At 40.5% G+C, this 70493-nt stretch overlaps 6 protein-coding genes across 6 annotated transcripts; 3 read left to right on the forward strand and 3 right to left on the reverse strand.

Annotated features, from left to right (window-relative positions):
• Window positions 1-803: 803 nt before the first annotated feature.
• LOC112784593 (transcription factor GTE7) lies at window positions 804-3504 on the forward strand. The gene is made up of 4 exons (XM_025827855.3): window positions 804-2436; window positions 2556-2775; window positions 2871-3045; window positions 3147-3504. Exons 1-3 carry the CDS (start codon window positions 1120-1122, stop codon window positions 2927-2929), a joined length of 1596 nt encoding a protein of 531 aa, XP_025683640.1. The 5' UTR covers window positions 804-1119; the 3' UTR covers window positions 2930-3045; window positions 3147-3504.
• A 4490-nt stretch (window positions 3505-7994) lies between these two features.
• On the forward strand, window positions 7995-11291 carry LOC112785352 (uncharacterized). The gene is made up of 4 exons (XM_025828821.1): window positions 7995-9272; window positions 9705-10002; window positions 10651-10869; window positions 11263-11291. The coding sequence occupies exons 1-4, from the start codon at window positions 7995-7997 to the stop codon at window positions 11289-11291; spliced, it is 1824 nt and encodes a 607-aa protein (XP_025684606.1).
• A 689-nt stretch (window positions 11292-11980) lies between these two features.
• On the reverse strand, window positions 11981-15431 carry LOC112786707 (heat shock 70 kDa protein, mitochondrial). Its single transcript, XM_025830079.3, has 6 exons — window positions 15171-15431; window positions 14566-14630; window positions 14387-14465; window positions 13732-14298; window positions 13024-13644; window positions 11981-12818 (listed from the first exon to the last, which is right to left on the reverse strand). The coding sequence occupies exons 1-6, from the start codon at window positions 15243-15245 to the stop codon at window positions 12195-12197; spliced, it is 2031 nt and encodes a 676-aa protein (XP_025685864.1). The 5' UTR covers window positions 15246-15431; the 3' UTR covers window positions 11981-12194.
• Window positions 15432-29679: 14248 nt separating this feature from the next.
• LOC140182920 (uncharacterized) lies at window positions 29680-31399 on the reverse strand. Its single transcript, XM_072230892.1, has 3 exons — window positions 30805-31399; window positions 30037-30503; window positions 29680-29949 (listed from the first exon to the last, which is right to left on the reverse strand). The coding sequence occupies exons 1-3, from the start codon at window positions 31397-31399 to the stop codon at window positions 29680-29682; spliced, it is 1332 nt and encodes a 443-aa protein (XP_072086993.1).
• A 29367-nt stretch (window positions 31400-60766) lies between these two features.
• Window positions 60767-63634, forward strand: LOC112784038 (transcription factor GTE7). The gene is made up of 4 exons (XM_025827127.3): window positions 60767-62697; window positions 62791-63010; window positions 63096-63269; window positions 63365-63634. The coding sequence occupies exons 1-3, from the start codon at window positions 61384-61386 to the stop codon at window positions 63152-63154; spliced, it is 1593 nt and encodes a 530-aa protein (XP_025682912.1). The 5' UTR covers window positions 60767-61383; the 3' UTR covers window positions 63155-63269; window positions 63365-63634.
• A 300-nt stretch (window positions 63635-63934) lies between these two features.
• LOC112784037 (uncharacterized) lies at window positions 63935-70227 on the reverse strand. Its single transcript, XM_025827126.3, has 8 exons — window positions 69529-70227; window positions 69068-69193; window positions 68785-68982; window positions 68158-68385; window positions 66941-68065; window positions 65956-66243; window positions 65278-65722; window positions 63935-65135 (listed from the first exon to the last, which is right to left on the reverse strand). The coding sequence occupies exons 1-8, from the start codon at window positions 70108-70110 to the stop codon at window positions 64288-64290; spliced, it is 3840 nt and encodes a 1279-aa protein (XP_025682911.1). The 5' UTR covers window positions 70111-70227; the 3' UTR covers window positions 63935-64287.
• Between the last annotated feature and the right edge of the window lie 266 nt (window positions 70228-70493).

The following is a 70493-nucleotide window of genomic DNA, read 5'->3' on the forward strand; positions in this document are numbered from 1 at the left end:
TGGTTCTATTTAAATAGATTATTTATAATTAATTTTTAATATATACATATTATGGATGTATTAATTTATAGTTAACTACATAATCAATTTATTTAACTAATATTAACCAATGTTATTTTTATTCTAAAATTTAATTTTAAATTCTACAAAAAATAAAATTTAAAAATAATTTTACAATGAAAAATACTAATTAACTAATTAAAAATAATTTTATATACTTATTCATTAATCAAGTCAACCATAAATTTTCACTATTCTTCTTTGGGACTATGGGATAAGATTCTCCCTAACTATTTTGTTTTTTTTTTAAGCGAGCTAATCTCTTATATTTTTTATTTAAAAAATATATATTTGATTTTAAGAGGTTTAGATAATTTTTTATTTATATAAAATATTTATTTTTTGGAGTAGAAGAACGGGTCCTCGTCCAACCTTCTGAGCCATTGACCAAAATGTCCCTCACACACAAACGCATTTTGCTCGCAGCCACGCGCTGCGCGTATATTCCCAACCCCACGCCGGAGCCAGCAAGTTTGGCCACCCGACACGTCATCAAGTGAGCCCAGACGCTGTCGAAACCCTAAATGCACGACACATTCACTCCAAATTCGCTTCAAACTCAAACCCAAATCAAGGCACCTCCTCCCCCAAAATCGAACGGCTCTCATAAGGCCATGTGGTAAGCTTAGGAAATCAGTGCCGTCCGTGCCAGATCTTGCGGTCATTTTACCGGGCACCGGATGAACCAACGCCATCCGTGGGATTTTGCATTAAGAACAGATCAACGGTTAATGCGGCTACCCGAAATAGACACGGGCAGATCTCATCGCCTTTAAGAACCGGCCATAGCACCCATTTGTTCCTCGCACAGATTAGGGTAAGCCAAATTCCAAACCCTACCCACTACGCTTTTTAAGTTTTTATTTTTGGTTGTCAGCTCCTTTGATTCAAAAGCTTCATTTCCATCGGCGGCGCGTGACGATTTTCACCGCACGTGAGAATATCGCCGGCAAATAATCTAATCTTGAGAGCTGACTTATGTTCTGTTCGACCCGCATTGGGGATTTCATGCCAGAGGTGCGCCGGAATCTGACCGGACGGCAGTGATCTTGCACCTTGATGGCTTCCGCCGTCCTAGCCAACCGAAACGAACCTAATTGGCCGCAGCATAGAGGCGGTGTAGCTAGATTCATGGGGAAAGTACCATTTTCTAACCCTAACCCTAATTCAAAATTTGGCAATAAAAAGAATCAATCGTCGTTAGATGATGCTTCCTCCATAAACCGGAGGTCCAACGACGGCAACCATTACCAATATGTCACGTTCAACGTGGCGTCGTACTCAAAGAAGGAACTGAACGAGCTCAAGAATCGCTTGATCTTGGAGCTCGAGCAGATTCGAAAGCTCAAGAGTCGAATCGAGAATGGAGAATTTCAACCCAAGCAGAGCTTCAATGGCCCTCCCAAAAAATCGTCGACCAAGAAGATCTCTGGCAACAAACGGCCATTTCCGGTGAATTCCATCACCAAAGATTTGAAACGATCGAATTCAGAGATTGGAAACTTGATGAAGTCCTGCTCGCAGGTTCTACAGAAGATCATGAAGCACAAGGTTGGGTGGATCTTCAACGCCCCCGTTGATGTCGTTGGAATGGGTCTTCACGATTATTATGATATAGTGAAGAAACCCATGGATCTGGGCACCGTGAAGTCCAATCTCGCGAAGAATGTGTACTCTACGCCGTCGGATTTTGCCGCCGATGTGCGATTGACGTTTAAAAATGCGCTGACGTATAATCCCCCTGGTCACGATGTGCACAGCATGGCTGACCTGCTTTTATCCAAGTTTGAAGAGCTGTATCGTCCTGTGCATGAGAAATTCGAGGACTCGATAAGGCAGCAGGATCAGGATGTTGATGAGGAATTGCAGGCCAGTTCATGGAATCATGTGGAACCGGAGAGGGTTGAGAGGGTTAAGAACAAGAAGGAGAATGTGATCCCTCCGGCAAGGTTTCAACCCGAGCCAGTGCAGGTCCCTGCGAGCTCTTCGAACCCTCCAATGGTGCAGTCACCTGTGCGCACCCCTTCCCCTATGAGAGCCCAGCCGGTGAAGCCTTTGAAGCAGCCAAAGCCTAAGGCGAAGGACCCCAATAAGAGGGAGATGAGCCTTGAGGAGAAACACAAGTTGGGTATTGGGCTGCAGAGTTTGCCTCCTGAGAAAATGGAGCAGGTGGTACAGATCATAAGGAAGAGGAACGGGAATCTGAAGCAGGACGGGGATGAGATTGAGCTTGATATTGAGGCTGTTGACACTGAGACCCTTTGGGAACTTGATCGTTTGGTGACAAATTGGAAGATGATGATGAGCAAAATTAAGCGGCAGGCACTACTTGGCAACTTGAACAACAACAATGCTGCATCCAATAAATCCAATGGGGTAAAACTCCTTTCATTTTTTGTGTATTTATCTGTTGAATGTGTTAGACTTATTTTATATAGCATCGTAATAATTTTCTTGCCATATATACTAATTTGTTACTGTGATCAAATGGACAGGAATTGGCTATTAGTGAGAAGGTTGATGTGGCTCCGGCTGAGGTGAAGAAACCAAAGAAAATGGATGCTGGGGATGAGGATATTGACATTGGGGATGAGATGCCGATGAGTACCTTCCCCCCTGTGGAGATTGAGAAAGATAAAGAAGTCGCCGGCGGCCATGCTAGTAGTAGTTCTAGTAGCTCCAGCAGTTCAAGTAGTGATTCATCGTCGTCTAGTGGTACTAAATTTGCTCCTAGTTGTTATTTGGTTTGTTCTCGAGACAATATGCTAGCAGGGGAACCTAAAATTTTACTCTTATTTTACTCTTTGCAGATTCAGATTCAGCGAGTTCCTCAAGGAGTGATTCTGAAGCAGACAACGGTCACTTATAGCAAGCAGATGACTTTTGTTACTAATGGTTCAACATGGTCAATGTGCGGTGCTCTGCCGAAGAAAATGATTTGCTTCACGGCTTCTCTTGAGTGTGCAGCTTCAACTCATGGATGAGGTGTGTGCTTTTGATTCTCTTTATATCTCCTTTTCGCTGCAATGCATCAATTTTCTGCAGATGGAATGATGGCTAAATTTGTGATTGCATTGTTATTTCAGGTAGTGTTGCTGTGAACATGGTTTGCTGTTTCATATTGGATGGTTTTTGGTGGCAGAGCAACTGCTAGAATGGTTTGTGGTGTGCAATATTTTGTAAAAAGAATTCGTGAATACTGAAGAGCTAATCAAAACAATGGTAGGCCAGAAATTAGAGTGCAATGTGGTGAAAATCTTAGTTTAGTTCTGTTAGGTTGGTTAGTGATTAGGATAGGTTGGGGAGAATCAATGTTTTTGAGTTCACCTTGTACACATTACTGCTACAGTAAATAGAATTATCCTCGTTGGAGATGGCCCTTTAGCAAAAGGAATATGTATCTAACTTGTTGGGTTCGACAATTAATCAGATTAGAGATTTAAATTTTGTATGTACCACACTATAATGACTCATTATATAATCACCGATTCTTTCAAGGTAAGTGTAAAAAGATGGACCAGAATGAAGGAAGGACGGATCATTTGGTTTTGAAGATGGATTTCCGAACGCTCTGATAGCTGCTTTGGCAGTGGCCACTGTTGAATGTTGAATGAGACGACCAATATTATAAAGTTTCACTGTCGTGTACTTTCAGATCTTGTTATTATTGGAGTGACATTTGTTTTGGTGCTATGACCATATGGCTAGAAAAATATTAAGCCTCGCCATAGTGGAAATCACTGAAAAATATTGTTTAAACTTAATTTTGCACGAGTTAAATTGACCAAAGCATATCCTCAAGCTCAAGAATGTCATAGGTAGGGTGAAAAATATGAATAAAATAGCATCACTGAATCGACGTTTCACACTTGACAGGAGACTAGTGGTGTCTTGCTAGTTGCTAGTACAGTACAGAACAGCCTTTCATTGCAGTTAAAGCATGATGATTTAAAATATCCATAGGTAAATGCAGGATAGACTCTACCAAAAAGGTTCATCTTTTGCTACTCTAAAAGTCAACTGTAACATAAAAGATTTGGAAAACGAAGCTGAATAATATCACACTATATAATAGTGTCCTAGCGATTCCTCTTGGAAAGGGTAGAACAAGTCCTTCTTAAAGGAAATTTGGACCACCGATCTCATCAGAGTTGAAATTCAAAGCAAGTATTTCCAACTTGTCTTGTCTGCAACCTTGCGAGAAATACCTCTTCAATTGGATACGCTGTTGTGGAATTAACAATAGCCAGGGCCTAAATGAGTACACTATAAGGACCTGAAGCTTAAATGTACTGCTTTACCTTACCATAAAGCATCTAAGACATGCGCCAATATGTATTCAATAAAATGTTATTAAAACACATGGATCATAATTCATACAACTCTACTAAGAAGTTTATTCGATGGTATCTATGAGGAATAGTTAGGTACCCGACAATATTATCAGAAGGAGGAATTTAATGTTATTCTAAATGGCAAAAGCTGTCACATGCTAATTAATATTAATACATGTCAGCTTAATGCATACATAAGTCTAGTACCAAGTAATGGACTGTCTAAAAACTTGTATATGCGAATTCCACATCAGAAGTTACCACCTATATAAGACAACACATCATCCATTTGTTTTTGTAGCCCAAGAAAATGAATCTCATATTTACATGTGACTTACAAGAAGCATGATAGTATATATTCCCAACTCTGCTAAGTTACTCTCAAAAGTTTTGGAAGTTGTAGATAGTGTTGGCCAAAGGATGCATATAAATGGGAGAATGATTGTCAGAGAATAACTAATGAACTTAAATCCTACTCGACCATAAAAATAGTGGAGTGGTAACTGCTCCAACTCAAGTTCTCACACATCTCTATAAAATAGCTACTTAGCCTCAATTCCTCAAAGGATAGTCATCACATATTCACAGAACTACGTTCTGTTTTGAACTGACATAAAACCTTACAGAGAAAGTTTTTGCGATCAAATTTCAAATGCAGTCTTTCTACATAGCCATAATAACAGTAACTGTTCTAATATCAAATTCCCAATCCATTCTGCAGCTGTTAGATTCATCAAACCCTAGTCAACTTGTTTAACAGAAACAGAACATCATCTACTCCAAAAGTAGCGAAATTCCTTATCGCACAAGTAGCAATCTGCATAAATTCTTGTAGCCATTGAATTGTATTGTGTGATGCATGGAGCGTTCGTATCCATTCTTCATTCCTTTGTATTATTGTTAATTGATGAAGTATCTTCCAATAGATCAACAACGAAAAATTCTGTTCAGAACTGAACAGAACTAATTATATAGACATTCCAACAATCATGAACTTTACGGGTCCAAAAATGTATTTGACCTTATTTTAGGTACAAGTTTTTAGGGCTTATTATAGTTTAAATTCAGCATTAATGAGTTGAGTTATTTCATACAACATATTATATTTGTAGGAATATGAAGTAGTCTCTTAAATCTACATAATACGCATGATATGGATATCACAATATTATTAGTCTCGTTTGTAAACATGAAACTGGTATCTGTAAAAATTAAAAATATAAAACATATTAACGAATATATGGAATAAAAGTACCTAATCCAGTAATATTGACAAAGAAATTTATCCCAAGGTCAATGTGCAATTCTTCACAGAAATTATCCGTAACAATTGTTTTACTTATATAACAAGAAGAAACAAAATCAAATATTAGAAAATAGCCGCTATAAATATCGAATATTAAGCATACATTGACCGCGTAAACGAAAAGACTTGGTTAAAATAAACAGTTGGAAATATTGTAAGCCCTGATAATAGAATAGAAATCACCAACCGGCACCTCTTCTTTTAACATGAAAGAAGTTTGGAAATTAATATTTAATGGAGACATAGATATAGATATTATGTTTAAAAATACTGAATTAATATTTTTTTATATTTTCTAACTTTAAAAACATAAAAATATTAACCAAAAATATAATTTATTTTTTTAATTTTTATAATTATATTTTCCATTTTAAAACTTTTGTACAGAAAACGATAGTAATTAGATTTTTATATTTTTTTTATATTTAATTTATCATTAAACTCTCTATCTTTTGAATTTTATCCTGTATTCATAATCAATTGCAGAGAGAACAAACGAGAGAATCCGTGAAATGGAGAGTGGGGAGAGCGGGGAAGAGTCTTCGAGGGTGGCATATAGCGAGGCAGCCGGCCATGTCGGCGGAAGCAATAAGGGGGAGAGCGGAGGGGAGCATGCATCAGGTGAAAAGGAGGGGATTAAAGGAGATGGTAAAAAGACTCAAAGTCAGCGGATATCGTTCAGAGATAAAGTTGTTGGAGCCTCAGCAAGGAGAGCTTTGGAGGTTGCTGATTCTCTTGATGGGGATAAGATGGCTACCGTAGTTGGTAAGTAAGGTGATTCGGAAATACCAACGGTGACGTTCACTGAGGAAGCAAAAGAGATATTGGCAGAGCCCTACAAAGATGCCATCGTGATCAAAGTTCTTGGAAAAAATTTTAGCTATACAGCGATCACGCACAGGCTTAAAGACGTCTGGAGAACCAAAGGAGGGTATGAGGTACTAGATGTCGGTTTTGGCTATTTCTTAGTCAAATTTGATCTCTTGGAGGATAGAGAGAAAGTTCTTCTTGGAGGACCGTGGATGATTATTGGAAGCTATGTTGCGGTTAAACCTTGGAGTTCTTCGTTCAGACCTTGTGAAAACACTTTTGGGTCTACCATGGTTTGGATAAGAATCACTGGTTTAAACATTAACTATTATCAAGAGAGAGCCATGAAAATGATTGCGTCAGCTGTTGGCAAACCGATCCGCATCGACTTAGCCACTAAGTCTGTAGAGAGGGGAAAGTATGCAAGAGCATGTATGCAAATTAACTTGGGACTTCCAGTTATAAAAAAAATTCAAGTTGATGGTCATATGTATGACATAGAATATGAGCATTTGAATTTAATTTGTGAAAAATGTAGCTGCTTTGGGCATGTCACAAGAAAATGTGTGAAAGAGAACAACAATGGCATTGGAAAGGAAAGCACGGTGAAGGAGAAAAATTTGCCGGTCACTTTTTCCTGTAGATAACAACGAGAAAACGGTGGAAGGTAGTCAAATCCCAGTAAAAAATCAAAATTTATCTTTTGAATTTGGAATTAATGCCAAATCAATTCCAATTATGGAGAAGCATGATGCAGCAGATCTTGTGCATGATAATTTGCAAGACTCACGTATGGAAAGGGATACTCGTGCAAAAGAGGGTGAATGGGTTACAGTTAGTAGAAAAGGCAAGAAAAAAGTGGGTAAAGGCCATAATGTGGTGCCAAAAAAAGCCAATATAGCAATATGCTCCAATTTGATGAGTAAAAAATTTTCTTTTGGGTCTAATAATATGCATGCTGGATCCTCATCAAATGCAAAGGTGAAGTCTTTATCAAATGCAAAGGTGGGGCCTAAGGAAAAGAAAGATCCTCCATCCACGCTTGGCTCTTTGGGAACAACTCAGGTGGCTTTCAAGGATCAGAGTACTCCCTTTTTTAAAGCAGGGCACAAAAGGCAGTGTCCTATTTCACTTCAAAACTCACCTACTGAAGCATTGTCAATGGATTCTCGAGTACAAAAAGAGCTTGATAAAGTTAGTGCAACAACAAACTTGGAGACCCAACCTCAACAGAAGAATGATGGTTCTGCGGTGCAAGTCCACAAAGAGACACTTGGAGACAGGGGTCCATCAACGTGAGGTAGAATGATTAAACATTTCAATTATTTAATTTATTTTTTTATGGATTGTGACATTTAAATATTATTAGTTGGAATGTTAGGGGGGCGTCAAATAAGATGTCTCGAGTGCACTGTAAGGAGTTGGTACGAAAATTTCAACTAACTTTTTTTATTTTGGTGGAAACTCATATTGGGTTTGAAACTATGAAAGAATTTTGGGAGAGATTAGGCTATTATCCTGTAGGGATTGTAGATGCTGTTGGACACAAGGGAGGAATTTGGTTCCTCTCTGCTAATTTAAAATTTTCTTGTAAGATTCTTTGGGCTATGAATCAATGTGTAACTTTGGAAATTGATGGTGGTGGGCGAAGATGGATCTGCAGTGCGGTTTATGGCAGCCCTCAAGCCACTAATAGAGTAGAATTATGGAGTCATCTGCTTGATATTGGTTTGTGCATTCAGGACCCGTGGGTGGTGGTTGGGGATTTTAATGATATTTTGAGTGATCATGAGGTGAAGGGGGGTAATTTCTATTCAAATCGCAATAGTATCTTTGCAAGTACTCTAGATTCTTGTGGTCTTTTTGATCTAACAACCTCTGGAAGACGGTTTACTTGGTTCCGTAAAATTCAAGGAAACAAAGAAATTGCAAAGAGATTCGATAGAGCTTGCTGTACTACAGAATGGCGCCTTCTTTTTCCAGAAGCTTTTGTTGAAGTTCTCAATCGTTCCCACTCTGATCATTGTCCCCTACTTATCCGATGTCAAGGAGTTCCTATCAAGAAAGGAAACCGGCCTTTTAGATTCCAAGCGGCATGGGCAACGCATCCTGATTACAAGGCCATTGTTCAGAAATCTTGGGATAGTACAGACTTTGGCATCCATAGGAAGTTGCTGGGGGTCCAAGAAGCTTCGTTAGAATTCAACTCTACGGTTTTCGGCAATATTTTTATTAAAAAGAGGGAATTGGAGGGTTATTTGAATCGTATTCAACGGAAAATGGAAGCTGACGATGATCCGATTCTGAAGCACAAAGAGGAAGAATTGAGAGCTGTGTATAATATAGTTTTGGCCCAGGAAGAATTGCTTTGGTACCAGAAGTCAAGAGATCAATGGGTTCGGTATGGTGATAAAAATACTAGCTTTTTCCATATGCAAACCATCCTTAGAAGAAAATCTAACAAGGTTCATGGGTTGCTAGTCAGTGATGGGTCTTGGTCTGATGATCCGGAAGTTTTGCAAAGGGAGGTTGTTCATTTCTTCAAAAATATTTTTTGTTCTACTGAGCCTGTTGAGGTTAATTGCATGGGAGAAATTTCTATGCCATCTCTTAGCCAGGATGCTTGTGATAATTTGTCTAAACCAGTAACAATGTTGGAGGTTAAAGAAGCTCTGGATAATATGAGCTCATTCAAAGCTCCTGGGCCGGATAGTTTTCAAGTTTTTTTCTTCAAGGAATATTGGGATGTGGTGGGTCATGAGGTATGGCGTACTGTTCGGAAAGCATTCTTAGGGGAGACGTTAAGCCATTCTTTGTTGGAAACTTTGATTGTTCTTATCCCTAAGTGCGACCCTCCAACTAGATTGAAGGATTTTTGGCCAATAAACCTTTGTAATGTAATTTATAAGGTAGTGACTAAAGTGCTGGTTAATAGATTACGACCATTTTTGGATGAGATTGTTAGCCCAACTCAGGGAGGGTTTATTCTTGGTAGAGGAGCACCTGATAATATTATTGTCACCCAAGAAGTTCTTCACTTTCTTAAGCGGACAAAGTCTAGAAAAGGAGCTATGGCTTTTAAGATTGATTTAGAAAAGGCTTATGATAGAGTTTATTGGAATTTTCTTGAGCACACTCTTGAATCTTTTGGCTTTCCTTCTCTAATTATTCGGCTTGTAATGAATTGTGTTCAGGCCTCAAATCTTTCCATCCTTTGGAATGGGAATAGATTGGACAGCTTCCAACCTCGCAGAGGGCTCAGGCAAGGAGATCCAATTTCTCCGTATTTATTTGTTTTGTGCATGGAGAGATTGGCGTGCTTCATTTCCAAACAAGTTGACGAGGGTATTTGGGATGGTGTGGCTGTTTCTAGAGGGGGACCTAGAGTTTCTCACTTGATGTTTGCAGATGACCTCCTCCTTTTTTGTAAAGCGAAGAAAAGTCAAGTTCAGAATGTTGTGCACACCTTGGAGTTGTTCTGTAAAGCTTCAGGTATGAAGGTTAACATTGAAAAATCTAAAGCTATTTGTTCTAGAAATATCTCTAATAGAAGGAAGGAAATGTTGTCTGGTGTTTCTCATATTCCTTTTACTAGTGACCTAGGCAAATACTTGGGGGTGAACCTTAATCATCCTCGAGCTGCTAGATCTATTTTTTCGGACTCTTTAGAGAAGATCAAGAATAGGCTGGCTAGTTGGAAAGGTCGGCTCCTTAACAGAGCAGACAGGCTTTGCTTAATTAAATCTGTTGCTTATTCTCTTCCTATTTATCAGATGCAACTGACTCTTTTTCCCACTTCGGTTTGTCAAAAGATTGATTCTGTGCTTAGACAATTCTTGTGGAAGGGAAAGGTGGGGGAGCGTTGCTTAAATTTGGTCAAGTGGAGCAAAGTTGTCACTCCAAGAAAATATGGAGGCTTGGGAATTAGAGATACTCAATGCGTAAATTTTGCTTTACTCGGAAAGCTTGTTTGGCAATTATTGCATAATAAAGATAAGTTTTGGGTAAGAATTATGTTGGCAAAATATTTATCTGAGAGTTCTTGCTTTTCACCCAAATTTTCTAATAATGTTTCAAGCACTTGGCGAGCGATTTATAAGACAATAAAAAAGCTTCGTGATGGTTTTGATTGGTGTACAGGTAGGATGTCTCAATCCTTTTGGTATCATGCTTGGCTACCATGTGGAACGCTAGCTCCTTTGGTTCCTTTTGTGCACATTTCTGATTCTCACTTGAAGTTAGAAGATGTCTGGCACCTTGGGCATTGGCGGTGGGATATTCTTTGCACAATGATTCCGAAAGAAGTTAAACTTGATTTGATGCTCTTTGATCCTATCAAGCAGGCAGGAGATAAAACAGGTTGGTTTTGGACAAACTCAAATACTCTCACCTACTCGACTAAAAGCGGGTATGAATGGCTATTGAAGAAAAAATTTGGCTGGAATGATAATGAAAATTGGCTTTGACTTTGGCGCTTGAGAATATCGGAGAAGATAAAGTGTCTGCTCTGGCTTTGCCTTAACAACGGAGTTCCCACAGCTAGTTACCGGTTTCAAAGAGGTATTTCTACTTCTGATTTTTGTCAGAGATGTTATATTGCTCTAGAGGATATTAACCACTGCTTTAGGACTTGCCAAAAAACTCGTCAGATTTGGATTAGCTTAAATTTGGGAATGACCGCTGAGGACTCTAATTTGGATTTTGTGTCTTGGATTCATTCTAACCTCAACAAAAATGAGTTTCTCTTTGCAGCGGCTTTTGGTGGATTTGGAGGGATATGAACAATGACATCTTCCACCAAGATGATCCATGGAGTAAGGAGAAAATTGTTCACTTAGTTAAACATGCTGTTCGAGATTTCTCTAATATTGTTATCAACCAAAAGCATATTATTCCTTCTTCTTTGAAATATAACTGGGAATCACCTCCAATGAATGTTTGTAAAGTAAACTCCGATGCAAGCATTTTTGAAAATAAGCAATTAGCTGGCTTTGAATGTATTATTAGAGACAGCATGGGAATTTGGATAAAAGGTTGTTCTGCCAGTATACCTCTTTCTAGTGTTCTCTGTTGTGAACTTCATGCTATTTGGAGAGGGCTTGTTATGGCTTGGGATTGCGAGTGCAAAGAGGTCATATGTGAAACTGATAATCTTGATGCGTTTCTTCTTATTTCGCGAGGCACAACCAGCATGATTAGAAATGACTCTGATCTGCTTAACAAAATCAAAGAGATGCTCCAACGCAATTGGACAGCTACTTTAGTGCTTATCCAGCGAACAGTAAACAGAGCGGCTGATTTAATGGCTAAAACTGCTGTTTTAAACAAGCAGGTGTATCTAGAGTAATTACTTCCTCCTAATAATTTAGACATTATTATTAGAAAGGAGTACTATTCTTTTTCTTAGGTCTTTTTTCTTTGTGTTATGTTCAGTCACAAAAAAAAAATTGCAGAGAGAACAAAAAACACAGGGCAAAATTGCCAATATCGTTATTCAAACAGCGTGAATCAGCACTACAAATTGAAAACACTCCGGGTAAAAAGTTACCTCCAATAATTAGTTACAAAATTACGTAACCTTTTATACTCTCTCCTACTAAATCAAAAAGATGATTCATTTGTTCACCTGTAAATCGAGGGATAAAAAATCAGATAGAATAACTGTCTACAAACCACTACTTGGTTCACTTTTTCACCTCCTCGTATTCTGCCTCGGGAGCCTGCTCACCACCCTGAGAACCTCCGGCAGATGAGCTGCCACTTGACCCACCTGACATGTGCTCACCAATCTTGGAGACCGCCTTGTTTGCGGCATCAAGCTTTGCCTTAATCTCATCAACATTGTCTCCTGACATTGCCTTTCTTAGATCTGAAACTGCGTCCTCAATTTCCTTGGCCACTTCACTAGGAATCTTTTCCCTGTATTCCCCTAAACTCTTCTCAATGCTGTAGATGGTAGTATCAGCGCTGTTTCTGATGTCAATGAGAGCCTTTCTTTCTTGGTCTCTCTGAGCATGCAATTCCGCTTCTTTAACCATCTTCTCAATCTCATCATCTGAGAGTCCACCGGATGATCGGATTGTGATTTGTTGTTCCTTACCAGTTGACTTGTCTTTGGCAGAGACGGTAACAATTCCATTGGCATCAATGTCAAATGTAACCTCGATCTGAGGCAAACCCCTGGGAGCAGGAGGAATGCCGACAAGCTCAAATTCTCCAAGCATTTTGTTGTCTGCGGCCATTTCCCTCTCACCTTGCAGCACCTTGATACCCACCTGTGTTTGGTTGTCAGCTGCTGTTGAAAACACCTGAAACAACGATAGCTTACGTCATATCATGACACGAACATATCGAAAAATAGCAGAAACCGAAACTCAATGGATACTAGACTTTGGGGTATTTGAATTACTCATATAACCATGTCTTTGCAATAAAAAGATCATTGAACTTCCTTAGGGATTGACAACTTAAAAACAACTTCCTAAAGAAAGCATCAGTAGATTAAGGGATTACCTGACTCTTTTTTGTTGGGATAGTAGTGTTGCGGTTAATCAACCTGGTAAATATGCCACCCAAAGTCTCAATACCCAAAGAAAGTGGTGTAACATCAAGTAACAGCAGCTCTTTAACATCTCCACGTAGGATACCACCCTGGATTGCCGCTCCCATGGCAACTGCCTCATCAGGATTTACTCCTTTGCTTGGAGACTTTCCGAAGATAGCTGAAACCACTTCTTGGACTTTAGGCACACGGGTCATCCCTCCAACAAGAAGAACCTCGTCGACATCCTTGATAGATATATTGGCATCCTTCAGGCAACTCTTGCATGGTGCCTTAGTCCTTTCAATCAAGTGATTCACCAAAGCCTCAAACTTGGATCTGGTCAATGTGATGTTCAGATGCTTAGCACCAGATGCATCTGCGGTGATGAAAGGAAGATTTATTTCTGTTTGAGATGTTGAAGACAGTTCTATCTTAGCTTTCTCAGCAGCTTCACGAAGTCTCTGCAAGGCAAGCCTGTCCTTTGAAAGGTCAATATTGTCGGTCCTCTTAAACTCGCTTACCAGGAAGTCCAGCAAGGCATTGTCAAAATCCTCTCCACCCAAGAATGTGTCACCATTTGTTGCTTTCACCTTGAGACAGAGATGTTATCAGTATAAGATTACTTTAACTTCCTCCAAGGCAAAGAAAAAGAAGAGGAAAATAAATGAAGTAATTACCTCAAAAACACCATTAGAAATTTCTAAGATAGAGACATCAAATGTTCCACCTCCAAGGTCAAAAACTGCAATGAGACCCTCTTTGTTGTTCATTCCATATGAAAGTGCTGCAGCAGTGGGCTCATTAATAATTCTCTGCACATCAAGACCTGCAATTCTACCAGCATCTTTTGTTGCCTGCCTCTGAGCGTCATTGAAGTAAGCTGGTACAGTAACTACAGCCTTGGAAACTGTCTTCCCAAGATAAGCTTCTGCTGTTTCCTTCATCTTGGTGAGAACAAAGGCACCAATTTGGCTGGGGGAATACTGCTGCCCATTGGCCTCAACCCATGCATCTCCATTTGGGGCCTTAACAATCTTGAAGGGAACCATTTTCATCTCCTTCTGGGTTTGAGGATCGTCAAAGCGCCTACCGATCAACCGCTTGGTACCAAAAAGTGTGTTTGTCGGGTTGGTTACTGCCTGTCGCTTTGCAGGTGTACCTACAAGCAACTCCCCTTTCTGGTTGAAAGCAATCACGGATGGTGTTGTTCGAGCACCTTCGGAATTTTCAATAACTTTTGGGTTCTATAGAAGATATAATATAAATCAGCACAAACCATAATATTGGAAAATGGAAACACAAAACAACAATTTAAGAGCAAGAATGACTTGCCTTTCCTTCCATAACAGAAACACACGAATTGGTTGTACCCAAATCGATACCAATAACGTCATTTCCAGCAGGCCTAGAACTGTGGCAAAGATGGAAAAAGTTTAATGAGCTAACATGAACATACATCAAAGGTATCTCCAACGCGAGTAACCAATGAAACCAGAAACCCAAAACGGCACCTGAAAGGTCGACACAAGCTTGACCACTTATGAGCTACATATGCTGGCTTAGCGCCGCCCGCCAACTGCACAAACATGTAAAAAGAAAGAATATATATCAAAAATAGAAAAATATTCTTTCAGCATACAGTTCAGTACACTTCATTCAAAATTCAAGTAGGCAAACATTCTATCGACAACAGCAGCAACTCAAAAAATATTCTGCAGCCAGGCTAGATCAGCTAGACACATCATCCATTATAAAAGTTGTAAGCACGAAATGAAATATGAAAAGTTTAGATCGGCTGTAATAAAAACATAATGGTTAGATCGTGGATATGAAAACCTTGAATTCGAGTATCTAGTATCTCCAATATGCAACTGTCAAGTTATATTAAACTCTCATTTTCATATGACTGGATTTAAACGATATTCCAACAGAACAAGTAAGCTAAAATCTCAACAAAATCTATGAACAGATAACTAAGAACAAACAGCAGTATTCTCAATGAATAAAAATCTTCAATGAGCTGAAAAGAACAACATCAACCATTACAAAAGAACAAAAGGAGGCGTCATGCGGATTAAATCTGAAAAAAAAAAGAGAAACGATGATAGTGATATACCGAGCGAAAGGCGGACAAAGAGGTAGATGCGGCGTCGCGGCGGCGGAGGGAACGGAGGACGGCGGCGGCAGCCATTGCAGAAAATTGATGGATCGGAATGAAAAGGGAAAGAGGCAAATGTTAGAAAGTGGGTTTGAGAGGTTTATATGAGTGTCTGGCTGTTGAGGAGGGTTTAGGGTTTTGGTTGGTTCTCACTTCTCATGAAAAATTAAAACGGTGCTTTACTGCTCTTATTTTTAATGACGGTGACACGAATGTTCTAGAAGACGTATTAGGTGGGTCTTAATATTTGGGGGCTTCTCATGCTCCCACCCTTGTTAACCATCGGTTAATCAAACGGTTGAGATTTAAAACCATAATAATCTTACAGCAAAATGTCCTTTGCTTAGTTTAAAGAGAAAATGAGAATAAATCTCTGTTTCTGTCTTTCAATAACTGAAAATATAAAAATATTTTTAATTTTTTTAAATGTGAGATATTTAAATTCTTTTAAAGAATTTATTTATTTTTATATATTTTAGACAACAAAAAATAAATAAATAAATTATAAACGCCATCAAATGTGGAGCTAGTGTAATGAGTGATTAATTGATTGGTTTCTGTTCATACCCTGGCCCAATAATAAAGGTCCAAAACCCAAGCAAATAGGCCCAACCCAAAGGGTTGGCCCTCACCCAGTACCAGCCTTCATCCCCAAGAAGTCGGTACTAAACACGACCTGCTCCAAAGAAGTCGGATACAAGGGTTATCTGGCAGATAACACTCATTCGAATGAGTAACTGCTCCTAGAAACTCTCTAACCACTTCATAGAGCCATATCTTAACCTCCCTAAGATATGGGAACGGTTATCCACCTAAAAAGGTGGCACTACTTCAGCGGTGGTTATTGGTTCACCACTATAAATACACTGACACCATTCAGGTATCTCTAAGTTCCAATATACTCTCTAACCTGCTCACACTCTTGCTAACTTAGGCATTGGAGTGTCTTTGCAGGTACCACCCCCCATTCTTTCTCACGCACAAGTCGGACGGAGGAACACCGAGTACCAGGTCCACTCGATAGTCACCTCCTTCACACGTTTGGGCCAACCAACGCCATCCGGCCCATTAATCTCCGGTTACCCACCGTAACATTGGCGCCGTTGCCGGGGACCCGAGAGATCAACCAGTGATGGCAGATAGATCCCCTGAAGAGGGTCATGTGGAGACAGATTCTGAACAAGAGAATTTGAACACTGGAAACAATGAGGCAGACCAGACCCTTCACCAGGAAGCCAATGATCAACATAGGGAAGGAACCTCCGGAATCAAAAATCCGAAGGTGAATTCCTCGGAGGGGCGCGAATCAGAAAAAGAAGGACCCTCCCACACAAGTGAGCTTATGGGATTAATCCACAGTCGCCTCGAGCAGCTGGAACAGGAACGGGAACGACAAAAGGAAGCCGAAAAGAACCTAAAAGAGGAGATGGAGCGACGAAAAGAGTTAGAGAGAAAACTCTTAAAGTTAGAATCCTCCCTCAAAGGTCGGAATTCCCACGACGATAGAGAAGATTCCCCCTTAGGAGAGAAAGATCCTTTTAGCGAGGACATAATGAGGGCAAAAGTTTCGAGAAACTTTAGAAGCCCCGATATGGACCTCTACGACGGAACCACCGATCCAAAGCATCATCTGAGCAACTTTAAAAGTCGGATGTATCTGGCTGACGCTTCTGACGCTACGCGATGCAAAGCTTTTTCGACAACCTTGTCAAAAGCAGCGATGAAGTGGTTCGACAGCCTCCCTCCGAGGTCAATTACCAGTTTTTAAGACCTCTCAAGAAAGTTCTTGATGAGGTTCTCCATCCAGAAAGACAAAGTAAAACATGCACCAAGTCTCCTGGGAATAAAACAGGAGGTCGGGGAGTTCTTACGGGCCTATATGGAAAGGTTCAACAAAGCATGTTTGGAGATTCAAGACCTGCCCACCGAAGCAGTCATCATGGGGCTAGTCAATGGTCTTAGAGAAGGCCCCTTCTCCCAGTCCATATCAAAAAGACACCCCGCCTCTTTAAGTGATGTGCAGGAAAGAGCTGAAAAGTACATCAATATGGAAGAAAACGCTAGGCTTAGAGACCCGAGCTTGCGACCCGGTCCCCCTCCCTCAACGAAAGAAAGGGAGAGGGAAGCTAAGAAGAAGGAAGAGCTCGGCCTCGATAGGCCAAGAAAATATCACTCTTATACTCCACTGAAAGTTCCTGTAGTGGACGTATACAGAGAAATTTGCAATACCGAAAGGCTGCCTCCTCCCAGGCCCATTAAAAATAAAAGAGGAGGGAGCCGCGGTGATTACTGTGAGTACCATAAAATATATGGGCACTCCACAAACGACTGTTACGACCTTAAAAATGTGATAGAAAAACTGGCCAGAGAAGGTCGGCTTGACAGATATCTCATAGAAAGGTCGGACAGTCAGGGAAAAAGAAAGCGAGATGATATGGATAAAAGAGACCCACCACCACAAACTCCGGAGAGACATATCCATATGATCTCAGGAGGGTTTGCGGGAGGGGGACTCACAAAATCCTCTCGTAAAAGACATCTCAAGAGAGTTTACCAGGTCGAAGAAGGGTCCTCCGACCTTCCAACCATTTCATTCACAAAAGAAGATGGGCGAGGAATAATCCCTGGGCACGACGACCCAGTGGTAATCACCATGATCCTGGCAAATGCCCATCTACACAGAACACTAGTAGACCAAGGAAGCTCGGCGGACATCCTCTTCAAGCCCGCTTTCGACAAACTAGGGTTAGATGAGAAAGAGTTAAGAGCCTACCCCGACACCTTGTACGGATTAGGCGACACGCCAATAAAGCCACTAGGATTTTTGCCCCTCCACACCACCTTTGGAAAGGGGGAGAAGACAAAGACTCTGAGTATAGACTTTATAGTCATCGGCGTGGGGTCAGCCTATAATGCTTTAATCGGCAGAGCTACCCTTAATCGACTCGGAGCGGTGGTATCGACACCCCACCTCTGCATGAAATTCTCGACCTCAGCGGGGATAGCAACAATGATGAGAGATCAGAAGCTAGCAAGGAAATGCTACAATGAAAGCCTAAACCTGAGAGGAAAAGGCAAAGAAGTTCACACAATAGAGCTCGGTGGAGCAAGGATCAAAGAAGAGCTGCGACCCCAGCCCAGGGGAAAAACCGAGGAGATTCAGGTCGGCGAAGAGGAAGGAAAAAATACTCACATAGGAGCCAACCTAGGGGAAACCCTAAGACAAGGGTTGACCAAGCTCCTAAGAGATAATTCCGATCTCTTCGCCTGGAAGGCCTCCGACATGCCTGGGATAGATCCCGAGCTCATGTCCCACAAGCTTTCGGTCTACTCGGGATCACGACCTGTACAACAACGAAGACGCAAGCTCGGCCCAGAACGAGCTCTAATAGTAGAGGAGCAAGTACGAGCGCTCCTAGAAGCCGGTTTCATCAGAGAAGTCAAGTATCCAACATGGCTAGCCAATGTAGTGCTAGTCAAAAAACAAAATGGTAAATGGAGAATGTGTGTCGACTATACCGACTTAAATAAGGCGTGTCCCAAGGACCCTTATCCACTACCAAGCATTGACGCCCTAGTAGACTCTAGCTCGGGGTATCAATACTTGTCGTTCATGGACGCCTACTCAGGATATAACCAAATCCCGATGTACGAACCAGACCAGGAAAAAACATCATTCATCACGCCCAGAGCTAACTTTTGCTACGTGGTCATGCCATTTTGATTGAAAAATGCAGGGGCCACATATCAGAGGCTGATGAATAAGGTGTTTGCCCCTCACTTAGGGAGCTTAATGGAAGTGTACGTCGACGATATGCTGGTAAAGACCAAGAAAGAAGTCGACCTCTTGTCTGACCTTTCACGAGTCTTTGACACCATAAGGCTGCACGGGATGAGACTAAATCCTGCAAAGTGCGCCTTCGCGGTGGAGGCAGGAAAATTTCTAGGATTCATGCTAACACAAAGAGGGATCGAAGCCAATCCCGACAAGTGTAGAGCTATCCTAGAAATGAAAAGCCCGACTTGTTTGAGAGAGGTCCAACAGCTGAATGGCCGACTAGCAGCTCTCTCCAGATTTTTGGCAGGATCAACACTAAGATCCCTCCCACTGTTCTCCCTATTGAGAAAGGGACACCAGTTTGAATGGACTCCCGAATGCGAGGAGGCATTCCAGGAGTTCAAAAAGTTTTTGAGCCAACCTCCTATTTTGACCCGACCTGTAGCCGGAAAGGACCTCGTCCTATACTTATCCGTGGCAGACAAGGCTGTCTCAGCAGCCTTGATAAGAGAAGACAAGGACGGTCAACACCCAATCTACTTCATCAGTAAAGTTCTACAGGGCCCTGAGCTAAGGTATCACAAATTAGAAAAGTTTGCCTACTTCTTAGTAATAGCCTCTCGAAGGCTACGGCCTTACTTCCAAGCTCACACAATAAGAGTCCGCACAAACCAACCCATGAAGCAGATCCTCCAAAAAACGGATGTTGCAGGAAGAATGGTTCAATGGGCAATATAGCTCTCCGAGTTCGACTTGAAGTACGAAACTCGGACGGCGATTAAAGCCCAGTGCCTCGCCGACTTCATTGCAGAATATGCGGGGGATCAAGAGGATAAACCAACTACATGGGAACTCTACGTAGATGGATCCTCCAATAAAACAGGAAGCGGCGCAGGCATAATATTGGTAGACAAAAGGGGAACCCAGATAGAGGTCTCCCTCAAATTTGAGTTCCCAGCTTCAAATAATCAGGCAGAATATGAAGCCTTGATTGCAGGATTGAAGCTGGCAGAAGAAGTCGGTGCTACAAAGGTAATGGTATACAGTGACTCTCAAGTGGTGACCTCCCAAATAAGTGGAGAATATCAGGCAAAAGACCCAAATATGAAGAGATACTTGGAAAAAACTCTAGAGCACCTTGGGCGTTTTGCAGAAACCGAGGTCACGCACATAACTCGGGACCTAAATAGCAGAGCAGACGCCCTATCCAAGTTAGCAAGTACCAAGCCAGGGGGAAATAACAGAAGCCTGATTCAAGAAACTCTCCAGGAACCTTCAGTGGTAAAAACAGAAGACAAGCAAGAAGTCTTTGAAGTGGTCGGATTAAACCTCGGATGGATGAACCCCTTGGTCGAATACCTGAAATTCGACATCCTCCCCAAGGAGGAAAAGGAGGCCAAGAAAATCCGAAGGGAAGCGCAACATTATACCTTGGTGAAAAATATTCTCTATAGAAGGGGGATATCAACACCATTGTTAAAATGTGTGCCGACCTCAAGAGCCACTGAGGTATTAGAAGAGGTACACAGTGGAATCTGCGGGAACCATCTCGAAGCGAGGTCATTAGCCAGAAAGGTGGTCCGAGCTGGATTCTACTGACCAACCTTGCAGAAAGATGCCACAGACTTTGTGAAAAAATGCCAACCATGTCAAATGCATGCAAATTTCCACGTGGCCCCCCCAGAGGAGCTCATCAGTGTCACCTCCCCATGGCCCTTTGCAAAATGGGGAATGGATTTGCTAGGTCCTTTTCCCTAGGCGCCAGGACAAGTCAAATACCTAATAGTGGGAATAGATTATTTCACAAAGTGGATAGAAGCAGAACCACTGGCCACCATCACTGCACAAAGAAGTCGGAGGTTCCTCTACAAAAATATAATCACAAGGTATGGGATACCTTATTCCATTACCACAGATAACGGAACCCAGTTCACCGACTCCACCTTTAGGAGCCTAGTAGCCAGTATGAACATCAAACACCAGTTCACCTCAGTGGAACACCCACAAGCCAATGGGCAAGCCGAAGCAGCCAACAAAGTCATACTGGCAGGGCTGAAGAAAAGATTACAAGATGCGAAAGGAGCTTGGGCTGAAGAGCTCCAACAAGTACTATGGGCTTATAGAACAACCCCCCAATCCGCCACTGGAGAAACACCCTTCCGACTAGTTTATGGCGTAGAAGCCATGATCCCAATAGAGGTCAATGAGCAAAGCCCAATAGTGATTTTCCATGACAAGATCAGGAATATACAGAGGCACAAAGAGGAGCTCGACTTGCTCCCCGAAATCCGAGAAGAAGCCCAGATAAGAGAAGCAGCGTTGAAGCAAAGGATGACCGCAAGATACAACAAAAGGGTCATCCGAAGGAGTTTCACCCCAGATGACCTGGTCCTAATCAGAAATGATATTGGAGTCAACAAATCAGGGGAAGGAAAGCTCGCTGCTAATTGGAAAGGACCATACAAGATCAACGAGGTCTTAGGAAAGGGCTATTATAGGGTGACTGACTTCGACGGCAACGAGTTACCAAGATCTTGACATGCTTGTAATATGAAAAGGTACTACAGCTAAAAGCGAACTCTACTCCCTGATGTACTCTTTTCCCAATTTCATGATTTTTTCCCAAAATCAAAGGGTTTTTTTCTGAAAAGGGTTTTTAACGAGGCATCATAGTAGGGGCTAAGGGAAATAAATAATCAAAAGTCCTTAGTAGCAATAAGGTACCTCCTCAATTAATAAAGATCTCTTTAATTTTAAATATCTCTTTTAAATTCCCTTTTCATTCTCTTTCTACGAAACGCGCCGATTTAAGCTCGACAAAACGTGAAAATTCCATGAACCGACCTAGATGGTCGTCAGGATAAAACGACGAGGTACAAGTCGGCGTAAAGAGGCTATAGAAGTCGATCATAATAAACTCAGGAGCATTCCGACTCATAAGTCGGAATGCGAAACCGAGTAAAGTTAAAATGAATCGAAAAAGTAGCCTAAGTCACGAAAAACTCAATAAAACAAAATTAAGTACTAGGAATAAACAAAAAGAGATAGGAAAAAACTAAGAAAAATTGTAAGGCTGCCTTGAGGATCAAGGAGATTCAGAAAAGCAGGCAAGCCCCAAAGAAAAGGTTTTTTCCAGAAAAGATCAAAGAGTCAAAAGAACCACGAATAGAAAAGCATGCGTGCATAAGGTAACTCAAAACCCTTATCCAAAAAGGGCATTTATTTATAACGATAAATTAAACCCTTATTAAAAAAGGGTATCATAAATTGTTTTGTTTACGGCCCTAAAAAGCCAAAAATTGTTCAAGCATCAACAAATAAATATAAAGAGTTTAAAAAGGGGGTCTACAGGCCGGACCCCCAATAGCCAATTCACTTCTTCGCAAGAGGAGTAGGAGGATCACCACCACCAGGACCAGGAGTTGGAGGGAAAGTCGGAGGAGCAGCAGAAGAACTCGGAGCGTCCTTAGAACGAGGAGGGGACTCTATGATCCTCTGCCCCCGAGTCTTCAAGTCAGACTCGGACTCCACCACGGGGACAGGAGGATCCACGATGGCACCATCAATGACGACCTTATCAGGGTCCAAAGGAGAAAGGTCCAAGTCAGGAGCAATGACTCCGACCTGCTCCTTGAAAACCCTCCAAGCCTCATCAGCACCATCCGCAATAGAGTCCTCCAACTCGGTATAGGCCTTCCGAGCATTCAGCAAGTCATTCTTTACAGACACAAGATCAGCAAACAAATTGTTGTAGCTGGCTTGCGCTGCTTTCCTCAAATCCACCTCCATGTTGCATTGGGCTTGCAACTTCTGCTCCTTCTCCCGGAGGCTATCCCTCTCCTCCTTCAGCTTGGCGACTTTCCCCTCCAACTCCCTCTCATGCTCCTGATATATGCGAAGCCTGCCCTCCAGCTCCTCGACCCTCGAGGTCGTCCCTAAAGAGCTGATAGGAGTCTTCTCAAATATATCCAAGAGTTTGCCACAAACCCCCGCTGTCTTGAGACTCTCCTCAACCACAGTGGTGAGGTAGTGCCGAACAGAAACATCATCCATACTCATACGAGCATGAGGATAGATGTTCTTTCGGACGAACGCAAGAGCGTCCGCCTCACCAGAAGCGCCAGACTCTATGGTCTTGCGCTTCTTCGGCTCTGGTTCAGGAGTAGGTCGGACAGAAGGGGGTGGCAGAGAGGAAGCAGAGGAAGAAATTACAATAGGCTGGGAAGGAGTCCCAACGTTCCGAGGAGGAGGAGAAGGAGAGACAACTGCCCTAGCACCACCAGATCTGGCGCGAGACTTTGCCTTGGCTTCCTGAACCCTCTGAAAAGACTCTTGAGCGTTTTTCTTTGCCATCTCTACAAAAACAAATTGGTCGCTAAAAGTCAGGCAAGTCGGTAAAAGAAATCGCAAGTCGGAAATAAATGAGAAACGCAAAAAAGGCTACCTAGTTGCGACTGGACAAAAGCCGGCGACCCCTGAAGAAATTTTTTAGTATCCAAGTATGGGGCCCTCCCCCACACTTCTCGGAGGAACCCCACAATGGCCGCCTCCACCTCATCCAAGTTGTCAAGACCATATTTCTCACAAGGGGAGGCCTCCACCCAGTATAAAGGAAATCGAGGGGAAGAATTGTCATCCAGGAAAAAGGGGTGGTGACCCTCTACTGCTTGAACTTTGAAAAAATAGTTTTTGAAATCGTAAAAGGATTCGTCAAAAAGGGTAAAAAGCCTCCGACCTTGTATGGCCCGGAAGGACACCCACTGTTGCTTATTATTTAACCCACTGAAGGGCTTGGTCATGTGGAAGAGATAGAAGAAAATCCTCAGAGAAGTCGGGAACTCTAAAGCCTGGCTGATAAATTGGTAAATTTTCAAAAAACCCCAAGAGTTGGGGTGAAGCTGGGTGGGAGCAACCCGGCAATGACGTAACACAGACATTTCAAACTCTGAAAATGGAAGAAAAACGCCCAAACGGGTGACCATACTCTCATACATAAAAAAGAAATGAGGGGCCGCCTCGTCGGCCCTCCCGAAGCAAACCCGGTCTTCTGGACCCGGGACTACCAACTCGTACTTCGGCTCATCCTCTTCAGAAGTACAAATTCTATAATGAGTACGAAGGTGGGTGATAAACTCGGTATCGACTGAAGGCTCCTCCCCTAGAACCGTGACATCAACCCACTGAGAAAGAACATCTACGGAAGCCATTTTCTTTTCTTAAAAAGGGTGACAAGAAACCTACAAAAAGAAAAGGAAAATCAACACGCGGTCTCTAAAGGGAGGGAGTACGGAACTAAAGCCTACAAACCAGCCTACCTACAAAATAAAGGCCCGAAAATAGAAAGCATGTTACAGAAAGGGAAAAAAGCTAACCTTTAAGTCTGAAATCAAGACTGGAAGAAGTAAAAGCCCCCGAAACGCAAGAATGCAGCACGAACAAATGCAAGGGAAATTCGAAAGATTGCAGAAACGAAACAACGAAAGAGAGGGAAAGTATTTATAAAGACGTTAGGGGCATGATGGTAAAACTGGCGCTATCATTAATGAAGATGCACCGTTACCAAGGCCATTAAAATCCCCACGCACACCCCTAACGGACACAACGCTTGATTAGACGTAACTGACAGAACCGAAAGGTCAAGGAAAATCACGTCGGTTCTTAAACCATCACATCGGTCCTCTTGCAAATCGGCTACGACCCTGAGTTGAATACTCGAACCCAAAAACCAAAAGGAAATTGGGCTCGAGTAGGGGCACTGTTCATACCCTAGCCCAATAATAAAGGTCCAAAACCCAAGCAAATAGGCCCAACCCAAAGGGTTGGCCCTCACCCAGTACCAGCCTTCATCCCCAAGAAGTCGGTACTAAACACGACCTGCTCCAAAGAAGTCGGATACAAGGGTTATCTGGCAGATAACACTCATTCGAATGAGTAACTGCCCCTAGAAACTCTCTAACCACTTCATAGAGCCATATCTTAACCTCCCTAAGATATGGGAACGGTTATCCACCTAAAAAGGTGGCACTACTTTAGCGGTGGTTATTGGTTCACCACTATAAATACACTGACACCATTCAGGTATCTCTAAGTTCCAATATACTCTCTAACCTGCTCACACTCTTGCTAACTTAGGCATTGGAGTGTCTTTGCAGGTACCACCCCCCATTCTTTCTCACGCACAAGACGGACGGAGGAACACCGAGTACCAGGTCCACTCGATAGTCACCTCCTTCACACGTTTGGGCCAACCAACGCCATCCGGCCCATTAATCTCCGGTTACCCACCGTAACAGTTTCTAATATTCTTTGTTTACCGGCCCCACATACAAAAATATTTGAAAAAAAATAAAAAAAATTTAGTCCAAAACAATTTAAAAATATTTTATTTCGTATTTTTTAATTACTGGTGGAATAATAAAATAATATTAAATACAATGAATATATACTATAAATATTACATATATAAAATTAAGAATACTAAATTAAATAAAATATGTCCTAATATTATCTGCCAATATACATGTATGTTCTTTACAGCTTTTTAATTTCAATATGGAAGTAGAGTTTGGGTTGGATGTGGTTATAAAAAAGGGGGTACTTGACCTGTGTGTGGTGTCCGAGCACCACAAATCGAACCATGCGTGTTCCAGCTAGTTTCTCGGATGGCCCGAGTTGTAGGTGAGAAAACGGACTGTGCGTGTTGTAACTCCCGGCCACGTGTCATGCGCAGATATCTCCCGGCAACGTTGTCCTTATACCCAATATTACCCCCATGTTGTGCCCACACCCACCATCCGTTTTCACTTTCATCTTTTCACCAAAGAACACCTACTACTTCTTCTTCTTTTTTTCATTGGTTCTTGGTTTGCATGGTGAAAGAAAGCTGAAAATGCTAAAAAAAAATTTAGAGATGTTGATCGTCCTGAACTTCATATTATACATTATCTCAGTCATCCAAAATATGTAATTTTTTTTGAAATTTTTTAAATATTTTATAATTATAATTATTATTGTTAGGAAGTTAATTATTATTGTTGTGGGTGAAAATTGAATTTAGGAACTATTATCATTTTTGCCAGATTATGTAAGTTTTTTTTAAATTTTTTTAATATTTTATAATTAAAATTATTATTGTTAGGAAGTTAATTATTATTGTTGTTAGAACTTGAATAGGAATGTTTATAATTTTTAGGTGATTACGTTACTTTTTTTTGGAATTTTTTTAATATTTTATAATTATAATTGTTATTGTTAGGAAGTTAATTATTATTATTATTAGAATTGAATTTAGGAATGTAAATGATTATTATTATTATTATTTTTATCTGATTATGTTATATTTTTTTTTTTGGAAAATTTATTAGTTTTTTATAATTATAATTATTATTGTTAGGAGGTTAATTATTATTATTGTCGTTAGAAATTGAATTTAGGAATATAAAGAGAATGGTTATTAGTTTTTTTTTTTAAATTTAGGAATATATGTAAAAATAATAGTTAGAATATTTGTTTAGATGTAGTTAGAATATTTTTTGTAATAATTTTTAAAGTTATAATTTTAAAGTTATAATTAGTTAATTATAATTTTATAATTAATTTTAGAGATTATGATTTTAGATATTATAACATTTTTTTGTTACCGTGAATAAATAAATAAACAACTAATCTAGAATTGTTAATTAAATAAGAGTATTATTAGTTTAATAAGAATTGGAATTATGTATTAGTTTTTATTGTTAATAGTTAGTTATGAATAATTTTTAGGATTATTAAGTAAATTTAGAAGTTAGAATGATGTGTTTTAGTTGGATTTAGTAAGATAATTTATGATAGTTGTGTGGTTTCAATTAATATATTGTTGAGTTAGTTGTGCAGATTTTTTACTAATGAGACTTAATAAATTGGTGGGTTAGTACATGGTAAGTACTAAATGTTGTAATTAGGAAAAAGTTTAGTACGAGTTTGATATTTTAGTTGCTCTAGTAGTAAATTAGTAAACGTTAACGAGTTGACTAATAATAATTTGTTATGTTTTTGTAGAGTTTAAGGATGTTGACATGTGATCACCTAGTCCCTCCGGATCGGAACAATGAAAGGGTGGAGGAGCATTTACAATTAATTGGTTTTTATCATGCATCTCAGATTGGGGTAGTCTAATGTCAGAAAGCACTGGTGAATGCTCTAATCGAAAGGTGACACCCAGACACACATATCTTTGACCTTCCGATTGGTAAATATGCTGTGACGCTTGAAGATGTGGCAATAATTCTTGGTCTTCCGACGGACGGTCTTCCAGTCACAGGAATGACAATGAGTAGTTTTGAAGCCTTGGAGGCGGAGTGTTTACACCAATTTGGAGTTGCACCCAGTAAGTCGGCATGTAGAGGAAGCTGCATAAAACTGACCTGCTGCGGGATCTAAAAGAAAACTTACAGTTGACTGATGAAAATAGTATACAGAGGTATGTAAAGTGCCACATTATGTTGTTGATCGGAACGATCTTGTTTGGGGACAAGTCTGGCGCAGGTGTGCGTTGGAAGTTTCTACCTCTGCTTCGTGATTTTGGGAGTATTGGACAGTATAGTTGGGGATCGGCATGCTTAGCACACCTATACAGGGCGTTATGTAGGGCATCTCGTTATGATTGTAAGGAGATCGATGGTCCGCTAACACTTCTATTGGGTTGGGCTTGGATCCGCCTGCCATATCTAGCGCCGCTTTCTAGGGAACCCCGCAGTTTTCCGCTTGCAAACAGGTAATATTATGTTACAGTCATCCCTATCTTATTATTTAGAATCCAATTGTGTTAATGAAATAAGTCATATTAGGTGGCATAACTGGGAGCGTGGAGAATGTCGCTATAGATATCTTACGCTTGCTCACTTTAGGAAGGCCTTGGATGATCTTCAGGAAGGTGGAATAAGTCATATTAGGTGGCATAACTGGGAGCGTGGAGATTGTCGCTATAGATATCTTACGCTTGTTCACTTTAGAAAGGCCTTGGATGATCTTCAGGAAGGTCATGTGTGTTTTCATTGAAGAAGTATTTGTTTCGGATTTAGTGTTAGTGTTAATCTTATTTTTATTGTTATTGTTCTTGTCATTGTGATTATGAAGTGGATTGTAATCATGAGTTTACTTTATCTTTTTCAGTTTGTGTGGGTTGCTTATGCTGTCAATCGCGTGGATCCGGACATAATTCCTCCAAACATCTACATGCATTCGGTTTGTTGGAGCGCTACAGTGCCGTTGGTTTGTTTTGAATGCATTGAGTGGCATGCAACCGATAGGTATAGGCGACATTTCGATTTTGTTCAGGGAGTTTCTCATCAGGAACGGAATCTAGACAAGGCACACAGAGAAGTCTTGACTGGTCCTAAGAATCTTAACTGGGCCACGGCCACGACTCATTCATTTTGGGTGATGCAGTGGACAAACAGGTATAATCATGTTCTTACTGAGCTTCCCATGCCTTCACAGTATCCCTTGGATACTTACAAGTACTTGTACCGGACAAAATTTGGGTGCCGTTTGTACTTGTCCAATCTTGTGGTTCAAGAGAATGATGAGGCTAATCAGGATATGGATGTTGACAATCAAGAGCAGGAGCCACAGTCACCTCTACCACCCCCTCCACCTCCAAATCTACTTCCACAAGAACAACATATATCCTCAAGCCAATATGTACCTCAAACACAGTTTACCCCCATTATACCCAATACATCAACAGTATTGGGGTATGCCACAGTTTGACATAGGAGAAGGAGGTTCTTTTAGCCAGTTGCTTGGTTTCATGGCTGCAGATGCAGGACAATCACAATATGCCCAGCAGCCTGATTACTTTATATCGGGTAGGTATTCCTTGGATGCGAGACATTCGTGCTGCACTTCGTCGGATGCTTCTGGAGGGTTTCTATCTGTTGACTCTAGTAGGAGTGACGGTGGTCGTGAGATTCTTAATAGTCAAAACCCTAATCGTGTTTCAATGGGTCTCATTGAAGAAAATGCTAACACACTTGAATAAGAGACTGATGGGTATCTAGTAGATGGACCGAACTCAAAAGACGAGGACAAAGAGGATGAAATAGAAGAGTCCGACGAGGATGAAGAATCCCGTAATTATGGTATTATATTTTATACATTGCTTTACTTCTTTAATGAGTTGATTATATTGTAATTCAGTTGACTATATGGTATACTTGGTTGGTTTGTAGAACTTATTATTATACTACTATGGTATCTTTGTTGGTTTGACTACTTTATGTACTTGTTTAATTAAATTGTATACAGGTGAGGCACATACTCCAGATGAGGCAAGCAAAGGTTACAATCTCAGGGTTGATCCGCCACGTCGTAGCGCTAGTCGGTACACTCCTTCTGTTTTCAAAAAGGCCGCCAAGAAGTGCAAGAAATTTGTGAAGGATGTAAAGTGGGCAATGAGAAAGTAGTTGTTGTGTAGTTAACATTTTCTATTTATCAGTTTACTTCTTTATGTATTAATTAACTATTCTATGTATAATTACTATCTATGTCATGGACTAGTTGCTATAGTTATAATGTTTCAGATATAATAACATAATGTTTCAAATATCATAATATGGAGGAATGTTTGGTTAATACATAAAGTCGCATTTGTCATAGGGTAGATTGTCATAGGTTACAATGTTTCATCTCTCACAATGTATGAATCTATTGAGTATCTCCGTCGGCATTTGCACCCGCTGTCTGACGGCATCTACTACGACTGTGTCCCTTAGCCCTACATTGCCTACATCGTCTGGGATGATGTAACATTCGTGTATCCATCTCATTCAAGAAGCGCGTCATCCTGGGGCGACCTTTGGTAACGCGTCTCAGGAACGGATTTGGTACGAATCGAGGCCCATTGTAAGCGGGCCATGTAGTTGGATTTTCCAGTGGCCTAAACCTAGCTCGGTACACCCGCCGAACTTGGTCCATCTTATACACATCATGCACATAGGCTCGTCAATCCAGTCGTTAATTTGCACAACATGCAAATACATGTCGACAAAGAATCCGGTCTACCTGAAACTCACCACAGTCACATGGTTGTCGACGGAGGTCAACGGCATATTCCAGTTCACTTGGCATCTCACGCACCTCAAAGACCTCATTCTGCCGATCGAAGCAACTGACCTGGATGTTTCCTGATGCTAGCTGGTTTGCATGCAACTTTGAGGTCACGAGCTCAGAAAAAACATGCCCAGCATTAATCCGTGCTTCTGCCTCGGCTCTTTTTCGGGTGAACAACTCGTTAAGCTTGTAGAATGTTGCCTTGACAAGGGCAGTGATGGGGAGATTGCGTGCACCCTTCGAAACTGAGTTGATGTACTCCACTAGGTTCGTCGTCATGTGGCCCCATTGGTAGCCATCATCAAATGCCAACGCATACTGTTCGCGGGGAATTCGGTCTAACCAGTTAGTGTAAGCTTCGCCCCGTTCTCGTAAACGTTGGTAACGCACTTCGTACTCACGCACCATCCGCGAATGACCTGCACGATAACAAAAAACAATCGTAAAAAAAATGGATGACAAGCAATTGTTGAAGGTAACTCTGTTAGCAACAAACCTAGAATTACTCAACGTTACCTATATTGATGACCAATTTTTATAGGTACAGTGCCTTAAATTTTCTCAAAAAATTTGACTCTATATGCCTGATGCAAAACATGTGAAAAACTATGGGAGGTGACCAAGCTCCGTTACTGCGTGCCACAGTTGCATTGATGGATTCGTGTCAGTCGGATATCAGCCCCACACTATCCCAAGTGACAACATGTTGTCGCAGGTTACTGAGGAAAAAGTGCCACGCATCAGAAGTCTTTTCCTCCACAATAGCAAATGCAATTGGGACGATATTGTTGTTGCCATCCTGTGAAACTGCCACTAACAAACAACCCTTATACTTTCCGTACAAGTGAGTCCTATCCACCTGGACAATTGGCTTACAATGTCTGAATGCTCTAATGCAGGGGTAATAACTCCAAAATACTCGATGCAATACCCGAATATCAGTCACCAAGTCATCGCCTTGATATGCAGGCATAGTCTGAAAATAGACGACAGCTGATGGCTCCTTATGACACATGGACTCAAACCATATAGGCAATGCTTCGTACGATGCTTCCCAACCTCTGTAAATTTTTTCTACTGCCTTTTGCTTAGCCAACCATGCTTTCCGATAACTGACGGTGTAGTTGAACTTCGATTGCACTTCTACAATAACTGATTTTACCTTTAACGAGGGGTCAGCCTCGACTAACGACTTGATGGCTTCTGCAATTGTGATAGAATCCAGCTTAGAATGATCCTGAGAAATGGTGGCTCTGGTACAGGTGTGACTACCATTATACCTCCTTATAACCCAATAGTGCTTCCTGCTGATCATGCTAACCCTGACAAGCCAATCACACCCTGACCCATACTGTGTACACTTGGCATAAAATGTCAACGGCTCCGATTCATACACCCGGTAGTCTACACTTCTTTGGATGGTATAATCTTTCATTGCCTTAATAACAGATTTCCTGGAACTGAATTCCATCCCAATGGCAAATTCACCATCTGCGACAATAGGAATTTCTGCGGTGAAGGCAGCCGAACAGAAAATACTCAATACACGAATATTTAATAATCGAAACTAGAAGTAAATCAATACTCACAACATCAATTATGATTTAAATAAACTGTACATCTGGTCATTATCTCATTCTAAACAAAATAACAACATAAACACATAATTAAATACTAATTAATAAATACTAATTTTTTTAAACTAACTCAATAACTAACTAACAACATTATTACCTTAAACTTAACTAAATAAACCGATAAACAAATGCTAGTTGAGTATATTTTCACACTTCACTTAACTATTTGGTCCATCGATCAATCTAAATTATTACAAGCTTCTAATCCTATTTATGAATATAGGCAACCACGTACCTGCACTCATATATTCCGAAAACTCCGGAACATGCATGACATCCAAATCCAAAACTCGCATGAAAGATGGCTCCTCAAATGGTACTTCGTTTGCGAGTGCATTTGCCACTTCCGTCACATTTGGAGCCATGATGCCGTCACCTTGATCTTCATCACCATCTGGACCAACAACTTCGTAATTGCTTTCGAACTCTTCTTCACTATCACTGTTGTAATCTTCGCGTACAATATTCCGGTCGGCCTTAGATTGTTCGAACTCAACGTGCAACTCGATGAACGAGATTTGAGCACGACTTTCAATATACATTGAAAACATCTCTTGCAAACTAGATTCGTCTGTTACATATTTGGATTGGACGAATCCACCAAACACCGGTATGGGATATCTGTATAAAATACAAGATATTTTTCTTGACATCTCAGAATCTATCTTCTCATAGATCACACCTTTGAGCTCTTCAAATGAGATTGTGAAGGGAATAATAATATCTAATGAGTTTTCACAAATGAATTTTACTCCTTCAGATGTTTGTAACAAAATATGACCAAAATAATACACTTTTAAAAGAACTATATCATCCATTTCTCTTACTCTACTAAATAACAACAGAAACTGCACTACCAGATTTTTGGGCTACATACCAAGAAGGAGAAAAACACAAATGGAGGAAACCGGAGGAAGAAGTGGAGCAAGATGAAGAAGAAGACGAGATCTGAGACTCTTCTACGAGTTACACACTTTTATATATACAATATCCCTAAATCGGACCCACCGATTAGGGAGAGCTGATTCAAATTAAATTTAAAAAATACAACTCGGACTGTGCAACTTCATTTTTGGATTTATACAAAAATTCATATATATACAAAACGCATGGTCCGATTTGCATGCTGTGAAATTCAAATTTCAGCAATTGCCAAATCGGACCCTCCGACTTGTTGGCCAATTTTTTTCAACAAATAACTCAGACCGTGCGAGTTCTAACCCCTGCCAATCACATAAAGCTGTCCCACCATTCGGTCTAGCACGCCTTATTTTCATATCCAGGCACATCACACTCATGGGTTCCATAACAAAAAAATTGAACCTGTTATTTACTATGTTTGAATATAATATATATTGAGTAATAAATAATAGTATAATTCGTATGGCTTGGTAGCTTTCTGCAACTCTCACTGCTCCAAATAGCGTTGATAGTTGGAAATGGGCAAATGGAAATGATGATTGGAGTCGATGGATCCTTTATTCAGATATAAATGGCCTTACTATTATTGGTGGAGGAACCATTGACGGCCAAGGTGCACCATGGTGGGAATGCTTTAAACTGGTCAATGTAACCAAAGGCCAACCGTAAGTACTAAGTACAAATTGAAATTCTTAGAAATTCCTAAGTATTCATAATGCTACCAGAGGAGATTCGATTTTCTGTAAACATTATTGTACGCTACATTTGCAAAGACACAAGTTGCTTGCTTTATCTTTTTCAATTACTACTTTCGTTTCATAATAAAAAATTATCATATTAGTGTATATTAAATTTAAGAATTTCGCTAGGAGTCAATAGAGTATCTGTACAATATGTACAATGGGCTGTTTATTTGGCCTAATATGAGTTAAAAATGAATATTCAAGGTAAAATACTATTAATTTATCAAACACAATGCACTCATACTATCCAGAATAACCATCCGGATATCAGAGATAATAAACATCTGATATCCTACTGAATCGAATACAATATAGCCCATTGTACACATTGTACAGATACTCCATTGACTCCCTCTACTTTCTTTAAATTTAACTATTAAAATTAGCTATCGATATAAAATATATATTAAAATATAAAATATATATTAAAAATAATCTAACTTATACATATATTTATATATAAATATATAATGATTAATTTTTTGTGTGTAAATAATTTTTTTTATATAAAGAAACATATAAACTAAATGTTGTACTTGTAAATAGATAATAAAAGAGACAAGTATGAACAATATAACCCTATTAGAGAATTTATCTATGAGAAATATTAGAAGAACATAAAAAATTATTGTTTTTGGCCATTACTTAGTTTTTAACTCAATTTTTTAGTCTAGTAATTCAATAACATACTTTATTTCATACTTCAATACTTTTAAACACTAATAACTAATTGATGGCAAAAAATAATAAATTATAATAATTCTTTAATATTCTTCTTTATCAATTTGTAAACTCAATATTTTACTCAATTTTTATTCTACTGTTAACAACAAATAAATTAATAATCTTTTAGTCTTGTTTCACTATCTGAATTCAAGAAGTGGAAATGACTTTTCTTGTAAGTGTCTCAGTATTTCAATTGTAATTTTAAAAATAAAATTTAAAAATAAAAAAGTATACAAGATTCGAAAACAAAATAAAATGTAGAAATTAAAGAGAAAGAAAAATAAAAATGAAGATAAAAAAATAACAAACTTTAATTAAAAATAAAAATAGAATACAAGTTTGAGTTTAAACTTCAAATAAATTACTTAAAATTTTCAATTTATTTTGTGATGTTAGGAAAGCTAAGAATATTTTTGAGTTTCCAAATATATTTTTCAAAAAGAACTGAATTCATTACAATAGTTACTTGAAATTCTATTTATAGACTAACCTAATGTCTAATTGATAAATATTCTTAAACGTCACTTTAATTTTTAAATCATTATCAATTATCTGGCATCGCTTTATTTTTCTTGATACTTTATATTGCATCTTCTATTAGTTACATCTTTAATCAAATATGTCTTATAACATCGTGTCAATTATAATCTTCTTAAAATCATTACAATTAAAAATTAAAATATCTTGACATAAATCGACAAATATATTTCAAATATTACCCAAAAATTAACTTAAACGATAAATCATTTTTTTCTTAAATAATTAATTTCCTAATAGCATACATATTATTGCACAGGCAGTGGGTTTCACTGGTTGTAAATATCTAAATATTAATGGATTGAATCATGTCAACAGTCCACAAAGGTCATATCAACATGGTGAAAGGTAATGGCACTCGTGTTTGCGGTCTTCAGATTGCTGCACCTCAAGACAGTCCAAACACAGGTGGAATTAATATAGCCCATACTTTCAACATGGTCATTGAGAATTCTTCCTCGATTGAAACAGGTAAGTTTGTCCTGAAACTACTTATCCCTGAAAGGTACCAGGCCTGAGTAGAAAAGAAGGAAAGAAAGAAGAGAAGAGTTGAGAGAATCTTGTGATTGAATTGATCTGAAGCTTAATTGACAAGTTAGTTACAGTGTTTGCTATATATACAGACACAGAGGTGAAAGGCTAGCTAACTAACTGAAAGCCAGCCTGGCACTCTTAATAGAAAGCTCTAACTGAAACTAATCACCATTTAACTTCTGACTGCTTCTAACTCTTTTGAGTAGCTAGAGTTAATCATTACTCTGTTATGCTCTCTACTTTCAAGTTCTTCTGATTCTTCCACCAGTTTTGAGTTTTTGCTACAATTTAAGTTCTTCTTTGCATACCTCCCATTTTCTGACTCTCATGACTTCTGTCTTCCTTCTTCACTACTCGGCCCATTCTCTTTTACATTCAACAATGATCAAAATTGCAAAAACGTAACACTGGGAAGAGCTTTTGTGAACACATATGCTATCTGTATTGAACTATGAATGTGACTGACAGCTACTATTTTTTTTGTCACATAGTCTCGGAAAAAGTGGAGGTCAGTCTCGAAGTGCTTTGATTTTGAGTGTAAGATGGGGTTTGCAGCTAGCAAGACTGTACTAAGATTGTCACAGTACATCAGGGGAGGAGTTGGGATGTCAATTTTTAATTCAATCATCAATTTTTTGAGCCATATTAGTTAGCTACTAAGTTTGCTAAGGCTCTATATTCAGCCTCAGTACTGAACCTTGCCATAACTATCTGCTTCTTTGCACTCCAATAGATGAGATTTTTGCCTAAGACACAAAAGCCCCATGTAGATTTTCTATCATCTGGGTCACCACCCCAGTCTAAATCACTGTATGCAGTGAATTGTGTGGAGCTGCTCTTGTGCAGGTGTAGCCCATAATTGCAAGTCCCACTAATGTTCAAGCAGAGGATTATAAAGAAACTGTGAAACTTGGTTTACAACATAGGCCAATTCAGGTCTTGTAATAGTCAGATATTGTAGACTTCCAACTACTGACTGGCATAATTTGGGACCCTTAAAGCTTGCTCCTCCAAATTTAGAGATCCTGACTGATGAAGGAAGAGGGGTTTGACAAGGTTTGCATCCAACCATTCCAACCTTGATGAGTAAATCCTTTAGGCTACGTTTGTTTTTGAGAACATGACAGGATAAGACACTGAGAACAGGATAGAACAAGACACTGATGGACAGATACACAAAATTTTATGTTCTTGTATTCTGTTTGATGATAAACTAGAACAAATTATGAAAATCTAATTTATTCTCATTTTTTATTCAAAAAATGTGAGATGAAAAATATAATAATAAAAAAATATAATTATGAAAAATTAACAAAAATAATAAAAAAAAGAATAAAAAATAAGTTGTGTCCCTTGTTAGTGTCCCAGTGTCCTTCCTGTCAGGATGGACACAAAATACACTAATTCAGTGTCTCTGGACACACTGTCTCTGTCCATGTCTCCTCTGTCAAACATGATTTTGTGTCTCTGTAAACAAACGCTGCCTTACATACCATCATTGCAATTTTTTTAGACTTGTATCCCTAAGAAATAGTGCATGTCACCTAAATATTTGACTGCAAATTATCTATTTAATTGTTGAATCACCTGATTGATCTCTATATTTGAGCTTCCAGTGATGATGATGTCATCGACATATACCAAAACAAAGAGGCTAGCTCCTTTGGTAAACCTTGAGAAGACTGAAACATCTGACTTGGTAGCAGTGAATTCCAAGTGGTTAAGTGCTGTGTAAAGCCTCTGGTACCAAGCCTTGGGTGCTTGTTTTAAACCGTATAGTGCTTTTGTGATTTTGCAAACTAGACTGCTATCTCCAACTACATACCCATGAGGTTGTCTCATGTAAACATCTTCACTTAAGTCACCATGAAGAAATGCGTTGTTGACATCTAGCTGTTTGATGCTCAACTCATTTGCCGATGCCACTGTCAGGATCACTCTTATCGAAGTTGGCTTTACTACTGGGCTATATGTTTCAGTAAAGTCAAATTCAGGTCTTTGTGAGAATCTCCGTGCAACTAATCTGTCCTTATACTTCTGTAATGAGCCATCAGCATTGCACTTGACTCTAAATACCCATTTACTTCTAATGGCATCTCTCCCTTGTGGCAGTGGTACCACTTCCATGTTAGATTCTTCATTAGTGTTTCATATTCATTGTCCGGCTTTCTTCCATTCAGGGTGAGCTAATGCTTCTCTGACATTTCTTGGTTCAACTGTTGCTTGTAGTGCTCTTGGCTTGAAGATGCCATGTTTTCTTCTTGTGATCATAGGGTGCATATTGATGGTTTTTGGTTGAGCAGTATCTGATAGTGGTGGTAGGACAATTTCTAAATCAGAGATAGAGATTGGAAATGGAATGCTAGATGGTGCTATAGGCTGTGACACAGGTTGATGAATTTGAGTTCTAGGTTGTGATGTGTGATTCATAGGTGAAGTTAGCTGATTAGGTAAGTTTGAAGGAATTGGGTGCTGTATGAGTGAGGTTGGCTACAGGGTTGAAATGTTAGGTGTTGTAATTGGATTTGTAGTTGGTCTAGTGTCTGATGTGGTTGAGTGAGATAGAGTTTGCTGCTGCAACTGTGTTGAGAGGTGGTGTCCTTGGGACATGAAGCTTGGCAGAAGAGGTATTCTTAGTGGAACATGATTGTTGGTTTCTGAGCTATCCTTCTCTGACTTGCTGATCAAGAATTTTCCTTCTTTGAATGGAAACCTGCTTTCATCAAAGACTACATTTCTGGTCACCACTATCTTGCCACTTTGTGTGAGGCATTTGTAACCCTTGTATGCTGAACTGTATCCTATGAACACAGATGGAGCAGAGCCAAAGTCCAATTTATGTTTGTTTTAGGGCCTTAAATGAGGGAAACAAAGACAACCAAAGACTCTTATAGTGTCATAATTTGGCTTCTTTCCAAAGAACTTCTCCATAGGTGAGCAATTGTCAAGGGTTGGTGTAGGGAGTTGATTAATCAAGTTTGTTGCTGATGAGAAGGCTTCTCCCCAGTACTTTGTAGACATGCCAACTCCAGTAAGCATTGCAAGTCCTTTCTCTACTACATGTATGTTCTTTCTCTCAACATTGTCGTTTTTTTGATGCACATGAGGGCATGAAAATCTGTGTATAACTCCATGTGCATGCAGATCTTTAGATAAACTAGTATATTCAGCAGCATTATTAGTTTGTAGTATTTTTAGTTTAGTGTCTAATTGCAACTCAACCATACGTTGGAAAGAAGTAAATACTGATTTGAGTTGAGACCTTGCTTTAATGAGATATAGCCACATATATTTGGAAAATGCATCAATGAATAAAATGACGTAGAAGTTTCCATTAGTGTCAGGAGTGGAGGTAGGACCCCAAATATCAGAATACACTAATTGAAGTGGTGCTATGTATACAGATTTAGAAACAGGAAAGGACAATTGGTGAGACTTTCCTGCACAACAAGCTTCACAAACTGACTTATTTGAATCAAAATGGACATTACAAGACTTTAGGACAGTAGACACTACACTATTGAAGGCATGCCCCAAACCTATTGTGCCAAAGCAAGAAGTTGTCCTTATTGCACAGTGTTGAGACACAAGCAGACTTGGTTGATGGTTTGAAATTGAGGAATTTGTACATTCCGTTTTCAACTTCTCCCTGGATAATGACTTCACTGGTTTTCTGGGATTTTACATAGCATTGTCAGAATGAAACTCAAAGTAGAATGCATTGTCACAGCAAAATTGATATACATTCAACAGGTTTTTAGTAATATCAGGCACATGTAGTACTCTTTATAGAATAAATTCCCTATTGCTCAAATCAGATTTAAAGAAAGATTTTCCAACAAGATTGATTTGCAAACCTGAACCATCTCCTACGATCACTTGGTCTGATCCTTCATAGGCTTATCCTTCCATCAGGTTTTGTTGATCTGAGGTCATATGGTGGGTTGCTCTTGAGTCCAAGTACCAGTTTGGATCATGAATAGTTGATGTAGTTGCAAGTAGTGTATGATGTGATTGAGAAGAGGATTGGCTTGCTTGTGAATTTTGTGAGCTGTGCATATCAAACCTCGAATCAGCTCCATAGCTATTGTCTCTTTCATATCTGTACCAGCAGTTCTTGGCAATGTGGCCAATTTTATCACAGACTTGGCACACAGGTCTCTCACCATTCATCATTCTCCCATTGTTTATCTCATCATTCTGTATAAAATCTTGAATTTTTATTGTAGCCTTTCTGAGTGAGTCTTAAATTGTCATTGTATTGTGAGGTTGATCTTGAGCTGTTCCGAAAGTTGCCATTATGGAAATTATTATTTTGGAAGTTGTTGTTTTGAAAATTATTGCTATGGAAATTGCTGTTTTGAAATTGTCATCCTGAATCAAGTCTGTTATTGTTATTGTATGAAAATCTTCCACCTCTGCCTGATCTTCCACTTCTGAATCCTCCTCTGAATCCGCCTCTTGTGTGAGCAAGATTAGCCTGGACAAATGATTTTGGTCTCCTGAATCTTTCAAGCATGCTTTCGTGAGTTAGAAGGAGTGCTTCAAGTTCACCAACTGTGATGCTTACTGGTCTTGCAACTATTGATGTGATTACACATCCATACTCTTTTGTTAGGCCATTTAGAATTACGTTCACATAATCGCTTTCTCTCATTGGTTCTCCATAGACACCAATGCATCTATGGTGCTTTTCAACGTAAGTACATATTTATTGACAGAACTTCCAATCTTGATGGTGCTTAGTTTGTGCTTTAATTGTATAATTTTTGCTCTGATATGAGACGTGAAATGATCATCTAGACGTTTTCATATCTCATACACTTATACACATCCTACCATTTTGGTGGTGAAAGGCTTTGTCATTGAGGCCAGAAGCCATTACTTCAATAGAGCGTCCTGTCTCTTCCACACTGGAAATTCTGGATTCACTTCACCATTTGCTCTGAATCTTACTGGTATTCCTTCTCCAGTTATGTGATACAACATGTTATGTCCTTCAATTGTAGATTCAGCCTGATCTTTCCATTGTAGGAAATTGTCCTCATCGAGATCGGAGAGGACGTGAAGCTTGGTTGTAGCACAACTTGTTCTTCAACCATGGTTACAGATTCAAGCTCTGATACCATGAAAGTTATTAGGCCTGAGCAAAGAAGAAAGAAAGAAAGAAGAGAGGAGTTGAGAGAATCTTGTGATTGAATTGATCTGAAGCTTAATTAACAAGTTAGTTATAATATTTGCTATATATACAGACACAGAGGTAAAAGGCTAGCGAGCTAACTGAAAGCCAGCCTGGCACTCTTAACAGAAAGTTCTAACTGACTCTAACTGAAACTAATCACCACTTAACTTCTAACTGCTTCTAAGTGTATTCTAACTCTTTTGAGTAGTTAGAGTTAATTACTACTCTGTGAATCTCAAAAAACATAAAAGAAGGATGGTTATTATGTATTTAATTTTTTTATTTATTGTAGGAGATGATTGCATTGCAATTAATGGTGCTACATTCCTCACCAACATAACAAATGTCTTTTGTGGACCTGGGCATGGCATTAGGTTAGTTTGTAAATTCCATGAATGTGTATATAATTCAACCATTTATGATGCTTGGTTAATATTCTAAATGAAAATCTAGCATTGGGAGTCTTAGAAAAGGTGGATCTTTTGAAGTAGTGGAAGAGATATATGTAAAAAATTGAATTTTTAGTGGAACTATCAATGGAGCTAGAATCAAGACATGGCAGGTAAATATTGTTTCTAATTTTTTAGGATAAATATTTATCATTATAATTTTTTTATTAACATTGTTTGATATGAATAGCGAACTTCATTTTTTACGATAGAACTTCTCTAGACTCATTTTCAATAATTTTTATGTTATTTTTATAGTTGTAGTTGCCGAATTTATTTTTATTTTTATTTTTTTAATAAAACTCAGTTTTATTAAGAATATTTTTGTCACTAACATTAAACAATTAACATAACATTTTTCATGACTAAAGATTTATAGTTGAATTTTAGTTATCTTAAAAATAAAATTTTAACATAAAACAAACTTAGTTATAAATTTATAATGCTAATTCACACTTTGGGTGTCAAAAACATATAATCATTCATATATGTCTCTGTCTTTACTTATTAATATAAAATTTTAAATGTTTGAAATAAGGAATTTCATGTTGTTCCTTAAAATAAGGAACATCATGCGCACTGAAAATTCTCTGCACGAATCCGAAAAACGCTCACAAGAGGAGGAAGACCTAAAAGATAGGAGTACTAAGAAAGTGAAGATGGATGCAGCAAAAGAGGAGGGTGCTCCCATGGAAGGAGTAGTCGAAGTGATCTTAGAGGAAGACTCAACTATGGAGGGTGTGCAAACAGAGTCGGCAGAGAATGTTGAGGCCTCTAATAAATCCAATGAACAAAATAAGGGTACTAAAGCTTCCTATAAGGATATGGTGATGGCTAACGGCTTGGGTTACTCTTTGAATCCTGAAGAAATTGTTCAGATGGTTTTTTAAGATTATGAATCTGAATTCGAGAAGGATAGACTTGTAGAAGAACCCCTAGCTCCCTTCAATCCCAAACCTGTTATCGAAGTGTCCCTAGAGGAATACGATGAATGGTACAGGCCATGGAAACTCTTTCTTATTGTGAAACCGTTGGGCAAAAAAATCAGTCTTCCTTTTATGGAGAGATGGGTAACCAGAAGATGGGCGAAGCAAAGCACCATCAACGTAACGGATCTGGAGAAAAACTTTTTCTTGATTCGTTTCCATGCTCAGGAGGACTATGCCTACGCCTTCTTCGAAGGGCCTTGGATGATTGCTGATCACTACCTTTTGGTCCAAATATGGAGACCTCTTTTCTTTTCTCACGAGATGGGAATCCAAAAAGTAGCTGTCTGGGTCCGCATCCCTAACCTACCAGCAGAACTCTACAACATATATTTTTTAGGGAAAGTGGATAACTCCTTGGGCACTATGTTGAAAATCGACGGCCATACGTCCATACACTCCAGAGGAAAGTTCGCTCAGATTTGTGTTGAGGTGGACCTTAGGCAGCAACTTGTTCCTTTTTTCTCTGCTCTAGGTAAGGATTTCCGCCTGGAGTATGAAGGTCTTCACTTAATCTGCTTTAACTGTGGAAGATATGGCCACAGAAAGGACGATTGCCCAGAGTTGAGTATATCGAGCACAAACGCAGTCTCCATACCAGAAAGCTCACCCTCAGATCTGCCGGAATATTCCACTGACAAACGGCTAGAACAACCACATGCCAAGGAGGATCAGAATCAGAGTCAAAAAGGGAAAGAGCGGATAGAGAGCGAGAATCTCGCTGCAAATCAGGAAAATAATGGTCAAGATATTATCAAGGATACACCACAAATCATGGCAATTAAGGATCAGCAACAATCATCCCCTTTTGGTTCCTGGATGGTAGTTAAAAAAAATGCTAGAAGAGGCAAGCAATTAAATCAGGAACCAAAAAAGGAAGGATATGCAACAAATCAGTCATCTCGCTTTAATATTTTATCTGATTTAAAGGAAGAGAATTCCAACCAGGTGAATCAGAGCAGAATCAACAGTAACCCCTCCATGAAAGGAAAGGAAATATCAAAGAATCAATGGCAGAAATCTGGAACAAATCAGAACCGTAGCTCTAACGTCCAAAAATTGAAAAATCAGTAACCTATCACAAGTCAGAATGGCAAGAAATTAATAAATCAGTCTAAGAAGATTACACCCGCTACTCAAAAAGGAAAAAATCAAGTTAACCAGGCTGAGGTCAGCCCAAACATAGCCACAACCCCACAGGAGATAGCTCAACAATCAAAAACAGGTAAACAAGGTGATCATCAAGACTATTGGAGGAGTTTTAGCTACATGCTAAGGGAACAAGCAAAAGTCCACAGAGAAGGAGGGTATGTACCCATTGCCGGAGAAGTTCCAAGTACTATCTTCGAAGAAGGAATGACACCTCAGACATGTCCATCCTCTTCGAGAGCTGATCCTCAACCTATCACAAACCACACTTTCGATCCAGGAGACATTCCCTATCATAACAATTCAAGATCTGAACACATGGTGGAAGATCAACCAAGCATCTATATGGTGACAGGGGCTGCTGACCCTATGAGGACTACGGAAGTACCCTCGAATTGCTAAGGCTTTATGCCTCCGTATCCTTTTTTATTCTATCTTATCATAATGATTAGTAGGAATATTTTACTATGAAATTGTAGAGGAGCTTCTGCTAAAGGTTTCTCTACCATTATTAGAGATATGAGCTTTAGATATCATACTTGCTTATTTGCCTTTTTGAGACCCACGTTTCAGGTTCTAAAGCAGAAAATGTTATTAAAAGAATGGGTTTTGACGCTTGGACCATTAGTGAGGCGGAAGGATTCTCTGGAGGTATTTGGTGCCTCTGGAATAAAGATGTCTGGGATGTCCAAGTGCTACGCATTCACAAGCAACTAATCCACTGCAAGGTTTCTTGGAATAAAGAAGAGCCCTGGTTCCTCACGGCTATATACGGCAACCCTAATCCAACTATCAAAAGGGATCTGTGGTATATGTTAGAGGAAATTGCTAACCTTACAATTGGGCCTTGGTGTATCGGCGGCGATTTTAATGCTATTTAATCTACCCAAGACTCTGGGGGAAGCTCCAACCTTTCATCAGATACAAACAAATTTATTGATTGCATGTGTAACTGTGGCATGATGGAGGTTGAGTTTTCTGGTCCTCCCTTTACATGGCAGCGGGGTCACATCAAGAGAAGGCTAGATAGAGTTCTAAGCAACTTCGAGTGGACTCAACTTTTTCAGGTAGCAGGAGCTAAACATCTACCAAAGTTAAAATCGGACCATCTACCTATTTTGATAGATTTCCAGCACACTATCCAGAATAACTCTAACAAACCTTTCTGTCTTCTTGCCCCTTGGTTACTTCATGATGATTACTCTAATCTTGTTAATGATGCATGGAATCCGAATGACTCGTTGATTGATAATATTAACTCCTTTACTAATAGAGCTAAAGCTTGGAATAGAGAGACTTTTGGAAATATTTTCAGGAAAAAAAGTGGCATTATTGCCTGTTTAGAAGGCATCAATAAAAGTCTCTCATTTCAAAGCAACCCCTTTCTTGAAAAACTTTAGAAAGAACTCTGGAGGGAATATGAGAATATTGTTGTTCAAGAGGAGAGTTACTGGTTTCAAATGTCTAAATGCAACATTATCAAATTTGGGGACAAAAATTCTACTTACTTCCATCTTAAAGCTAATGGCAGGAGAAGGAAGAATAGAATTAAATCTCTAAAAATTGATAATGAAAACTGGTCTGATAATCCGGATGTTCTTAAATCTCTGGGAGTGGACTTTTTTAAAAATCTTTTTTCAGCTGACACTAATTCTAACCTTTTATCGTCGTTTCCTATTTCAGGTAACTTTCCAGCCCTATCTGAGGAAGAGAGGCATCTTATTGCTAAAGAACCTATTGATGAAGAAATTAAAGCTGCTGTTTTTGATATGGATGGCTGGAAAGCTCCAGGAGCAGATGGTCTACCCCCAAAGTTTTTTCAGCACTCTTGGGATAAGGTTGGAGCTACTGTTTGTAGCTGGGTTAAAGAGGTCTTCACTTACCCATCCAGCATAAGCAGTGTCAACCAAACTCTTATTTCTCTAATTCCCAAAATTGATACCCCTGAGACTTTTGCTTATTTTCGGCCCATAAGTTTGTGCAACGTCTGCTATAAAATAGTAACCAAAATGCTGGCTACCAGATTAAAGCCGTTTATGACAAAACTCATCTCGAATACTCAATCCAGTTTTATTTCTGGAAGAGCTTGTGCTGACAATATCATCATCACTCAGGAAGTGGTTCACTCTATGAGAATCAAAAAAGGCAAAAAAGAATTTATGGCGATAAAAGTGGATCTCGAAAAGGCCTATGACAAGCTGAATTGGAATTTCATCTTGGAAACTCTAGCAGATGCAAATATCCCTATTAACATTATCAATCTTATTGGTGTCTGTATCACTACATCCTCTTTCAATGTCCTTTGGAATGGTTCTTCTTCGAAAACTTTCAGCCCCTCAAGAGGGATTCGTCAGGGAGATCCTCTGTCCCTTATTTATTTGTTTTTTGCATTGAAAGATTATCTCAACTTATCACCAAACTAGTGAATGAGAAAAAATGGGATCCTATTAGACTTTCTAGAAATGGTCCTAATTTGCCTCATTTGTGTTTTGCAGATGACTTGATCCTTTTTGCCAAAGCGGACAATAGCCAAATTAGTGTTATCAAGGAGGCTCTGGAAATTTTTTGCAACAGCTCAAGCCAAAGCATCAACTATGATAAATCTTGTGTTTTCTTCTCCAACAACATTCATCACTCTGTGAAAGCTGATTTGAACAACAACCTAGGTATCTCCCTAACATCCAATTTAGGTAAATACCTAGGTGTTCCTCTCATTCATGAGTGCTGCAGTCAGCACCATTTTCAATTCATTTTTGGAAAAAATGCAAAAAAGACTAAACAGCTGGAATAGCAAGTCCCTATCCCTAGCAGGCAGGTGAACGTTGGCACACTCAGCTCTTGCATCCATCCCTAGCTATGCAATGCAAACCATTAAGATCCCAGTGGCTGTTTATGAAAAAATTGATAAAATTTGTTGCAATTTCATTTGGGGGTCGGATGTTAATAGGAGAAAGGTTCATCCCATCAGCTGGGACAATATATGCAAACCTAAGAGTAAAAGGGGACTGGGCTTTAGGATAGCAAAAGAAAACAACAAGCTTTTCCTTATGAAGCTAGCATGGATGCTTATTAACAACAAAGAATCTCTTTGGGTGAAAGTTCTTCGTAGTAAGTATGGTTGTGGGGAAGCTCTGTTGCCTAAAGTAAAACAGAAGAATAGTAGCTCTAATACGTGGCAAGGTATCGTTAAAATATGGAATGACTTCACACCTCACCTTATTTGGAGGATAGGAGACGGTAAAGAAGTAGCTTTCTGGACAGATCAATGGATAGCAGGAATTCCTAAACTCAGTGATTTAGCTCTAGAAGATATTCATTCCGTCATTAAAGACAAGGTGGCTGATTATGCGAACTCAGACGGTACCTGGAAGCTTAATATTCTGAACCAAATTCTACCTAGTGAAGCTATTGATATGATAAGATCAATTAAGGCACCCCAATGGGATTTGGGAGAAGATATGATTTGCTGGTTGCCCTCTTCTACAGGTATTTTTTCTATTAAATCCACCTATCTAACAACACACCAATCCAACCCTAGCAGTGATTTTTCTTTTGATAAAATATGGAAACTCAAATTTCTCCAACGTCTGAGAGCCTTCACTTGGCTTCTATCTCAAAATGCTCTCTTAACTAATGAAAATAGAGCTAGAAGAAGTCTTACTGAAGTAGCAGACTGCCCAAGATGTCCAAATAACTCCGAGACCTTGCTCCATGTGATGTGGGATTGCCCTTTCATCAGCAGAACATGGAAGAGCTTGGTAAACAGGAACTCTCAGCAAAATTTCTTTCAGACAGATATTCAAGCCTGGTTGAAAGAGAATTTATGGAGTCCTCATATTAGAAATGGGACCAGCTGGCCCATTATTTTCATCACCACCTGCAACCTGGCATGGAAAAGCAAAAATGAGCTCATATTTCAAAATGTTCCCTCTAACCCAAATACTTTACTTAATCAAGTTATTTACCTGGCCAAGAACTACGAGGATTGTCTCGCTATTTCTGAAGCAGGAGTTTTAATGCTGAGTACCAGTAGAGAAGATATGATTGGGTGGGAACCCCCAACTGAGGGTTGGTTTAAACTGAACGTCGATGGCTCTGTTATGCCCCCAGCAAGCATGGCGAGTTGTGGTGGTCTGATTAGAGACTGTCAGGGCAAAATGATTGCAGGGTTCATGATGAATTTGGGGAATTGCTCTATCACTTGGCTGAATTATGGGGCTTATACGCAGGGATTAAGCTGGCTCGTGAGCTAGGCATTGGGAAGCTCCTGGTTGAGACGGACTTCCTCTGTGCTTCCAATTTTGTTAAGAACATGGCTCCCTCTAGAACTGCAGGAACCCCCATATTGCGTGCCATCAAGCTGCTTCTTGCTCATCCATGGAATGTTCGTGTCTCCCATGTCTACAGAGAAAAAATTTTTTGTGCGGATCTGTTGGCTAAGAAGACTCACCTCTGTCATATTGAATTTGTGTTTCTCTTTTTTTCCGGCATTTCTCTCTGCGGCGCTTATGGCAGATACATCTGAGGTTAAATTTGCTAGAATGATTTCTATGTAATTTCTCTGTTTCTTGGGCTTTATGCCCCTTTGCTCATAAAAAAAAAAGATATTATACTTGACAAAGCTGAAAATTAAATCCTGGGATTATTAACCAACAATATTATGCCAATAATGCATATGGAGAAAGTGCAGTGGGAGTGATATAACTTATCACAATGTGAAAGGAACCTCAATGAGTGAGAATGCAATTGTATTGAATTGTGATAGCAAAATAGCTTGCACCAGCCTCGTAATGGAAAACATTAACATAATCTCAGCTACTGGAAATAACATCAATGCAACATGCCAAAATGCACAGGGAACATAATCTCCCGTGTCTTGCTAATATAGTGTGATTATCTTTATGGTAATATCGAGTGTGTTGTAAAATAAATAAATAAAGGTGAAGGCTTATGTAGATGCGGTTGTTTTTATGTGAAATTGATAATTAAAAATGAGGAGTGTTAGGGGTTAGTAATTTTTGTGTTTTGTAACCATCAATTGGCCATCAATAATCTTTTTAATGGTGTGAGATTACATTCAATGGTGAGAGATCACTCATTTTTTTTTTTATGGTTAAGTGCTGGCCGCAAAACACAAAAATTGTTGGTCCCCTATACTTTTCCATTAAAAATAGTTAGATAATTTAATAAATTCAATTAAATTATAATTTAACAATATTTAACTGTCGATTTCACATGAAGATAATTGCACACGAATTTTTATCCTAAATAAATAAAAGAAGTAGATATAAAAATTAAAAAAAACTATATAAATACTATTTAGTCGGTATGTTTTATTGTATTTGTGATATTATAATATAGTATAAATAATAATATACTCATTACGTAATACATATAATATCATTCAAAGCAACATCAATCAATATATGTTTTCACTTGTTTGTTATTTTTGGTATGATATGAATGCGATAAATTTGACTTATTTATAGCCAAAGTTGGTCATTGTACAAGATGTCTCTGGTACGGGTTGAGAGATGGATCGGGAACCTGCAGGTCGAGGCGGATGCCGGATCACCTAACTGGGGCGATGGGGGGAGGTACTTGGCTAAGATAAGGGAGACGTTTGAATTCGAAAGTCGGTTAGGAATCTGAGAGAGACCGTTTTCGGGCCTTCTAGAAGTGGGGAACGGATCGGACCCGGGGAACCGGTGTTGGGTTCGGTCTTGGATCCGAGATGGTGGGCCGGATCCGTAACAGTTGCCCCCGCAGCGGGGGAGCGAACAAGGTCGGTCTGTCGCTGAGAGGCGCGATGCTTGTCCGTGGGCTTCAGTTTGTCTCAGGAGTTCGTTTGTTTTTTGGAGGGAGGTCGGTGCCTCGGCTCCGGTTTCGCTTGGGGGCTCGTCTGACCGTTTTTTGGTTTGACGTGACTCCTCCGATTCTGCCGTGTCTGTTGCGTTCTTCGAGGCTTTATTAGCTTCTTTTTTCGAGGGAGGGTCATTAAATGTGAAGGGACGTTTTCCCTTTTCTGCCCCTACTAACTTTAACTGCGCCTAGGGGCAATTGTGTCTTTTCATCCCTCTCTTTGAAACCGTTTTGGATTTTTATTTCAGTTCCCTCGCTCGTTTCCCTTTCTTTTTCCTTTTTCCATTCTTTTCTGAAGAATTTCTATCTGAACAGAAAGTCTCCTCCTTTCTCTGTGGTTTTTCGTTTTTTGGTTTTTGCTTGCTGCTTCTGCTTTTCGAGCTTCCTCAAGCGTTCTTTCTGCATTTCCAGGTTAGCGCGTTTCGCTTATTCTTCCCTGTTATTTTGTGAATGCTGCTCTGTCTTTTGCCATGCATTGTTCTGCCTGTTTTTAGTTTTGCGTTGAACTAGTTTCTTTGGGGGGGTAGTTGTTGAGTTTTTGGAGGGGTTGAGCACCGCCGTGTTCATTCGGTGATGGCGGTGTACCACCGCGTTGGTTTGGTAGTGGTGTGTAGGTTTCTGTCTTGCTTCTGTCTAGGGTTAGCAGGCTGATGGTGGTGCTCCTCCCTGTTTTAGGTATGCAACGGCGGAGAAATGAGGGTGTGAGGGCTCCAGTAGCCCCTTCCAGGGGCGTTCCCAATCGTTATGGTTGGGTGACTAGTGATGTATGGGGCGTTCCGTCGCGGATGACGGAGGGCGACCTTCAACGGCTCCGTGATCGGGGGGCCATCTGTGGTGGTGGTGATGAGGAGGGGCGGTATGAGCTCGTCCTCCCGGATGCCGACGAGCGCGTTTGTTACTTGAATATGCATTCCCCCACCGTTCCGGATTGGATGTGGGTTTATGAGTCGATGTTCACTCGGCTTGGCGTGCGACTCCCCTTCTCGCCGTTTGTTCAGGATCTGTTGAGTCGGTGTTCCGTGGCGCCGTCTCAACTTCACCCGAACAGCTGGGCTGCTGTGCGGTCGTTTAAGTTGGTGTGCCGGTATCTCGACCTTCCGGCTTCCGTTCCCGTTTTTCTTTTTCTTTTTTTATGCACTCTCCCGACTAAGGAGGGGAAGCATAAGAAGGGGTATATGTCTTTTCGTGCTCAGCCTCATCGCCATATTTTTGGCTTATTTGAGGATTCTTTTCATGGTTTTAAATGGGAGTATTTCAAGGTGCGTCCTGTCCAGGGGCACCATCCATTCTGGCTGTCGCCGGAGGGCGTACGTCGGTTTCCGACATACTGGAATTTTCAAGCCGGCCCGTCGGTTCTGACTAAATTCACCTACGATGATTTGTCCCAGGAGGATAAGGACGTTGCCAACGTTTTGTGGCATTTGTTTGGTGAGCGTCCGTTGAATCCTTGGGACGTTATGGGGGATCCCGAGGCTTGTCGGGCGTATATTGGTGTGTGCCTTGTCTTCTTTTCCCGATTTTTATGTGTTCTATTTTTCTCTTTTTGTAACTTACTTTGTTATTTTTTATTTCTTTCAGTTGAGATGGCTGGTGGGCTGACTTCTCTGGCTAGGTTGAAGGCGGCGATGGGCCGGGAGGAGGGATCCTCGTCTCCTTCTACCCCTGTCTCCAATCCTGTCGTGGAATCTCAACCGGTTTTCCAGGAGGTGATTTCCTCGGCTGCACGGGCCGAGGTTCAAGTTTCCCCTGGCCACGTGAACTCTCCTGAGGTTGTGGTAGTGTCGGCTGCTGAGGCTTCTCGGAAGAGAAAGAGGCCCGAGGACCCGAGCAGCGAGACTTTTGAGGATGGTTTGGTGCCAAGTGTGATGGATCGTCGTTTTGATGCTCCGGGTTTTATTGATCAGCATTTGATGCCTGGTACGGAGCCTTATTTTGACGGCTGTGATGTCTCGTTCCAGGCCAAGTCAGTGTATCGTGCTCTCCTTCGCTCTGCTGTTGTTGTTCGGAAGGCTGAGCCCGTGATGGCTCAGGTCGGCTTATTGGACAAGAAACTTCGCCAATCTCAGGCTGAGGTGGCTAAGTTGAAGGAGGAGCTCGAGGCTGCCGAGATTGCGAGGGGGAAGGCGGTGAAGTCTTCTGAGGAAGCCGGGGCGGAGATTCTCCGGCTTTCCGAGGTTGAGACTTCACTCCTTTCTCAGCTGGGCGAGGAGCGGCGCAAGGCCTCCGATGCGGGTTCCCGGGCTGCCGTACTTCTTGGTGAGACGGAGGCTCTGAATGCCGAGGTTGTTGCATTGAAGAGGGAGAAAACGGAACTGCTGGCCGATGCTAAGGATGCAATTGCTGCTACCGAGGAGACGATGAAGGCGCAGGCCCTGGTGCTTGCTCCGGGAGTGGATGTGTCCGTGATGGGAGCATTCAAGACCGTTCGTGATGGCCGGATAGTCGACCTCGAGTAGCTTTATCTTTGTAATTTTTGTTCTCCCGCTCTTTTAGACTTACTTTGTTTTTTGGATACTTTTGGTTTGGCCGTGGGCCGTGTAACCGTGACTCCGTAACTTTTGGTTTTTTGTTTTAACAACTTTTCGAGCCGTTCGGGCTCTTTTCGTATGTTCCGTTTTAAAGCTATTCCGTTTAATTAATCTTCTTCCCGTATTTGGGATGGGTGGACCGTCGTGTGGTCGGGTTTATATGGATATCCATGGGTTGGGCTCGGAGGGTGATCGGTCCTCCAGTTGTGACCGTGTTTTTGTTCCGTGTTTGGGACATTGTGCGAAAAAATAAAGAATTTAGGGATAGCTTTGTAATGTGATTTTATTGATGGGTGGGCCTCGTTAAAACCCTCCGTTGTTGGCGGGAAAGAGTACCCGAGTTTGATACATAGGCGTAGTTTTGAAATGTAAATGTAAATTTGCAAATAAGTAAAGCGAAAGCGTAAAAGAAAACGGGGGAGGGGGGGGAAATGGAGACCTGGGTTGGTTTTAGAAGTAGTATCGCCGTAAGTTGGCGGCGTTCCACGTTCTCGGGACTTCGTTACCGTTAAGCCGTTCGAGCTTGTACGTTCCTTTCCCGATTGCAGCTTTGATTCTGTATGGTCCCTCCCAGTTGGGGGCGAGTTTCCCTTCTCCCGGGGTTGGGGGACCGATGTCGTTTCGTCGTAGGACGAGGTCGTCTGTTGTGAACTCTCGCCGAATGACTCCGTGGTTGTATCTTAGGCTGATTCTTTGTTTTAGGGCTAGCTCTCTGAGATGGGCTACGCTTCTTATTTCGTCAGTGAGGTCTCGTTCTACTTCTTCGTCGTTGCCTCCGATTGTTCTTCGCGGGCTTAGGTCGCCGATTTCAACTGGGATGATAGCTTCCGCGCCGTAGGTTAATCGAAAGGGAGTTTCCCCGGCAGCTGTCTGGGGGGTCGTGCGGTACGACCATAAGACCGATCCGAGTTCGTCTGCCCATAGCCCTTTGGCTTCGTCGAGTCGTTTCTTGAGGCCTTTGACTATTATTTTGTTTGCTGATTCCACTTGCCCGTTTGTTTGGGGGTGTTCTACCGAGCTAAAGCGTTGGGATATGCGTAGTCCGCTTAGGAATTCCTTGAATTTTGTGTCGATGAACTGGGTTCCGTTGTCCGAGATGACGATCTCGGGGATCCCGAATCGGGTGATGATTTGTCGCCAAAGGAATTTTCGACATTGGGTCGCCGTGATAGAGGCTAGCGGCTCGGCCTCGATCCATTTGGTGAAATAGTCTATGGCGACGATGAGATATCGGAGTTGACCTGGTGCCGTGGGAAAAGGTCCGACAAGGTCGATCCCCCAGGTGCCGAATGGCCGTTCTGCCGATATGATGCTGAGCTGATGTGGGGCGGCTTGGTGGATGTTGGCGTGCCTTTGACATTTATCGCAGTTTTTCACTAGTTGCATGGAGTCCCGGATGATCGTGGGCCAGAAGTAGCCGGCGCGGATGACTTTTTGGGCAAGGGTTTTACCTCCGACGTGGTGGCCGCAACAGCCTTCATGGATTTCGCGTAGTATGTATTCCGTGCTCCCGGGCTCGACGCATTTGAGCAGGGGTTGCGAGAATCCACGTTTGTATAGTTGTCCTGCGACGACTGTATAACCGGCGGCCTCCCTTTTTATTCGTTTTCCCTCTTTAGGGTCTTCGGGCAGTGTTCTGTTGAGGAGGTACTGTAGGATGGGGTAGGTCCATGACTTGTGGTGGGAGTGGATAAGAAGTTTCATTGTCTTGGAGAAAGGGTTCATTATAGGAAGGTGGTTCTTCTTGGTGAGGTGGTGGTGTGTATTGAAGTGGTTCTTGGGAGTAGTAATCTTGGAATTGTGGTTCCATGTATGGCTCATATGGTTCAAAAGGAGGTTGGTATGGTGGGTAAGGATCATGGTCATATGGAGGTGTTTGTTGAAAATAGGCTTGTGAGTGTGGTTGAGGGTCATGTTGAGGATATGACTCATAGGCATATAGTGGTGGTTCTTGGAAATCACAAGGAGATCCACCATAGCCATTTGATTGATATGCATCAAAGAATGGCTCTTCCTCATAGTGCATTGGTGGGGGTTGTTGCCATGATGATTGATCATAAGCATATGGCTCTTCCCACCTTTGATTGTCCCATCCTTGATACACATCTCCATTATAGTCCTCATCACCTACAACATAGTTGTAATCACACTCATAGCCAAAATGAGAATTCATAATGGAAAGAGAAAACAAAAATCAAAAGATAATGGAAAATAAGAGAAATAAAATTCTACAACTAGCAAATAAAGCAAAAAGCAAGATATTCACACTATTCACATATGTACAATAACCAATAACATAACACCATTGCAAGTCCCCGGCAACGGCGCCATTTTGATGAATGGATTTTTGACGGTTTAGAATTTCACAAATGAATTCTCGTTGCAAGTATAGTTTCTAAACCAAGCAATAATCCTTTCATACAAAAATTTGTTTGTCACAAGTAACAAACCCCTAAATTCTATAAACCGAAGTATTTAAACCTCGGGTCGTTCTCCCTAGGAATTACAATGAAGTGTCTTGTTATTGGTTATGGATTGTATTTTGGGGTTTTGATATGAAGCATGAAAGATAAATGGTAAGAAAGTAAATTAATGGCTAAAAAGGTCTTGGCAAGGGTTGGTGGTCAAGGATCTCTATCCTAATCACTAACCACAATATGAGAATTGGCAAGGATTAATCTCATTAAATCATCCTCTAACTAATAGTAAAGGAAAGTCAAATGAGCTATATCAATCCTACTCCATAAGTCCTAACTCTCCACTAATTCAATTAGTGAGAACTAGAGTTAATGGATCCCAATCATCAATTACTTGGACATTAATAACTCAAGAGTTCCTAAGTTACCTTTCCAAGCCAAGAACATAAAACTCTACTCTAAAATCCAACCAAGCATTTCATCAAACACTTGGAAGGCACAAAAGGAAAACATAGTAAATCAATAACAAGAATTAATTCTAACTACAATCAAATGTAAAGAATTAACAACAACAATCAAAAGGAACACAATTATTATGAATTACCTCTAATTGAATTGAAAGAAAATAGAAGGAGCAAAAGGAGATCTACAACAAAACATAAGAACAACATAAAGGAAATTACAACAAAAGAGTAGAAGAAGAATGAATGTAACAACAAGGAATTGAAAGGTAGAAGGAGATGAAAGCATGAATTAAAATCTAGATCTAAGGTTATTGAACTAAACCTAATCCTAATTCTAGAGAGAAGTGAGAGCTTCTCTCTCTAGAAACTAACTCTCACTACTAAACTAAGCTAAGACTAAACTAATGGTAACTAACTTCTAAAGTATGAAAAGTCCCCCATTCCCCCTTCAATCCTTGGCTTAAATAGCATCAGAAATGAGTTGGATTGGCCCCACAAGGCTTCTAAAATCGCTGGCCACGAGTTGCATTAAGTGGGTCATGTGCCACCATCGGTGCGTTCGCGTACCGTGCGCGTGCGCGCCCCTATGCGCGATGCAACTATGGAAAATCTTATATCGTTTCGAAGCCCCGGATGTTAGCTTTCCAACCCAACTGGAACCGCATCATTTGGACCTCTGTAGCTCAAGTTATGGTCGATTAAGTGCGAAGAGGTCGGCTTGACAGCTTTCCGGTTCTTCCATTTCTTCATGAGTTCTCCAACTTTTCATGCTTTCTTTCTTCATTCCCTTGATCCAATCTTTGCCTCCTAAACCTTAAATCACTTAACAAACATATCAAGGCATCTAATAGAATCAAGGTGAATTAAATTTAGCTATTTTGAGTCCTAAAAAGCATGTTTTCACATTCAAGCACAATTAAAGGAGAATATGTAAAACCATGCTAATTTATTGAATAAATGTGGGTAAAAGGTGATAAAATCCCCTAAATCAAGCACAAGATAAACCCTACAAATGGGATTTGTCAGGTCGGGCTTCTGTAGTACCTGTTTGACTGCTTGGTCGGTTCGAACCGTTACGGGGTGGGCTTGGAAATATTGTCGCAGGCGTCGGGACGCCGTGAGGAGGGCAAAGGCTAGTTTTTCTAGGCGCGAGTAGCGGGTCTCTGCGTCTTGTAGGACTTTGCTTGTGAAGTATATAGATTTTTGCTCCTTTTTCTTGTTTTCTCGGATGAGTGCCGCCGCGAGTGTTTCTTCCGTTATGGAGAGGTATAAGTATAGGGTTTCCCCTGTTTGGGGTTTGGCGAGGATTGGTGGTTCCGCCAGGGTTTTCTTGAAGTGTTGGAATGCCGCTTCGCACTCTTCTTTCCACATGAAGGGGGCTCCTTTCTTCATTAGTTTGAAGAAGGGGATTGCTTTTTGGGCTGATGCTCCGAGAAAGCGAGATAGGACTGTCAGTCGACCGGTGAGCTTCTGAACGTCGCGTAGGTTTTTTGGGCTCGTCGTCTCGAGAATGGCGCGACATTTCTCCGGGTTGGCTTCAACTCCGCGTTGTGTAATCATGAAGCCGAGGAACTTCCCTGCCTCCATTCCGAAGGCGCACTTTGTTGGGTTGAGTCGCATTTGGTGTCTTCTTAGGGTGTCCATTACGACCTTGAGGTCGCTGATGAGTTGTTCGTCAGAGTCAGTTTTGGCGAGCATGTCGTCTATGTAGACTTCTAGTTTTGTTCCGGATAGGTTCTGGAATATTTTGTTGACGAGCCGTTGGTACGTTGCTCCGGCGTTTTTCAAACCGAAGGGCATGACTGTGTAGCAGTACGTGCCGTCGGGGGTGATGAACGCCGTTTTTTCCTCGTCGGGTCGGTGCATGGGTATCTGATTGTAGCCGGAGTATGCGTCCATAAAGCTGAGGTATCGATGTCCAGATGCGGAGTCTACTAGTCCGTCGATGTTCGGCAGGGGAAAGGCGTCTTTTGGGCAGGCTTTGTTGAGGTCCGTATAGTCGACGCACATTCGCCATTTTCCGTTGGATTTCTTTACAAGTACAACGTTTGCCAACCAGGTCGTGTAGGGAAGTTCTCGGATGAAGTTTGCTTCGAGCAGGGCCTGTACTTGTCTCTTGACTTCGGCCGCTCGGTCTGCTGACATTTTTCTTCTTCTTTGTGCTATGGGTTTGGCTTTGGGGTTCACGGCTAGCCGGTGGGACATGAAGTCGGGATCTATCCCCGGCATGTCGGCTGGCGTGAAAGCGAACAGGTCTCTGTTTTGTTTTAAAAATTGGGAAAGGTCTTCTTTTAGGTCATAGGGGAGGTTCCTGTTGATGAAGGTGTACTCGTCCTTGGTTTGTCCTATTTGCAGTTTCTCCATGTCGCCTTCCGGTTTGGGTCTAGGTTGGCCGTTTTGTCGGGCGTCTAGGTCGGCTAGGAATATCCCGGCTGCGTCGCGGGATTTTTTCCGTAAAGCCAGGCTGGTGTTGTCGCATTCTGCCGCGATTTCCCGATCTCTGTGGATGGTCCCGATGGAGTCATCCTCCGCTACGAACTTCATAAGGAGGTATTTGGTAAAGATGATGGCCGAAAAGTCATTGATCGTCTTTCTTCTGAGGATGACGTTGTAGGCAGTGGAGTCTTTTAGGACCACGAATTCGGCTATGAGCGTCCTCCTCTTGTCACCGGTTCCTATGGTGAGGGGGAGTGTGATGGAGCCTTCCGGTTTGAGGAAGTTGTCCCCGAGTCCCGTGACACCGTTGCGGTGCGTCTGGAGATTTTCGTCGCGGAGCCCAAGCTTGTCGAAGGCCCATCGAAAGAGGATGTTGGAATCTGCGCCGGTGTCTACTAGTATTCTTCGGACTAGTCCGGTTCCGATTTTCGCCGAGATCACGAAGGGTGCGTCTTCGGCTGCGGTGCCGTGCTGGCAGTCCTCGGGTAGGAAGGTTATTGCTTTGTTGGACACGGGAGTTGGGGCTTGGTTTCTGACGGCCATTATCTGGAGGTCTTTTTTTATCTTGGATTTTGACTTGCATGGTGCATCTTTGCCCGTGATGACGTTTACTTTGATGGTCGGGTCTTCTTCTGGACTTTCTCTTGGGGGTCGCTTTTGGGTTCTCGGGTTACGTCCTTCTCTCTCCGGTGACCTGTCTCTCTCCGCGCGTCTCGGTTCTCTGATGATTTTGGTGAATTCTGGGAGTTTGCCGTCTCGTATGGCTTGTTCAAGGGCGTTTTTAAGGTCGAAACAATCCTGTGTTTTGTGACCGTAGCCTCGGTGGTATTCGCAGTAGAGGGTTTTGTTGCCTCCTGTCCTTTCCTTGAGTTGTCGGGCTTTCGGAATGATGCCTCGATCCGCTATTTGGTGGTATATCTCGGTAATTGGTGCAGTTAGGGGTGTGTAATTGGAGAATTTGCCTATTCTCGGTGTCCGGTTGGTCGGCCTCGGGTGGTCCCGTTGATTCTCTTTGGGTGTTGCGTTATGGTGAGGAGCTGAATTGCCGCGTTGGTTGTTGCCGTGCTGCCGTTTATTGGCCGCGACGACTTGGCTGACTTCTTCGTCGTTGATGTAGTCTTTGGCGACGTTCTGGATCTCATGCATGGTCCATACCGGTCTGGTGGTGAGGTGTTTGCGAAAATCTTCGTTCATTAGTCCGTTGGTCAGGCAAAGGCTTGCGACGAAATCCGTGAGTCCGTCGACCGTTAGGCATTCGTCGTTGAAGCGGTCGAGGTATTTTCTTGTGGATTCGTCTTGTTTTTGTGTGACCCCGAGCAAGCTGATGGGGTGTTTGGCTTTAGTGATCCTTGTAGTGAACTGGGCCATGAATTTTCGTGTGATATCGTGGAACCTGGTTATGGATCCATTTGGGAGGGCGTTGAACCATTTGATCGCTGGCCCGGCGAGGGTTACCGGGAAGGCTCTGCATCGGACCGCGTCGGCCGCTCCCTCTAGGTTCATTCTGGCTTCGAAAGCCGTTAGGTGTTCTTGGGGATCCTTAGTTCCGTCGTACTTCATATCGGTAGGTTTGTCGAAGCCTTTGGGGAGTTTTGCTCTTAGGATTCTTTCTGTAAAGGGTGTAGCGCCCATTATTATATGGTCGTTTCTCGTGCGTTTGGTGTTTCGGTCCCTCTGATCTTCGTCTGAGTAGTGTTGAGAACTCAGATCCCGAGAGGTGTTGCGGTTATGTTTCTTGTTGTATTGCCGTTCTGGCGATTTCTCGTGTCTGTGATTGCGTGATGAACTGCGACCGTCCCTTCTGTTGTGTCGTCGGGTTGGCGATCTACCGCGGCGAGATCTTGATCTGGAGGTTGCATGGCTTCCGTGCTCGTTGTTGTGTTTTCCTTTATTGGTTATCCTGCCTTCGAGTTCCTGAACCCGGAGGCAGAGATCCTGGATGATCTGTGCTGCTTTGTCGCTGGCTTTCTCAGGATGTCGTCTGTCCGTGACGTCGTAATTGTTCGCGTTTTGGACCGTACTCGCTATTCTTGCTTGATTTGTGACTTCACGGTGCTCGGGGGTTGGGTTAATTGGTTAAGAGTCATCCTGGCTTGAGGGGGTTTCCTCTAGGGCATCCTCCATCGGGCCCGGTTGGCGCAGGGTCCCCACAGACGGCGCCAATGTACAAGATGTCTCTGGTACGGGTTGAGAGATGGATCGGGAACCTGCGGGTCGAGGCGGATGCCGGATCACCTGACTGGGGCGATGGGGGGAGGTACTTGGCTAAGATAAGGGAGACGTTTGAATTCGAAAGTCGGTTAGAAATCTGAGAGAGACCGTTTTCGGGCCTTCTAGAAGTGGGGAACGGATCGGACCCGGGGAACCGGTGTTGGGTTCGGTCTTGGATCCGAGATGGTGGGCCGGATCCGTAACAGTCATTAAGTCAAAATATAAAAATATAAAATAGATTATAAATTAATTAACTAATTTTGATTAATAATAGAGTATAATTTGCCAATTTAGTGATAAATAGTACGTTACTTTCTTTAAAAATTAGTCATTAAAAAAATATCAATAAAAATTTGTAGGATAATAAATATAGATGAATTAATTTAAATTAAGATCTTCTATTCTAATTATATAAATTAATTTGAAGATAATGTATTCAAATATGTTATCCAAACAAATTTTATTGATATTTTTTTAAAGACTAATCTATCTAAAATATAATTTCTCAATAATTTATTTATTACTTTACTCTTTAATTTAAATACGATAAATTATACATGTATATTATTTTCAAACTAACAAATATTTTAGAACAAATAAATAGTATTATGGGTTGTATTCGTTTATAGTTATGGAACATTGAGATAGATACACAGAGATACAAAATTATATTTGACATGAACAGAAATATTATATTTAGAGGTATACTGAATTAATATATTTTGTGTTTATCTTAATAGAAATGATACAAAAATATTAACAAGAGACACAACTTATTTTTTATTTTTTTTATTATTATTGCTAATTTTTTAGAATTAACTTTTTATTATTATATATTTTTAAAAAATTTTTAAATAAAAAAATAATAATAAATTAAACTTTTTATAATTTATTTTAATTCGTCATCAAATAAAATATAAAAATATTAAATTTTGTGTCTTTATTCTTTATGTTTTGTTCTCAATATCTTGATGCATTCTTGTAGCACAAAAGCACTTACGATAAAAGCAATAATAAACAAGTTGTGTTTTTAGAATGTAAATACGTGTTTAAACATTCAAGGGAAAAGTCACCAAAAAAAAACATTCAAGGGAAAAAAAAAATATTGGAGAGCTGGTTATTAGTCAAAATATTAATTTTAATATGGAAATACAAAGGATCAAAAAGTATCCCTGAATTCCTTTTTTCTGGGATTACTGCTAAGCTTGCTTATATAAATAAGTTGACTGTAAATACAAGCTACAATTGTATATATTAAGAGTGTATTTGTAAAATTGTAACACAATAAAAGAGAATTAGACAAAAAATATATATTAACATATGTATGGCGAATGTAATAATATCAAATTGAATAACAGGATCACATAGTTTTTATATAAATATAGTAGAAATATTTTTTAAGTTCATATTGATATTCATATACATAATTTACATAATTATTTATGTTTGATCTACAATATATGATGAAAATGGAGAGGAATTTGATGTATAAAGTTACTTTTTAAAATATCTTCTAACTTATATCTATGAAAAATTAGTTTTCTTCTAAAATTTAAATTCAAAATACTTTATTAAAAGAATAAATTATTTATCATCTTAAATTAATATCAATTTATCATAATATATATTTAATTTAAAAAGGTAGATTAATTCATTAGTAATTATAATTGTCTCATATTAAAAAAATATAAAAAAGGTATATGCATATAAAAAAATTTACTAAATAATTAGTATATATTTATATATATATATATATATTATTAAATTTTTTAGATATATATTTTATATAAATGACATGTAATAATCCTAACACATAAGTAAAATTGGGAGTGAAAGAACCGGTTCCGTCCATACTGAACATGTATTTACGAAACTATCCTTACACAAACACGCGTTTCATTCGAAGCTACGCGCTGCGCGTAATTTCTCACCCGCATGCCGGAACCGCCAGTTTGGTTCCCGCCACGTCATCATCTGGGCCAGGCCCTCTCCAAACCCTAAATGCACGACACATTCACCTCAAATTCGCTTCAAACTCAAACCCCAATCAAGATACCACCACCTCAGTCATCATACGGCTATAAAAAGGCCACGTGGAAAACAAGAAAAATCGCTACCGTTTGTGCCAGATCTCATGACCAATTTACGGGCAACCCCAGAAAACGATTTATGTCCGTTAGATCAGGTATTAACAAAAAATCAACGGTAAATAAAGCTACCCGAAGCAACCACGGGCAGATCTCATCGCCTTTAAGAAGCGGCCATAGCACCCATTCGTTCCTCGCACAGATTAGGGTAAGCCAAATTCCAAACCCTGCCTCTACGCATTTCCTCTCTATTTTGATTCAAAATCTTCGTTTTCATCGGCGGCGCGTGGCGATTTTCAACTGCGCGTGAGGGTCTCGTTGGCGCGTGATTTTATCTGACAGCTGACTCATGTTCTGTTCGACGCGCATTGGAGAATTCATGCCGGAGATACGCCGGAATCCCACCGGACGGCTGTGATCTTGCACCTTGATGGCTTCCGCCGTCCTAGCCAACCGAAACGAACCTAATTGGCCGCAACATAGAGGCGGTGCAGCTGGATTCATGGGAAAAGTACCATTTTCTAACCCTAACCCTAACTCAAAATTTGGGAACAAAAAGAACCAATCGGCGTCAGATGATGCTTCATCCATCAACCGCAGGTCCAACGACGGTAATCATTCTCAATATGTGACGTTCAACGTGGCGTCGTACACAAAAAAGGAGCTGAACGAGCTCAAGAATCGCCTGATCTTGGAGCTCGAGCAGATTCGAAAGCTTAAGAAACAAATCGAGAGCGGAGAATATCAGCCCAGGCAGAGCTTCAACGGCCCTCCTAAAAAATCATCGAGCAAGAAAATCTCCGGCAACAAGCGGCCATTTCCGGTGAATTCCATCACCAAAGATTTGAAACGGTCGAATTCGGAGATTGGAAACTTGATGAAGTCCTGCTCGCAGGTTCTACAGAAGATCATGAAGCACAAGGTTGGGTGGATCTTCAACACCCCCGTTGATGTCGTTGGAATGGGTCTTCACGATTATTATGATATAGTGAAGAAACCCATGGATCTGGGCACCGTGAAGTCCAATCTCGCGAAGAACGTGTATTCCTCGCCGGCGGATTTTGCCTCCGATGTGCGGTTGACGTTCAAAAACGCGCTGACATATAATCCCCCTGGTCACGATGTGCACAACATGGCTGACCTGCTTTTATCCAAGTTTGAAGAGCTGTATCGTCCCGTGCATGAGAAATTCGAGGATTCGATGAGGCAGCAGGATCATGATGTTGATGAGGAATTGCAGGCCAGTTCATGGAATCATGCTGAGCCAGAAAGGGTTGAGAGGGTTAAGAACAAGAAGGAGAATGTGATCCCTCCGGCAAGGTTTCAACCCGAGCCAGTGCAGGCCCCTGCCAGCTCTTCGAACCCTCCAATGGTCCAGTCGCCAGTGCGCACTCCTTCCCCTATGAGAGCCCCGCCGGTGAAGCCTTTGAAGCAGCCAAAGCCTAAGGCGAAGGACCCCAATAAGAGGGAGATGAGCCTTGAGGAGAAACACAAGTTGGGTATTGGCCTGCAGAGTTTGCCTCCTGAGAAAATGGAGCAGGTGGTACAGATCATAAGGAAGAGGAATGGGAACCTTAAGCAGGACGGGGATGAGATTGAGCTTGATATTGAGGCTGTTGACACTGAGACCCTTTGGGAACTTGATCGGTTGGTGACCAATTGGAAGAAGATGATGAGCAAAATTAAGCGGCAGGCACTACTTGGCAACTTGAACAACAATGCCGCACCCAACAAATCCAATGGGGTAAAGTTCTTTTCATTGTGTGCATCTTCCTCTGTTTAATGAGTATGACCTTTTTTTCCAGATACTAATTTGTGATTATGGTCAAATGTACAGGAATTAGCTACTAGTGAGAAGGTTGAGGCGCCTCCTGCTGAAGTGAAGAAACCAAAGAAAATGGAAGCTGGGGATGAGGAAGTTGACATTGGGGACGAGATGCCTATGAGTACCTTTCCCCCTGTGGAGATTGAAAAAGACAAAGAGGCAGCTGGAGGCCATGCCAGCAGTAGTTCAAGTAGCTCCAGTAGTTCAAGCAGTGATTCCTCATCATCGAGTGGTATTAACCCCGTTTGTAGCTGTTATCTGTTATAACTATCGGCTACGGAGTAAAAATAACGATATATTTTGATTACTATTTGCAGATTCGGATTCAGGTAGTTCCTCGGGGAGTGATTCTGAAGCAGACAATGGGCACTTGTAGCAGCCATACAGGGCTTTTGTTACTAATGCTCCAACATGACCAATGTGGGTGAGCTGATGAAGGTGTTTGCTTGATTGGGCATGCCTTGAGCGTGCTGTTTTGAAAAATTGGAGAGGTATGTTCTGTTTAATTTCATGTCTGTATATATTCTTTCAATACTAAGGCTTAAGCCTCTGCTGGTCTAAATCGGTGGTTGCCTTTCGGTTGCAGGTGCTGTGAACATTGTTTTGTTGGTGCAGTTTGGGAGTAGCTGTTTGATTGGGTGCTAAGTCCCTTTTCTCGATGATTTGTATTGTGCGAACAGTTGTAAAAATGATTCTAGGAAATTTTTAGGCCAAAAAAGGTAGTGAAATGCCGTGAAAATCCTGGCAATAATGCATTAGTTATTAGGAATAGGATGGTGGTCTCTTTTTTTAGCTTACCTTGTACACATTACATCAGTAAATAGAATTATCCTCTTCCAAGAGGTCTTTTCACGAATCTGTATTTAAACTGTTGGAAAGTATCACCAATTTTAACCAAGGAAAAGGGGGTGTGTATTGAAAGGAAAGCGCAAATAGAGAATTATCTTTGATCTTGTTGCTGTAATTATATAGACTGGGCATTTATGGAAGATATTTATTCAAAGTTAGCCTTCGAACTCGAGTATATTCCTGTGAAGTAACAGGTTCCTAGAGAAATTTCAAGGCACTACTCACTTACTGTGTCATTTATACAAGTGCCTGAATGAAAAAGACGCCTAATAATAATGGAACCTTCCTTTAATCGGTGAAAGTTAAATTGACCAAAGAAATGTGCTATTTGATTTAATCACCAAAAAAGTTCATCTTTTTAAGTCTTTTAAGAGTCAAGTTTCCAAAACAAGCATACAGATACACCAAAAACAAATAGGGATATAATAGTACTTCACCGTCAAAAATTCCCTCAACAAAGTCTTGCCTTAACCTCCCTATTCCGCTTCCAATGGCTTGAACAAGTCCTTGAAGGAAGCATGGAGCTCCAATCCCATCGTACTCGGGCTTTAGTCAAAATAAATTTTCCAGGCTACATCTATATTGTCCTGTTCTACAAGAACAATCGTGATGCATTATACTAACCAAAATAATCAGGCTGTAGCCATTAGTTCTATATTATTATTTTCCCAGCTGCTTCAAATTAATGAACTGCTCACCAAGCTGTGCCTCAAGAGCAGCTTGAACATCAGGCGCCAGAGCTTTAATAAAAGACTTGGTGAGGTTGAGTTTAGTCAAGATTTCAAAGGTCTTTATACAAAATTTCTGTACCTCTGACCTCCTTGCTTGCTTGCTTGGCATATTTGTCACCAAATCTTTCATTAAATTGCAGAGCTTATCCAAATTGCTCTTAAGAACCTTTTTGGCTGCATTCTGATTATCACTACTCAGTGTCACCAATGACTTCAATATTTCCATTACCAAATCTAGTGCCTCCACTCGTCGGAAGTCTGACTTGGAGCTTCCACATCTCTCTAAAATAAATCCAAAAACAGCATGCCCAATCCATGGTCTTCTTCGGAATATTTCTTTTAAAAACCCAGATTTGATTTGAGACTTTTTACTGTCAAAATACCCAGCCAAAACTTCCTGAAAAATATCAACCACCCTCTGGAGTTCGGACTCTGAGAAGTTTCTTGCATCAATAATCTTCAAAAGCCAAAAGGTTGATGTTTGGGCAAGGGAGGAAACCATTTTCTGTCGGTTCCATGAAGCTGATTTCTTTGATGGATTTGATGCAGACTTTTGTTTCTTCAATGGTTTTGACGCCAATTTCAAATTTCTTTCCAACAGAGGTTCAAGAGTTGATAGTTGAACCCCTTCACCCCTTGGATAATCCTTGGCTTTAAATATTTGCCTTTGTAATATACCCCAAATACGCTGTCCAAGCTGCTCACTAACTTCTGCTGTATGTGGGTTAACAAAAGCTCGAGCCAAATTTGAGTACACCATAAGAACCTGAGGCTTACCTGTAGATTAAAGAATAGCATAATCATTTCAAAGATGAAGTGGGAAAGATCATTACAAAAACTCATCATCAAATACAAAATGCTTAATTATGTGAGCATAGAAGACAAAATGGCCAGAGTAATAGATTTTAGGTATACTTGCCTGGATTTTCATGAAGGAAAATTTCCAACAATGAAAGGATACGAAGTTTGAACAACACAAGCTGGGAATGGGCAGTTTCACCTCCAGCCTGATTTTTCTTCTCCTTGAAAATCTGGGCCAGATACGTATCAATCCTGAACATTGCATCATCATCCATTCCGCTATCAGAGTCATCAGAAGCTTCAGGATGGCCCTGATCATTTTCCTCAGCCTCAACAACAGAATCTGAGTCATCAGTCTGCTCATCAGTCTCACCTGTTTCACCTGTCTCAGCTTGATCAATATCTTCCTCTTCGATATTGATAAAGTCATCGCCGTCATCGCCATCGCTATCTTCTGCGCTTGTTGCATCAGGATGTCTAGCAGGTTTTAAGTTTTTCTTGATGACCCGCAACATCCGCATCAGTCCATCATCGGTAATATCATTACAGAAGTATTTGAATACCTACAAGGAGATGAGTATTAAACAGATAAAAACAAATAAAATGTTATTGTTATGTAGTACACAACCGTCCAACATCTTTCCAGGTATTGTTTTATACTTTTATGTATCTCCTTAACATAAAGGCAAGATGCAACATATGAGCATGCTCTGAGGTAACTGGGGGTACTATTATACAGTTAACACACAATCCTGAAGCGGTTGAAGATAAATATCATATTTTTTTTTATTCTAACCTGCTCAATAGAAGATCGCATAGGAGCTGATGACTGTGGAAGCAGTGAAAGTAATGTATCCACAAGAACATCCATCAACTCTGGTGCATCATCAGCCTCCAAATCATCATCTCCAGATGAGTCAGGAAGATCACAAGAAGAAAATGCTTTCTTACAACAGATGATGAGTTCAGATGCAGCTTCTGAGTACTCCCCTGGTTGAAGAAGCACTTGCAGAAGCAATTGGATAAGCAAGTACCTCAGTGCATGCAATCTATTAGCTTCAGCACTAAGCCCATGGCTCCTTTCCTACATATCATTAACAAAAAAAGATTAAGAGAAAGCTCAAATATTAATTAAAATATATTTTATTAAAACAAATTGTTAATAGCTCAACTACAATGTTAATTTAGGATACAAATGCAGGTACTGGTAGGTACTAAATATAATCTCAGAACATGTAAACCACAAGAAAATAATGATGTGAAATGGCTAAAACTGTCACAAGATAATAGCTGTAACAAATTATGGGTAGTTAGACAGTCAACAAACAACAGTAAAGACTCAAGACAATGAATGAAATCTCTATTACAAATCCTTATATATTTTATACTCTGATAACTTAGATATGCAAATGAGAACATGAGCTATCACACATCCAAGAAATACCATCAACTCTTTCTTTTGTAACACCATTACTGTTAGAGTCAAGACAATGTCTATGGCCTACCATACTAAACATTAAGTTATGAAGTACAAAATACTCAGATGGTGTACAAACGGATATATATGGAAATAGAAGAACCGCATCCAAATATAAGGTTTGTAGATGACTCTTAAACATCACAAGGCAACCTTCTATCTGGTGGAATCTATTGGTTATACTTAAAAACACTGTTGATTTAATTCATTAATTCATCGGATAATCTGTAGTGAAAATCAATGGAAAGGACCACTTGAAGTTCATGTCTGTGTATTATTAATAACAGGTCACAAGTATAATTACCTCTCTGGATAATTTTGCTTCAATTGCTTGTAATTTTTTTACTGCTTTATCATCCTCATCATCTAAGGTACGAAATAGGGAAACTGAAGGAATATTGCATAGGGTGCTGAAGAACTTCATGAAGTACAGGCCAAGATCATTTGGCTCAAGGCTACTAGCCGAAGCTCGTGACCCCTCTCCCTTCTGAGCATTTGCCAATAATAACTGGAGCTGTTCAACACACATCTTGCAAAGAGCATTCGATGTGGGTGATTTTGGCCACCTGAATTTTTCCTGCAACTCAAAAGAAGTAACCTCAGATCCAAGAGATGCAGTGAACAGACCTTGAACAGCCAGAAATTTCATGATTTCTTTCTGTACTCGGAATTTCTCCTCATGACCCAGCTTCAAGTGTTTCAAAATGCTGGGAAGAGATTCAATAATCCAACTCTTTAAAAAATCAGAATTGCCATTGGACCTTGGGGAATCCTTATCATCAACGGAACCTATTTCGGAATTTTCATCTGTAGTTTGACTCTGGTCTGAAGGTTCTTCCGAGGCACTGCCTTCATCTACAAACAGGTTCATCAAGCTCTGAACAAAAAGCAGGCAACCTGCTTCTGTTTTGAAGTGTGACATGAAATCCTTTACAGCTTTTGTTCGTGTGATATTATCAAATTTTCCATTGCTGTGTTTCTGTAGAGCAACTATAACAGCAACTCTTCTGACATCATCATCTCCAACCCAATCGGACAATTGTTTGAGAAAATGCTGAGCAACTTTATACAGCCAAGTGTTTTTCGTTGATAGTATATCCATAAGGCACTGAACAACTTTGCTTGATAGAATGATTGGAACCAAAGATGCAGACAGCTTTTGGAGTAGAAGAAACAGAACATCAAAAGCTAAATGCTTACGGTCATGAGATGACAAGAGAAGGGATCCTTCAATAATTATTTCGCAGAAAGACTGAAGATTCTTTGCAGTTTCTTCATCATAGGAGCTTGATTTTCGACTCTTTTTATGCTTCTTTAACGAATTTGAAGCTGCTGCCACATCTTCTTCTTGCATAATAGTATTGGGCAAAAGAATAGTTACTAAAACAGGCCAAACACCATGAACACGGGGCTGACAAAAGGTTGACTCCTGCATTAAGAAAATGCATAAAAGATTACCTTATATTACTTTCAACAGGTTTAATGAATTAGTATTATATATATGACTGAAAAAACAGCTACCTTCAAGCAATTGCTCAGGGAGGAAAGCTGATCAGTGGAAAAGAGCAGGCTAGAGCTGAATGGATTTGGCAGCAGTTTGACAAATGCAGAGTTGTCAATGGAAATCTTTTCTCGTAGTTTTAGTGCAAGAAGCAAAGCATCAGGATTTCCTACTTCCATAGCAGCGTCAAACCATTCCTTCATCCCCGGAGCTTCAACAACATGATTCAACAACGCTTCAACAGGCAACTACAACGAATAAATAAATAAGTTTATATGTCAGATAGACATGAAACAATATGAAATGCTGCTCAAAATCACCAGATAAGATACTAGCAAATGGCCCAGATGATAGGTAAGAGTTTCTTGCTTTTTCAGCACAGAACAGGAGAAGAGATGTTTGCAAATCTTCAAATAACAGAAGAAGAAATGAATAGCATGAGAAACAGGATAATATAATGGAAAAGAAAGGCATGCAACTGTTCTTTAGAGGAAAGAGAAAAGGATCTTTTAACTTGTACAGAAAAAAGAGGGATGACGACTACACTTTGAAACCAACGAAAATGCAACCTAAGCACAACTGGAAACAAGCATAATATTCACAATAGGTACTTCAGGGGTAAACTTCTCTTATGATAATATACAAACCTTTTCAGTTAAGTCTAAAATTATTGAAACAGCAGGCTCTTGCAAGTACCGCTTTTTATTCGCCAGGGAGATTATTACACTGACAAATTCTCTAATGCATGATGTGTTTTTATCTATAGTCCATTCCTGTGTAAGTCTTCCCGATCTAGCCAATGCACCATAGGCAAATAAGCGACCCAAGAGACAATCCTTTGCCTCCTGCAATATCCCAAGAACTACACAGATATAGTACTAGCAAGTGAGAAATAAACAAAACAAAATAATAGTCATTGGCATCTCCTACCTGACCCTTCATTGACGAAGTTACTTCCAATAAATCAACTACAAGTTTAAGGAATGATTCAACCCGAATCTTGCGGACAGCGCCAACTAAAAGTGTTAAACCTAAAGCAAAACCTTGTCGTGCACACTGCAAAAGCAACAAAATATGTTATGTTAGCAACATTTCATCATGCAAATTAAGCACAACACCAATGAATGGAGTATACCGACTAAAAGTTTCCAATAAGAACATGCATGAACAACATCCAGCAAACAATGAAGCACAGTCTAAACAGAGAGAAAAAGAAAATTATGAACCAGAGAGGAACTTTTCAGGTGAAGTTACAATAACAATGACTAGTTCCAAATTCTGATTCACAAGCATCCTTACACTAATCTTCATATTGAATTTCAAAAGCAAAGAGTAAGCAAATCTACATTACAACGAAAAGAAACGCAGAAAAAAGAAGAAGAGGCACAAACCTCTCTAGAGGAAGAAACACCACGAATAAGCCTGCGAACAGCGTATCTAACAGAAGGTGCACAATCATCCAATCCATCATCCTTTTCAGCTTCAAGCTTGAACCCTCCGTCGCCAACCTCCTTCTCATCAAGCGCATCGTAAGCACTCTGAACCGCCTTCAGTTCGGTCACCAGCTGTTTTGCGGCCGCTTCCCTCGCAGGCTCCGCCGCCACCGCGAGATCCTTGAACACGCCAATGTGAAACTCCGGGAGCTGAGAGCCTCCGCCGCTGCTGGTTCCGGGCGAGTCCACTGGCTGAGCCTGTGCTGCGGAGGTCGACGGCTCCGGAAGCTTCGGCTCGGTGTCAGCGGCGGTGCGGCGCCTCTCCTTGTCGAGAGCTTTGCGCTTCTTCTTCCTCTCCATTGGCTTGACGGAGCCATCAGATGCTGCCGCCACCTGTTCTTGTGGCTCATCACTGTCGTTATTGCTTTTGTCTTTCTTGGTTTTCTTCTTTGGGGGCTTCGGAGAATCGTTGGTTTCAGCTGCGGGTACTTCGACGACAGGTTCGTCGTCGATGGAAGAGTTCCTTTTCTTAGCGGCCATGTCTGAGAGAAGTGGCGCAGAGGTTTTAGGGTTTAAACCTTAAACACACACACTCTAACTCTTAGTAAGATGGTTCTGGTTTTGGTGATGCTCTAGCGAAATGTAAACGACCTTATTAAGTGTCGTTTTGAGGGGGGGGGGGTGGCAATGGGTAGGGTAGGGTAGGGTTTGGAGTCAACCCTAACCCTACCCGCGGGTTGAGATTTTTATATAAACACAACCCTACCCTACCCGCGGGTTGAGAATATCTCAACCCTAACCCTACCCGCTCTTAACCCGCGGGTACCCGACCCTACCCGCGGGTTACAAAAAAAATGCAATGTTATTATATAACTTGATGATAATTTAAAATAGAACTGACTTTTATGTAAAAAAAATTTATT

Source organism: Arachis hypogaea, chromosome 20 (assembly GCF_003086295.3).
Source record: "Arachis hypogaea cultivar Tifrunner chromosome 20, arahy.Tifrunner.gnm2.J5K5, whole genome shotgun sequence".
Classification (NCBI taxonomy): domain Eukaryota; kingdom Viridiplantae; phylum Streptophyta; class Magnoliopsida; order Fabales; family Fabaceae; genus Arachis; species Arachis hypogaea.

Excerpts from the sequence above, each read along its gene's own strand:
- LOC112785352 (XM_025828821.1), top strand. The coding sequence starts at position 7,995 with ATGAAAGAATTTTGGGAGAGATTAGGCTATTATCCTGTAGGGATTGTA. Across the intron at positions 9,273-9,704 it reads GGGATGTGGTGGGTCATGAG|GCCTCAAATCTTTCCATCCT; the intron begins GTATGGCGTACT and ends AATTGTGTTCAG. Across the intron at positions 10,003-10,650 it reads GTTGTTCTGTAAAGCTTCAG|GTAGGATGTCTCAATCCTTT; the intron begins GTATGAAGGTTA and ends ATTGGTGTACAG.
- LOC112786707 (XM_025830079.3), bottom strand. The coding sequence starts at position 15,245 with ATGGCTGCCGCCGCCGTCCTCCGTTCCCTCCGCCGCCGCGACGCCGCA. Across the intron at positions 14,466-14,565 it reads AGCTTGTGTCGACCTTTCAG|TTCTAGGCCTGCTGGAAATG; the intron begins GTGCCGTTTTGG and ends TCTTTGCCACAG. Across the intron at positions 13,645-13,731 it reads TTTCTAATGGTGTTTTTGAG|GTGAAAGCAACAAATGGTGA; the intron begins GTAATTACTTCA and ends CTCTGTCTCAAG.
- LOC112784038 (XM_025827127.3), top strand. The coding sequence starts at position 61,384 with ATGGCTTCCGCCGTCCTAGCCAACCGAAACGAACCTAATTGGCCGCAA. Across the intron at positions 62,698-62,790 it reads CACCCAACAAATCCAATGGG|GAATTAGCTACTAGTGAGAA; the intron begins GTAAAGTTCTTT and ends TCAAATGTACAG. Across the intron at positions 63,011-63,095 it reads TGATTCCTCATCATCGAGTG|ATTCGGATTCAGGTAGTTCC; the intron begins GTATTAACCCCG and ends TACTATTTGCAG.
- LOC140182920 (XM_072230892.1), bottom strand. The coding sequence starts at position 31,399 with ATGATCAGCAGGAAGCACTATTGGGTTATAAGGAGGTATAATGGTAGT. Across the intron at positions 30,504-30,804 it reads TGCGTGGCACTTTTTCCTCA|GTCATTCGCGGATGGTGCGT; the intron begins GTAACCTGCGAC and ends GTTATCGTGCAG. Across the intron at positions 29,950-30,036 it reads GTGACTGTGGTGAGTTTCAG|ATGGACCAAGTTCGGCGGGT; the intron begins GTAGACCGGATT and ends GATGTGTATAAG.
- LOC112784037 (XM_025827126.3), bottom strand. The coding sequence starts at position 70,110 with ATGGCCGCTAAGAAAAGGAACTCTTCCATCGACGACGAACCTGTCGTC. Across the intron at positions 68,983-69,067 it reads CTTCGTCAATGAAGGGTCAG|GAGGCAAAGGATTGTCTCTT; the intron begins GTAGGAGATGCC and ends GGGATATTGCAG. Across the intron at positions 65,136-65,277 it reads TTTCCTTCATGAAAATCCAG|GTAAGCCTCAGGTTCTTATG; the intron begins GCAAGTATACCT and ends TTTAATCTACAG.
- LOC112784593 (XM_025827855.3), top strand. The coding sequence starts at position 1,120 with ATGGCTTCCGCCGTCCTAGCCAACCGAAACGAACCTAATTGGCCGCAG. Across the intron at positions 2,437-2,555 it reads CATCCAATAAATCCAATGGG|GAATTGGCTATTAGTGAGAA; the intron begins GTAAAACTCCTT and ends TCAAATGGACAG. Across the intron at positions 2,776-2,870 it reads TGATTCATCGTCGTCTAGTG|ATTCAGATTCAGCGAGTTCC; the intron begins GTACTAAATTTG and ends TACTCTTTGCAG.